At 38.5% G+C, this 70,337-nt stretch overlaps 7 protein-coding genes, 2 long non-coding RNA genes and 1 pseudogene across 16 annotated transcripts; 5 read left to right on the top strand and 5 right to left on the bottom strand.

Moving 5' to 3' along the window:
• Positions 1 to 2,846: 2,846 nt before the first annotated feature.
• On the bottom strand, positions 2,847 to 4,541 carry LOC139189856 (uncharacterized). Its single transcript, XM_070809100.1, has one exon. The coding sequence runs from the start codon at positions 4,539 to 4,541 to the stop codon at positions 2,847 to 2,849; it is 1,695 nt and encodes a 564-aa protein (XP_070665201.1).
• A 1,359-nt stretch (positions 4,542 to 5,900) lies between these two features.
• Positions 5,901 to 7,151, top strand: LOC139189857 (protein ALP1-like). Its single transcript, XM_070809101.1, has one exon. The coding sequence runs from the start codon at positions 5,901 to 5,903 to the stop codon at positions 7,149 to 7,151; it is 1,251 nt and encodes a 416-aa protein (XP_070665202.1).
• A 5,129-nt stretch (positions 7,152 to 12,280) lies between these two features.
• Positions 12,281 to 12,875, bottom strand: LOC139190000 (uncharacterized). Its single transcript, XR_011573933.1, has 2 exons — positions 12,738 to 12,875; positions 12,281 to 12,504 (listed from the first exon to the last, which is right to left on the bottom strand). It is a non-coding gene; the product is annotated as an uncharacterized lncRNA (long non-coding RNA).
• Positions 12,876 to 13,191: 316 nt separating this feature from the next.
• LOC114819910 (uncharacterized) lies at positions 13,192 to 13,673 on the bottom strand. The gene is made up of 2 exons (XR_003767197.2): positions 13,531 to 13,673; positions 13,192 to 13,403 (listed from the first exon to the last, which is right to left on the bottom strand). It is a non-coding gene; the product is annotated as an uncharacterized lncRNA (long non-coding RNA).
• A 2,334-nt stretch (positions 13,674 to 16,007) lies between these two features.
• LOC103402041 (putative disease resistance protein RGA1) lies at positions 16,008 to 21,059 on the bottom strand. 2 transcript variants are annotated; one of them, XM_070809572.1, is made up of 8 exons: positions 20,907 to 21,059; positions 17,865 to 20,508; positions 17,553 to 17,658; positions 17,350 to 17,448; positions 17,124 to 17,246; positions 16,883 to 16,999; positions 16,698 to 16,785; positions 16,008 to 16,450 (listed from the first exon to the last, which is right to left on the bottom strand). In XM_070809572.1, the coding sequence occupies exon 2, from the start codon at positions 20,494 to 20,496 to the stop codon at positions 17,929 to 17,931; it is 2,568 nt and encodes an 855-aa protein (XP_070665673.1). In that variant the 5' UTR covers positions 20,497 to 20,508; positions 20,907 to 21,059; the 3' UTR covers positions 16,008 to 16,450; positions 16,698 to 16,785; positions 16,883 to 16,999; positions 17,124 to 17,246; positions 17,350 to 17,448; positions 17,553 to 17,658; positions 17,865 to 17,928. The 2 variants fall into 2 exon arrangements, with proteins under 2 accessions (XP_070665673.1, XP_028945356.2); XM_029089523.2 differs by lacking the exons at positions 16,008 to 16,450; positions 16,698 to 16,785 and having other exon boundaries at positions 16,829 to 17,266.
• A 124-nt stretch (positions 21,060 to 21,183) lies between these two features.
• On the top strand, positions 21,184 to 26,353 carry LOC114819911 (uncharacterized). 2 transcript variants are annotated; one of them, XR_011573934.1, is made up of 3 exons: positions 21,184 to 21,421; positions 22,128 to 22,201; positions 25,948 to 26,353. XR_011573934.1 is itself a non-coding variant. In XM_070809573.1 (3 exons), the coding sequence occupies exon 3, from the start codon at positions 23,080 to 23,082 to the stop codon at positions 24,949 to 24,951; it is 1,872 nt and encodes a 623-aa protein (XP_070665674.1). In that variant the 5' UTR covers positions 21,184 to 21,421; positions 22,128 to 22,201; positions 22,719 to 23,079; the 3' UTR covers positions 24,952 to 25,003. The 2 variants fall into 2 exon arrangements, 1 of the variants encoding a protein (XP_070665674.1); XM_070809573.1 differs by lacking the exon at positions 25,948 to 26,353 and adding an exon at positions 22,719 to 25,003.
• Positions 26,354 to 28,249: 1,896 nt separating this feature from the next.
• Positions 28,250 to 30,674, bottom strand: LOC114819908 (thioredoxin-like protein AAED1, chloroplastic). Its single transcript, XM_029089524.2, has 9 exons — positions 30,325 to 30,674; positions 30,095 to 30,236; positions 29,946 to 29,991; positions 29,611 to 29,670; positions 29,436 to 29,472; positions 29,252 to 29,331; positions 29,083 to 29,174; positions 28,937 to 28,997; positions 28,250 to 28,430 (listed from the first exon to the last, which is right to left on the bottom strand). The coding sequence occupies exons 1-9, from the start codon at positions 30,527 to 30,529 to the stop codon at positions 28,368 to 28,370; spliced, it is 786 nt and encodes a 261-aa protein (XP_028945357.1). The 5' UTR covers positions 30,530 to 30,674; the 3' UTR covers positions 28,250 to 28,367.
• A 37-nt stretch (positions 30,675 to 30,711) lies between these two features.
• LOC114819909 (adenylate kinase 1, chloroplastic-like) lies at positions 30,712 to 32,195 on the top strand. Its single transcript, XM_029089525.2, has 3 exons — positions 30,712 to 31,118; positions 31,323 to 31,595; positions 31,738 to 32,195. The coding sequence occupies exons 1-3, from the start codon at positions 30,795 to 30,797 to the stop codon at positions 31,879 to 31,881; spliced, it is 741 nt and encodes a 246-aa protein (XP_028945358.1). The 5' UTR covers positions 30,712 to 30,794; the 3' UTR covers positions 31,882 to 32,195.
• A 10,388-nt stretch (positions 32,196 to 42,583) lies between these two features.
• On the top strand, positions 42,584 to 47,711 carry LOC103433468 (two-component response regulator-like APRR7). 6 transcript variants are annotated; one of them, XM_070809575.1, is made up of 11 exons: positions 42,634 to 42,896; positions 43,272 to 43,393; positions 43,552 to 43,893; positions 44,257 to 44,418; positions 44,540 to 44,673; positions 45,005 to 45,172; positions 45,398 to 45,569; positions 45,735 to 45,959; positions 46,038 to 46,185; positions 46,292 to 47,099; positions 47,351 to 47,711. In XM_070809575.1, the coding sequence occupies exons 3-11, from the start codon at positions 43,563 to 43,565 to the stop codon at positions 47,456 to 47,458; spliced, it is 2,256 nt and encodes a 751-aa protein (XP_070665676.1). In that variant the 5' UTR covers positions 42,634 to 42,896; positions 43,272 to 43,393; positions 43,552 to 43,562; the 3' UTR covers positions 47,459 to 47,711. The 6 variants fall into 6 exon arrangements, with proteins under 6 accessions (XP_028945359.1, XP_070665676.1, XP_028945360.1 ...); XM_070809577.1 differs by having other exon boundaries at positions 42,642 to 42,892; XM_029089527.2 differs by having other exon boundaries at positions 45,735 to 46,185.
• Positions 47,712 to 54,814: 7,103 nt separating this feature from the next.
• LOC114819998 (transcription factor GTE1-like) lies at positions 54,815 to 56,093 on the top strand (annotated as a pseudogene).
• Positions 56,094 to 70,337: the final 14,244 nt, after the last annotated feature.

Genomic DNA, 70,337 nt, shown 5'->3' on the forward strand with positions numbered 1-70,337 from the left:
GCATTGTATACTCATCTTTGGGCGTTGCCAGATTCAGATTTCGAAAATCGGTGCAGATGCGCAGTGCACCACTTTTCTTTAATACAGGAACAATATTCGCCAACCATTCGACATATCGAGCTGTCCGAATAAATCCGGCTTTCAAAAGCCGAACTAGTTCGTCCTTGATACTGAGTTGTACTTCGGTCGAGAATCGACGAGGTGGCTGACGGAAAGGCTTGAATCCGGGCTTAATACGTAATTCATGCTCGACCAGAGCACGATCTAAACCGGGCATTTCATGATAGCTCCAAGCAAAACAATCTTTGAATTCCGTAAGCAAGGCCCGCAACTCGTCCTTCATTTGTTGAGGAAGTAAAGCGCTAACAAACACAGGCCGTGGGTCACCGGTCGTCCCAACATTAATTTCTTCTAGGGGGTCCTTAACTTGGGGCCGATAATCCTCGAGCTCGGCCGGAGCGGCTCAAACTTGATCAAAAGATAGGGCAGGACCAGGATCCTCTTCGGCAAGGAATTCGACGAGGTTAACGCCTGAATTCGGTTGCCGAGATATAGTATACCAATGGGCCAGCAGTCGTTCCATCGTAGATGAAACCGCGGCCCTACGTTTGTCCTGGTCTGTGTCAGACATCAGACTCGGGGAGAAAATTGGCCAATCCGAGTCTCGCCGAATCCTGGTGGACAGTCTCGGCGCCAACCTCGATAGTTTTCTGAACCGAAATCCGAGTCGACCGTCCGTCTTCATTGAAGCCTTGCAATGTAATGTAGCCTACGTGGTCATCATAATACCGGGCTTGGATCATGTTAGCTTCGAAGGGTTGGCTATCGACCGGATGAACAGTGACCGATTTACCGTCCCAAAAGACAAGCACTTGATACAACGAAGAAGGAATACAGCTGGTTTGATGGATCCAATCTCGGCCGAGCAATGAATTATACTCAGTTTTGGAATCAACCACGAAAAAGGCGGTCATGTGGGTGCGACCAGTAATATTGACGGTTAACGGAAGTACCCCTTTGGTTTGGGATTTGTCGCCGACGAAACTACTCATTATGATTCCTGACGGAATAAGCTCGTCATTCGAACGGCGTAAGGCCTTCATGATGTTCAGGGGCATGATATTGACGGTAGCCCCACAGTCGACAAAAACTTTAGAAACTGGATACCCCTCAATGTGGGCCGTCACATACAATGGCTTTAAATGGTGAAGCTTGGCCGACGATGAACGAGGGAACAATTCGGCCAAGGCAGCCTTTAAACCATCATCTTTTGTTGCTGACTCTCCTTCAGCAACCGACACAAAATCAATATGGCCGGGTTCTTCGGCAACCACATCTCCATCGAGGAAATTTGGTTGAGCCGTGCGTGATTGAAAATCGGCAGGTAACACATGGACCATACTGATTTCCATATTCTCCAGGACTGATGGGCCCATTGGGTCGATACCCTCCTTGCTCGGTTGGTCGGCAACGAACGATTCCGTTGCTGTCAAAGTTGGACAACAAGACTCCTCTGTTTCCTCTGTGATGGCTTCATTCGGCGGTGCTGTATCAGCGAGTCGTTGGTCCTGTGCGACCGCTTCAGGCAGGGTCAAAATTGACAGTGCTCTTGGGGCCAAAGCCTGAACCTGCTCTTGATAGTGGAGCCGGGCATCCCTGATGTCGAGATAAGCATCTAGACGTGCGACACGTGCAACTTCATCGGCCGTAAGGCCGAAGAGAGAAACAGCCGAAAATACCTCGAAGTGATATCGTAAATACTGAAGGTCCTCCATCGAGAAAGGGAGGTCAGCTGCAACGATATCGGTGTACGGGTCAACCTCAAATCCAAAGACACGAGCTTCTCGGATATGCTGGAACCTTGCTTTCAATCCTAGATCTGAGGTCTTTTGGATGACTCGCTCGGCATCCGGACAAGTCAGGATCAGATCAATAGTGTCCTGGCATGCCTTCGGCAAACCATACAGATCGTTGGCCGAATGCTTCTTATGAAATTCTCGCATATATTCCAAGGCCTCCCTAAGAAATGGTGGATGCAAATTCCGTCGAATTTTGATCAAAGGTTCTTGTATAGCTGGCGGTGCGAATTTGCTTTCGGCCTCTTGTCTGAAAAACTTGAGTCGTGCCTTCATCTCCCCTGGCCGAAGAAGAAGTTTGATCCGTTTATCAGCCTCCTCGAACGTAGTTTCAACATCTCGGTCGACCAACCGTTTCCCCTGAACCAACTCTGTCATGATAGAGGGACTTGGTCGCTCATCATCGGGAGCAATTGTGTCCTTCGGCCGCCATTTAGGGACCGAAGTTTCATGGGTTGCCCGTCGGCGAGCCATGCAATCCATCCTTTGGTGCCTACGTTTCTGGGATTTGGACAGTGCCGTGTAAACTCCCCTTGAAGAATGATATGTATACCACCGTTGATCTTTAGGTTCAAGAGGTTTGAAGGTTTTCTGGCTCCGCGATGATTCTGCGTTGCTAGAATTGCGTTTGTAGTAATCATCGTCATAGAACGAATCATCAAAATCGAGGCGTCTCCGGACCGGGGGTATCTCTTCCATCCGTACTTTAGGACCAAGCCTGTCAAAAACCCCTTGATGTTGGCCTATCTTGGCAACATTCTGCCGGGTTGCGGCCACGGGTCGTTCCGTCCCAAGTAAAAGGGGCTTCTCCTCTGGCTCACTATCGACCTTTGTTCTACATTTCCTGCACAAAACCGTCGTCCCGCTGTCTTCATCGGTAGTATAATCCATCATAGGTTTGACAACAGCGGGTCCTGTTAAAGCCGTAGGTGGTGCGTTTGAACGGAAATCGGCCATGAAGCGTGGCCGAGAATTCTGAGTCCAAAAACGTTACGTCGTAACGACTTCGGCCTTCCCTTTCCCTTTGTCCTTAGGGAGGCACGCATCGACCATATTCACGGTTGCCGTGGGGAACGGATCAGCGTCAATACCCATCTTCTTCTCGGGAAATTTCAGTTTACCATTATCAATCCAGCTTTGGACGTTGTCACGAAATACGACACAATTGTTTGTCGTATGTTTGCTCGAATTGTGATATTTGCAATACATCTTTCCCTTAAGCTCTTCGGCCTTAGGAATGTTGTGACCAGGCCGAAGCTTGATAATTCTTGCGGACAACAGTTGGTCAAAAATTACGTCAGCCTTGGTAATATCAAAAGTGTAAACCTTCGACGGTTTCAATGCTCCTTCGGTACCCGAGCGACTTTTGACTTTTCTAGAATCAACCTGAGTCAACGCCTTGCAAACGTATGGCTTATCTATTACTATCTCGGCCGCATCCACACTAACACATTCATCCTCGGTGGACGCATAGTTGACAGTAGGATTCTTGTAAAGCGTCCCCCGAGATGGCGTTTTCGAAACCTTCTCCTCGCGGAGCAAATAGTCATACTGTTCGACATGTTGGGCTAATTCGTACATGTCCCGAAAATTTGCCCCCAAGAATTTCTTTTTATATTCGACGTCTAATCCGTTCAAAGCAAGCCTGACGAATTCTACTTCGGGTAAAGGTACTCGGCACCAATTCCTGGCTGACTTGAACCTAGTAAGATAATCCATTGGTGATTCATCAGATGCCTGAGCCATCCTTGCTAACGAAGAAACTGACATCTCCATTCCTGGCCGATAAAACTGCTCATGGAATTTCTCGACCAACTCTTCCCAGTTCTGGACGGAATTGGGGGGTAAATTAATGTACCAAGCGAATGCCGAGCCGGTCAATGAGAAGTTGAACAGCCGTAACTTATGAAAGTCACTATTAACATCTCCGCATTGCGCGATAAAACGAGCCACGTGTTCTAACGAAGATAAGGACGATTCACCGGCAAAGAGGCTAAAATCTGGAATCTTGAAGCCTTTAGGGTATCCAAACGTTTCCACGTAAGCTGGGTACGGATGGATAAACTTAGGAAACTTCGGCCCCTTTTTCATGGCCGAGTCAATCATCCGCTGGACTTCGGTCATATCAACAGGTGCTGCTTCACTCCTCTGGTTGGTTCCGTCTGACCCGCTGTTCGACCCTCCACCTTTTTCCAATTCAATTGGTTTGGGGCGAGCAGGAATAGGTTCGGCCGGTACAATTGGTAACAGATTGTTTCCTGGAGGGCAATGCTGGAGAAGATCGGAAGGCCTGCTGCCACCGACTTTACTAAACAACATTTTGAGCAACCTGCTCTGTCGCTCAGCAGAACTGACTATCGCATCATGCAGTTTGTCGATGCCTCGACTAAATGTCTGCTCGACTGACCGAGACTGCTCGTCTAGTCGCTTTCGGAGAAACGACCTCGTTGGTGGGTCAGATCCTTCACCACCATCCTCGTCGCAATCCTCTATTATCCCTTCATTGAGAACGCACGTGTTTCTGTTGGGGATCTCTAAACCACGGGGCTGACCGCCGAGATTAACTTCTCTCTCTCGGCGAGTCGCGCTCGTGGACTCAGGTGTCGCAGCGCTAAGGAGGTTCTGCGCCTGTGGCACACTCTGTCCTATGCTCTGACTCGGCAAATCGGCTGTCGACTTTCCCATAGCTGTTTTCTTTTTTACCGATCGTGTTTCAATTGGCATGAACTTCGTAGTTTAGCACTGGATCCCACCGGGCGTGCCAAAATGTTGACCCTAGAAACTACAGAGCCTACGTGGCGCGCAGGCCGAGTATTTTCTAAGCTAACTACGTCCTTCGGTGATTGCGGGGCGTGCCAACTCGTCGGCCGAGCTCGGCCGAGGAGTAAATTTGTTGATGTTGCGTTGAGCGCGCTGATGACTTTTGTGTCTTGCGATTGCGGCCGAGGAAGGAACAATTCTCGGCCTCTTGGGTTCTAGAGCCTGAAGACAAGGCTGCTAAAATGCGAAGTTCACGAACCGAATTCGGCTTTCAACGTGCCGAATACAATAACCTGGTAACACCTCACTTCGCCGAGAAGGCTGATGAGATGACCTCGACCAATAAGGATTCGGAAATCCTTCTCAACCGAGACTTGGATAGGTAACCAGTCGTCCTCGCCGTAGTGCTGTTGATGCCAACGGAAGATGCTGCGAGATCGGCTGATTCTACGGTGACAGAGCTATCTATGCCGACTTAAGATATCACCGGTTGCTTTCACAGTGCTGTTGATGCCAACGGAAGATGTGTCAGCGAAAAAGAAAAAGAAAAATCACAAGTTGTGAGAGTTTGCGCAGGGCAATTTTGTATTGATTTTGTAGGGGCTTTTTCTGATGCACAGCGTCCCCTATTTATAGTACTGAACCTTGAGTCCGAGTTTACATCCTACTCGGACTAGGTTTCCATCTCCGGATCACCTCGACCAATCCTACACCTACTAGGACTATGAACCTAGTCCTTAGCTAAGCTGGATTAGTTTCCTGGATATCCGATCCCGTCGAGACTCCCCATTGCACTAGGATTCGTCCTAACTGCCCTAGGTTTGGACTCCCACGGGTTGACCGATCCATGGTCCTTTTGCCGCCTGGCCTCCTGGGCCGAGAGTGATCCTACCCTCGGCCCAAACTATTATTTTGGGCCCAAACAATAATACAATGCCATATTTGCCTCCATCTCCAACCGAGGGCTAAAGGGTCATAGGGCTCGTTTTAGCCCTATCACAAAAAATCGTCTCCAACCGAAGGTCAAAGGACCATAGGGCCAAACATAATTTATTATTTAAAAACTACAACTTAAATTCAAATCCAGCAGCTAAGTGATGTCAGCTAGCCAATGAATTTGAATTTTTTTTGCTATAAATAGGGTGGATATTGGGCTATAATTCACACAACTTTAAATTCAATCTCTTTTAATTCAAGTTTGCAATGAATTCCAACTTTGGATCCTCTTCAGATTCCAACTAAGGGTCCTCATCCAATTCCCAATTGGAAGAAAAATGGGCGCAAATGAGACGAGAAGATGAGGAGTCTAATGAAGAAGTTCAAGTAAAGCACAACAAACAAAAAAGAGCAGCAGCCATGGTGTGTCAGCCAACTGAGGAACAACCTCAATGGGGTGGATCTGTTGCTGGTCGCTCTTACAAACCACGAAACAAAGCGATGACGCATGCTAATTTGATGAACAACTACTTCAACCCCAACTCGGTGTACACAGAAAAGGATTTCAGACGTCGCTTCCTGATGAGGCGTCATGTCTTCGAGTATTTACTTCGTGATGTCCAACAGGTCAATCCATATTTTCGACAAAAGCGAGATAGAGCAGGCCGTCCTGGTTTCTCACCTCATCAGAAGGTTACTGTTGCACTCCGAATGATGGCCTATGGCTCCCCAGCTTATTCGATGGATGAAACCCATGGTATGTCTGAGTCTACATGCCTTGATACTTTTCAACAATTTTGTGACACAATTGTTCAAGTTTATAAAGACGAGTACATTCGCAAGCCAAATCAAGAAGATCTGAATCGGCTCATTCACAAAACTGAAGACCGTGGGTTTTCCGAGCATGATAGGGTCATTAGACTGCATGTATTGGGATTGAAAGAATTGTCCCACTGGATGGCAAAGAGGCTTCAGCGGAAGGTCGAGAAGGCGGTTGCCTCATATGACACATGGATCTGGCATGCTTTCTTTGGAGTCCCTGGATCCCAAAATTATATTACAGTTCTTGGGCGTTCACCCCTCTTCAATCGCCTAACGGAAGGTAAAACACCTCAACTTGACTACTACATCAATGACCGTCAATACAATATGGAGTATTACTTGGTAGATGACATTTATCCAAAGTGGGCGAAAATTGTCCAAGCAATTCCAAACCCTAGGAATGACGCGGAAAAGTTGTTTACCTTACACCAAGAGGCATACCAGAAAGATGTTGAGAGAGCTTTCGGTATTCTACAAGCACGGTGGAAGATCATCAGTGAACCGGCAAGGGGGTGGAGTCGAGAAAATTTGGACTCCATCATGATGTCTTGCATCATATTACACAATATGATAGTGGAGGATGAGCGAGATGAGTATATTGATGGAGAGTCCGATGATGACCAAGAAGATTCAAATAGATCAAGAAGGGCTTGTGCAAAAATATATGATGGGCTTACTTTGCCTTTCAATCCAAGAACTGGTAGTATATCTATAAATGAGTACATGATGTGCTATAGAATGATACGTTCCAGTGCCAAACAAGTACCTACAACATGATCTTGTTGCACATCTTTGGGCCAAAAGAAGCATGGAGTAGGCGTTTAAGTTTTATGTTGTTAAATATTTTTAAAAATGTTGTTTAAGTTTCATGTTGTTAAATGTTTTTTTTATGTTTGTTAATGTTATTTAATGTTGTTTCATATTGTTTAATGTTGTTTCATGTTACTTAATTGAATTTAATGTTGTATAATGGCTTAGGAAGTTATAGGAAAAAAAATAGAATTTCAAAAAAAAAAAGATGAAACAAATTTTGTAAAATATAAGTTATAGGAAAAATAGAATTTAAAAAAAATATGAAACAAATTTTGTAAAATAGAAGTTATAGGAAAAAAATGGAATTTAAAAAAAAATATGAAACAAATTTTGTAAAATAGAAGTTATAGGAAAAAAATGGAATTTAAAAAAAAAATATGAAACAAATTTTGTAAAATAGAAGTTATAGGGAAAAAAAATGTAATTTAAAAAAAATATGAAACAAATTTTGTAAAATAGAAGTTATAGGAAAAAAATAGAATGAAGTGAGATAGTATGGAATGGTGAAAATTATGTGAGAAATAGTGTAGGAATGACTTAGGTATTTACAGGAAACAAATAGGTTTAAATTCATTAAAAAAAATTTGAATACAACGGCTAGACTAGTCGTTGTAGCCGTTGGATTCAAATTTTTGTTTAAGTATTCCTGTCGGTTATATCCGAAAGAAGCATGGAGTAGACATTTAAGTTTTATGTTGTTAAATGTTTTTAAAAATGTTGTTTAAGTTTCATGTTGTTAAATGTTTTTTTTATGTTGTATAATTTTTATGTTTGTTAATGTTATTTAATGTTGTTTCATATTGTTTAATGTTGTTTCATGTTACTTAATTGAATTTAATGTTGTATAATGGCTTAGGAAGTTATAGGAAAAAAATAGAATTTCAAAAAAAAAAAAGATGAAACAAATTTTGTAAAATAGAAGTTATAGGAAAAAAAATGGAATTTAAAAAAAATATGAAACAAATTTTGTAAAATAGAAGTTATAGGAAAAAAATGGAATTTAAAAAAAATATATGAAACAAATTTTGTAAAATAGAAGTTATATGGAAAAAAAATGTAATTTAAAAAAAATATGAAACAAATTTTGTAAATAGAAGTTATAGGAAAAAATTAGAATGAAGTGAAATAGTATGGAATGGTGAAAATTATGTGAGAAATAGTGTAGGAATGACTTAGGTATTTACAGGAAAAAAATAGGTTTAAATTCATTAAAAAAAATTTGAATACAACAGCTAGACTAGCCGTTGTAGCCGTTGGATTCAAATTTTTGTTTAAGTATTCATATCAGTTATATCCGAAATGATTTTTTTAAATTTCTGGCCAGCCCTGGGCTGGTTAGCTGGTTGGATTGGGCCAGCCCTTTGGCCCTTTCAGATTCCATGGGGGCCACAAGCCGTATGGCCTAGCCCTCGGTTGGAGATGTTTTTCAGGCTATTTTCGACCCTTTGACCCTCTGAACCTTTTGGTTGGAGATGACCTCATATCGTCCTATAGATATTACATACTGTTGCTATCTGATAACTTACTTTTGATGGCTAAAATTTGCTTTGTAATCAATAACTATTCCAACACTCTTATTTTAGTACTCAATACTCTCCGGACACTCTTATTACATCATACTTACTTTCTGACTTTTAGGTAGAGTCGAGGCCTTTTGGCTAACACCACATTAGTGTTGGTCTAACTCTGTTTGTTTCTTTTTTTTTGTGAGTGTAGTTTGTTTTTTCCAATTCAATTAGCTGTGAAATTTGTTCTCACAGTGGTGGTGGCAACAATGATGGTGGCAGTGGTGGTGTAAGGTTAATGTATATAGTGATAGGTAGTGACAACACTTTGTTCTCCCAAAAGATAAAATGTGTGTAGAATGATAAGTAATGTTATTTAAAAATTTAAAAAACTCATGAGAGTATTACATTAATTTAAAATATTAATTAAAGACTAAACTCTGCTTTTTATAAAATCAGTTTTAAAAGCAATCTACATGTTACGAAAACTTCTATCCCATAATCTTACTGCAAAGGAATAAGGAAGAGTTGGTTTGAGTACATTGTATTTTTTTTAAAAGGAAAACTAATGAAAAAGGCTTGAAAACTTTAAGTTTTAACGATAAGGACAAAATAAAAGGTAAAATGAATAGTATCAGGTTTAACTTTTTAATGTAAAAATATAATTTTTTGTTAAAGTGAACAATACCGCACATTTTTCGTTAAAACCCTCTTCTTTAAACTGCCGCAAGAGGATGTAACCTTCCCGATGAAAATCTGAGACCTTTCTTTGTTCGCCTCCTGCCCAGAACCAAAGACTGCGTTTCAAATAAAACCGAACGTTCCCTAGTCTTGAAGGTTGTTTAAAATTTCAGCAATCTGTGCTTTTGCTTTTTGTTGTGAGCGAGTCTTGACCATGGTCTAAAATATCCATAATATCCCGATATTTCCATTGAAATTTCCGTGTTTTTGGACTACCGATATTTCCAATATCATCGATATTTTAGACATTGCTAAGTCACTCATGTATCTTACCATGCAATGTATAAAGTGTAAAATATTGTACTAATTCATTATATATAAATGATTATGGTGTGTTTAAACTTCTTTCATTAATTACTACATATTTTCTACACTCACAATATTTGCCAGCTCACTATATAATCAACTTAAATCAGTTATATCTATCATGCAATGCATTTCCTTCCAATTTTTTGTGATAAACTAATAGATAATTGACTAAATAAACATCCTGCAAAGTTTCAATAAAAATTTCCAAGTTTTTCTTACAATTTCCGTGGTTTTTATTCAATTTTATCGATATCGATAATATTCCGATATTTCAATCGAAATTTCCATATTTTTGGACTACCGATATTTCCGATATCATTGATATTTTATACCTGGTCTTGACCAACTATGTGAACTCACCTGCTTCATCGGCCCCCCCACAGGCTAGAGTACTTGGTCCACTGAATTATTACAACATGGAATTATTGCATTGAATAATTGTGGGTTGGCCCCAGCACGTGGGTTGTCAGCACATGAGGTAAAGGGGCTGTCAGCTGGGCTGACGTCATGTCGGTGTGGTGCAGGGCCCGGCTCAGAGGCGCCGAGCTGAGAGAGCTGAGACGCTGTTCTGAGGCGTTGGGCTGTGATTTTATCTTCGGTGTGAGAAAGTCCTACAAGAAGGTTTCTGGCAAAAAGATGATATGTTTAGACCCTAGGACACTTTTATCATAACATTAGCCTCTTCGCACGAGCTCATACGCATACGAGAGACATTTTTGCATCACGAGCGTTGTGCGCCCCAAAGATGTGTTGCTTTAGATATTCGTATATTTCTTAAGTAATTACTGAAAATAAATAGGATCTCATTGCCAAGGGAGATGGCCTTGTCCAACTATTTAGGCAAAAACTTAACTGTAATTGAAATCGAAAGACTCGAAAAAAGAGAGATTAGATTCTTCTCCTGAATCGCAAATAAAGTACATATGGAGACTTTTGGTTCTGCACCAAAACCTATTGCTCATTGCCAAAGGATCAACTAAAATGTAATCGGGCACTCTCATGCATGCAAGAGACTTTCTTAAGTGATTACTAAATATATTTTATTTATGTTAAAACCAAAATTTTAGTTTGGTATTAAGTACTCTTTACTTTTGATTTTGGGTCCCCTTTTATTTTTTTGTTTTCGACAACTATTTGTTTTATTTTTTGTGCGTTTGGCAACTGGCATGTGGTTGTCATTCACCATTTTAAATACAAAGAATGAAAGAAAATTCTTGAAAACTGAATAAACGATGTATATGCAACTGATCAAGAAAAACAGAATTCAATATAAATTATTCTTTCTTTTGATCAAATTTTTCCAGAAGATACACATTAGAATAGAATATGAAAAAAAAAAACATTTGGGTATCAATGGAGAATAGCACTTCATTAACATTTTTTTTTTGTTTTTATTAAACAATAAATTTTGTTAGATTAACCATCGGTGAGATTCAAACACAAACCATCATGCAAGAGCTCAATTTCTTTTCACCACTGTGGTAAAGACCCACTTGCCACTTCATGGACATTTTATTTTATGTTGTTCACATGCGTTGAATGAAATTGACATGCAACTACATAAGCTAAATATTTGGGATAGGCAATACACAAAATCATCTAAGTAGAAACAAATAGAATTAATATGAAGAGAAAGCATACATGGATAAAAGACAAACAGATTGACTGTGAGTTTTACGTGGATTTATTGTATGAACAAACGTTTGCACCGTCAGATTTAAATGTAATGTGTCTTAAACTTCATGTTTGAACCTATGGTGTAACAAAAAAACATATTTGCATAGCAAACCCGGCTACATCATTGTTATTGAACATATGGTGTAACAGAAAGCAGAAGAAATCAATATGAACATATGAAGACAATTAGCAATGTTGTTCTACAAAAAAGAAATTAAGAGAAAGCATTCAATAGTGAGGCCATAACTAAATATTAATAGCATCCCACGTCGCCTCATAGTCAATCAAACTTCTCTAATTCGCCGCGAAGTAAACATAATCCAGAATCTTGAGAAAACCAAATTCAATCAAATAACAGTTAATAAGCAGCAACAATGGATTGTTTTAATCAAAATATTAACTTGATTAAACAACCAAGTCATCTCATTTTTGCCTCACAAACATAAGCTGATGAAGCTAGCAAGAGGGTACAATTTGTTAAGCTTAATAGCCTTTATGCACATAAAATACCTTTTCCAAAACACCTAAATGTATATATATTTTTAAAATGAATAACTTCAATGCTTTAAGCCACAGGAAGCTTGTAGAACAAAGTTAACATGAAAAATGAATAAAATGACAGGCATATCTATAAACAGCAGGAAAAAAAAGGAAATCATCAGCGCTAAATTTCTCAACTTAACTATCTTAAGAGTTATTCGACTGAAATGATGCCAACCATATGACAGAGAAACAAATAAAAACGTGTAAATTCATAAATCAAAGTTTTAACTCAATCAAATATTATTCCAATGAAAGTTGTAAAATGCAAATAAAGCCATTTAACAACAAACTGTTTCAACCATTTGACTACCCGCAATGTAAACAAAGAAATCGGATACTCATAGTACATAACTGCTCTATTTATCTCTCTGCAAATGACAAATAATAAAATGGAAAACTGAATTATACCTTGGCTAGTTATTATTTTGGGTTGCCATCTCCAATTGCTCCAAATAAAAGAGAGGAAGCGTGTGAAGGCAAAATTGGAAGCTTGTCTTGAGTTCTTGAGTTGGCATTGGTGGCTGTCGACCACGTCTTCTAACCTGTAACGTGCTAAAATTATCGATTCAACAGAGAGTGTTTAACTAAATCTTATCTCATTGGAAACGGCACATTATAATATCAAGCACATCTTTTGTGTTTATAGATAATAGAATTTTACACTTTTAAGTAGGTATTTTTCATTTTCAGAACAACAAAATTAGGAATCGAACATAAATATGAACATCAACTATTATACCGAAGTTTGAAATGAAAATTAATTAGTCATGCAAACCTTTTTAAAGCAATCGCGATTCTATCTCTATTTGAATACAACACCATTAAGCTGAGGTTCTCAATTTTCTTAGCTTGCTGTTGCACCATCTTCTCTCTTTCAGCTTGGGCTTTTTTTTTCCTCCAACTCCAAAGCCATACGCTCCCTCTCTAACTCAGTTTGCACAGAAAGTACGCATGTCCCAGAATACACTTGCATTCAACTAATTACAATAAACATAAAGTGTAACTCCAAACCTGCAATAACTTGTTTTGCAGATTGAGGATTTCCTCTGCCCAACGTTCTGAATGATATAAAAGAGAACTACAAATTGAAAAACTTGAACTTAAACTGTATCCCTTCCGTTTCATTTTTCCTTGCTCGAGGGTCATTTAAATTGAAAAGAGAACTACACAACCACTGTAAATACAAATCTTTAAACTTTCTCCAAAAAATGAAATCACAGAGAATTGAATTTTAAGCGTGAATCTAAGGCAAACGTACCAAAATGCCCATGATCCGTTACAACACACCGCCCGTTGCCATCAACTTCAGTAGGTTATCTCTCGAAAACTCCTTAAGCCCTTCCGCAACTGCATTCATTTGTCCTTTCCCACTGTCAAGAACTCCAGTGAATGCTTCCTCCGCCGCCACCGGCAACGCCACTTCGTCACCCTATAACGTCGACTTCAACAGGCAAAACGTCGGACCAAACCACATTTTATGCAAAAAAAAAGAATCAAAATTCGAAACTAAAGGTGCAACATTTGAAGAGTGTCGTGTGGGTGGTTGAGGCATTTCAACAAACACTTACCTAGAGTACCCGGTGCAACCTCTTTCGGAGGTGCGGTTGCAGGAGAATGACTCGTAGCCCTCTGCCATGACCAGGGCGGCGGTCAATTCCCGCCGTTGCAGTTTGGTTTCCTGTAAGCCGATCTTATAAATTTGGCAATTTGAGCCTGTTCACGTTGTACGTCACTATCTTCATCTTCTTCCTCTCTCTGGGCAAGTTCGAATTAATTCAACAATTATCAAGGAAAAATTCAAAAATTAATTGGCGATTACTAATTCCGAGACCCGATTGGAAATAAAGGATGATGGCGCCCATTGCGGTACCTTCGCAGCAACGTCGATGTCTCTCCAACATAACTACTGGTTCGAGAAGATGATGGGATTTGGCGACGATGGGATGGACTCCATTACTTTAGGCAACGATTCGGTTTTTGTATGGAGGAGTAAGACCCATAGAGAGAGAGAGTGGAGGAGGAACGGGAAGAAGTTGGAGCGCAAGGATGGGAAAGTTGGTTTGGGGAAGTTGGAGTGGGACTACTACAACAACTGTTTCAAATAGAGTTTTCAACTCTTTGCACGTCTCATAACTGTAATTAAATGGTTAATTTTGGATTTATGAATGTTTCACCGTTTTTACGTTCTGGCTTTATATATATAGATAAAACATTTCGATTAAAAAAAAATTAAATTTTGACACCAAATTTTTTTCTTCATAAAAACGTAATTATAATGGTTTCATTATCGAAACGGTCTTTGATTCATCATCATCCCCGACGTTATATGGACGTGCTTGAAATGGAGAGGATGGAAACTTATCCTTGTTCGGCCGCTTCACTAAATTTTTTGTAATCTCCCAACAATGATACATGCGAAATAAAATTTCCTTCCTTCTCATGATACATTTTTTGGTTGTGGTGAGTCTTAAGCCTTCAGCAATGATTTTTGGTTTGTAGAATATTCTTTTTCAAAGTGCAGGCACAAAAATTTTGAATCATATAATTATCAGCACATCAACCATACAGAAAAAGATAAAGCTAAAGATGACTCAATCGTTTCATTTTTCTTATTATTGAAAGATGTTCATAATCTTCAAAAGAAAAATAAAAAGCTAAAGCTAAAGTTAAAGTTTAAGGAAAAGCATTCCCCTTTTGCTTTAGTTAAAAGATAGCATTTGAAAAGGAAATAAATAAAGTTAAAGCTAAAGTTAAAGACAAAGTTAATAAATCAAGATAAAGTTAAAAGTTAAAGAAAAAGCATTTCCCTCTGTAATTTTTAATTAAAAGATGCTCTGTGATTTTTCCTCCTCAAAATATTCTTTTACAAGGAAAATCCGTTGTTCTGGTTTATCAAGGTTTAATTGCTTGGAGTAAGAAAATTGCTTAAGTTCTGACATCACTAAAGGCATAAAAAGAACCAAATCGAGCTATTTTCCTACTCGATGCACAACCGCTCGATTAAAAGTCAACACCTTTTGAGGCGTGATGATCCATTCATCTTGTTTTCTAGCTTTATCTAGTAGCGGCACACTCAAACAATCAATCCTTTGGTCCATTGTTTAGGCTAAGGTGAATTAATTAGGACTAAGCAACTCCCTAGATATAACGATTCATTTACTTTCTAGAAATTGTTATTGTACTCCAAAAATTTAATTATATATTCCAAATTTACTATGAATTCGTTTAGATATGCTTTTAAAACAATTGAAAATAATTTTGGTGAAAATATTTTTAGAAACAGAGCAAAAATTCTAGTAAATCTTGCACTCTCCCACCTCCTTAGTATAGATAATATCACTTATTCAAAAAAAAAAAAACACAAAAAAAAAAAGAAACGTTAAGTGATTCTGTAACTCAGTGATTAATAGCAGTTAAACGTGTCATTTGACGCCATTTTCCCTTTTTTATTTTTTTAAAAAAAGGACAACTAGTGGCAAGCCACGGTTATCCACCCATTCCGGGATTCGGAAGATTCAAAGGCATTTCAAACTCTCCCTGGCCACAATCAAACAAACTCACCAGCTTAGAGCCTCAAACCGAGACCTCTCTTTTTTCTTTTTTCTTTTTGTATTTTGGGAGCCAGAAGACGCCATTTCCCCATTAGTAAACATGCTATGCTATAAGTTGCTTGAGCGAATTCCCTTTTTTTGTATTTTGGGAGCCGGAAGACGCCATTTCCCCGTCAATAAACATGCTATGCTATCAGTTGCTTGAGCAAATTCGGTTCTTAAAATAACAGATTTGGTTTTTTTAATAAGTTAAAAGAAAACATTAAAAACCTATGCCCTAAAAAAAATGTCTTCAACTCCGAGAGCTACTTGTTATGTTTTTATTTTATATTTTTTGGTAAAAAGTTACATGTTCGTATACATTATCCTAGGTTCTCAAACCCTCCTTTTTTACATCTTCAAAAAGGATATCTCTTCAAACAAGCACAAGGGTGTTCATATGAATCCACATTTAGCTAGATAAACGAAGACTAAACAGAATTCAAAATCCATGCTGCTTTTAGGATGCCATTGATATCTGGATCATCTCCGGCTTCTTTGTCCATTTCAAATGATAAACAAAACACCATGTTACAAGTTAGCAATAGTCACGAGTAAGTTCCTGACTTCTATTGCGAAAGAAGAAATCTTTCATTCTCTACGACATATCAAGTCATTTGTGATTTGGAAAACTCTATGTACTTCCCTCTATTCTGTTTTCCTAATCAAAATGGATTCTCTTCAATTGGAACTAGTTACTCCTAGATGATGATCAATCGGAACATGGTTATTAATTCCCATTCAGACAGATGCCCAGGAGACTTACCTTTTGAATCTACAAGATATTACTTCCCCCCCCCCCCCCCCCCACAATCCCGCAACTATAATTTGAAAAAGACTTGGCTGCTGAACATTTCAGCAGCTGTTCAGCAGGATCCCTATAATTTCACCTTGCTGCCTGCCAAAGAAACAATGTCACAATTGTGGACATCTCAATATTATACATACATGATACTCATAGTAATAAGATGGTTAAACGAATGGGGTGTGATATCCACACACCTCATTTTACTTCTCACACACCCTTCTAATTTTCGGCCGTCAGATTGGATGAATTGAAAAAGATCAATGGACAAAAATTAACAAGGGGTGTGAAAAGTAATTTGAGATGTGTGCATAACACACCCCTAAACGAATATATATACCAGCCGCCTCTGGCCATAGTGTCCTGTTCGAAAGAAAGCTTCCAGTCTTGTCGATAACCCTCCATGTACAATTGCATTATCTGTAGACCTGCCTTGGATGTGGTGGAAGCAACTTATATGAGAAGTCCTACTTTCTCTATGCATTGTCACATTAATAAAAAGAACAGACAATGTTGCTTACATACTTTTGGAGTAAATGTGGTTTAGACCCAGAGAAACAAATCTTAATGCCTCATACGGTGACTGCCTCGGATTTGCTACTGAGCCTTAACCAACCAGCTTACTTCACAATCTGGTACAAGCTACATAAATCAAAATGATAAGAAATGTTCTTCAGTACTTTTTCCTTTGGAAGAAGACCTTAATTATTACATCTCACAGAAGGCAAACAATTTTTTACAGTTGCCCTGCTAGTCCACAGATGGCAGATTAAATTCAACGATTAAGATTACATGCTGATCCCCTAAAATATGAGCTTGTTTGGACCGACTGCACAACAGCTCCTCCAGTTGAGTGAAATCCATCCTGGAAAGCCACCTCCGAATTATGCTAAAAGAATAAAAATGCCCCTGCAGAAACGACATCATGAGTGAAGCTATAGTTAAACACGGAGAAGTTAGAGGGGAGGAGATACAGGAGGTGAAAAGATTACCCTGATGCCATGCAACTTCAAGCAATTGGGAAGTGCTCGTACGCTTATAATTAAAATGAACATAATTTTCCATAAACAGAACTTCAACTCCAACAGCACCTGTCTCGGGAAACAACAAACAACTTTGATCAATATCGGAGGGGGAAAATGATCATGTTTTGTTCATTTTGGAGATGCTTGAAAGTTTAAAATAGAAGTCGTACCTTTCAAAGAGTGGCTGACTTGAATAAGATTTACATCAACCATGCACACGAATTTGAAGTATTTGGGGACAAAGTCTTGTGTCTGGCTAGTATGGTTGATAGTCAACTAAAATGAGCAAAGAGAGCATATCTTAATTATCAGGTTATCATATGATTTAAAAATATGACAAGGCAGTAAATCGTAGAGGGGAAGTAAATTCTACGAAAAACAGAGTTGAGCACATCAGGTATAATGGAATTGAGTAAAAGAGACACGATATCGGATAATAAGTAGTAAACTAAACTGAAATGCAAGAGGAAAGAAAAAACTACCAGTGATCTTTGCGATATGTGAAATCTTGGGCCATTCTGGGCCGCTCTCCTTGTTGCATCTCTCTTATAGAAGGGGACAACCAAAAATGTGTATCTCATTTAATTTGGTGAGACGTTGCATAGCTTCAGCGACAGGTAGATACATCAGATTCTTGCAACTCTCTGTACGCAGGAACTTAAGAGATGCAAGGTTACCCAACCACTCAGGAAGAGCCTCCAAGCCGTCAAAGGAATATATAACCAAATGTGTTAAAGAAGTGAAGTGCTGAACTTGTTCAGGTAGAGACTTGAGCTTAGGCCAACCCCACAAGCTTAATCTTTCAAGTTGTGACATAACCTGAAAAGGAGGGAATGAATCGAGCTCCTTCCCGAACCCACCAATTTTCAATACATTCAAGTGAGCAAGGCTGCATTGCGAAGATGCTGCTAAATCACCAGGTAAACTTTTTAGTCCATCACACTCATATATAACCAACTCACGGAGGTGCGTGAGGCTTTCTAAACTTGGAGTAGTTTCTAGATTTGGGCAACTGCGTATTGTGAGATTCTCAAGAGAGGCAAACGGTTGTAGCCCATCTGGAAAATGCTTCAAACTGTTACAACAACTGATATGCAGTTCACGGAGGGATGTGCAGCCTTGCAAAGAACTTGGAATCGACTCTAGACTCCTGCAATACTTTATTGACAACTTCCGGAGAGATGGGAGGCCATGAATTTGAATCAAGGTGAGTTTATAGCAAGACGATATTGTCAGCTTTTGAAGAGAGGTACAATATTCCAACCCACTCGGTAGGCTTGATAATTCAGGACAATATCTAATATGCAATGCACAGAGAGATGGGAGGCCTTGTGTGATTGGAATTGTCGTTATTTTGGAGCAGTTTTGTATTTCCAATGTTTGAAGAGAGGTGCAGTAATCTAGCCCATCAGGTAGACTGGATAACTGAGGACAGTCAACAATAGACAATTCGCAGAGAGAAGTGAGACCGTGTATAACTGGAATGAACTCTAGACTATCGCAACGCTCTATAGCTATCTTCGTAAGAGATAGAAGAGTGTGAAGACCATCAGGCAAACATCTAAGATTATCACATGTAGAAATACGCAATGAATCAAGAGAGGCGCAACACCCAAATACATCCGTAGCAATACAAGTTAACTCCGGACAATCCTCTATCTCCAAACATGCAAGATTCTTGTTATTTTTCAACAACCCTTCTAGCAGAGAATCGAGTCCCCTTATTTTCTTTAATGTGAGACAAGTGAGAGTGCTGAGGTTGGTGCTTATATTTGCTATTGGCATGCCACTAACCGTGGAATTTATCTCTAACCGTTTAAGAGATGGAAAATGACTGGGGGCGCTTCTCAACTGATCACAATTCCTCAGAAATAGCTCCTCAAGGCAAGGAAACACCATTATGTTTTCTGCTGCTTCCATCCATTCAATTAGGTTCCTTGCATTATCTATATGTAATCCTTTCAATGCAGGAAATGAACTACTTGTTACCCACGATGGAAACTTATCACCCATAAAGTTGTATATTCCTAAAAGTTCCAACTTAGGGTGTGGTCGAAGGCCTTCTAGTACATCCTCATCGTTAACGCTGATTCTTGACCTGTCTGCCTTCCAGTCAAAGCCTAGTTTTCGGATGTTTTTCTTCCCCACTAAGTTTGCTTTCTTCGCTTCTTCTTCATCTCTCACATTCTCTAGATTATATATGCATAGGTCACCTTTCAGTAGCTTTAAGCCAGCCAGCTCCTCTATTCCACGACCTTTTTCCTTACCCACGATGAAAACAGATAGTGATTGGAGATTAGTCAAACGCCCAATCCCAAGTGGATATATCTTATCCTCATGATCAAAATAAACATGTCTCAAGTTGATCAAATTTTTCAGTTCTTTTGGAAACTCTTCGAGCTTGAGATCACGCATTTTTAACGTTTGTAGATGATAAAGCTTTCCAATAGACTCGGGGAGTCTGCTGATCCTTGTTCTAGAAACATCAAGATACCTCAAGTGTATCAACTTTCCAATTGAATATGGCAACTCACTGATATCAGCCCAATATAAATTTAGGACTCGTAAGCCTTTAAAGCTTGATAAGATGTTACCCCGAATTTCACCATTCACAAATATTGAGCGTAATTTTTGAGCACTTCCTTTTGGAATCCCCTGCAGTACTGAGGTAGAAACCTGCGCCATATGTCGAACTTCATTGCAGTCGCCTCTTTTTGGTTTTGATACAAGTATGGCAAGATCGTGCACAAGATCATGCATCTTGCAGTGGGTAATAGTGGTAGTAGTATAATTATCCATGGTAACATCTTCAAAGAAGGAGTTCTCCAAGAGAATATTAAAATATTCATTTCCCACATCCTCCATCTCTAGATTATTTTTGTTAGAAGGGTGAAGCAATCCTTGAGCCATCCAGAGTTGGATCAACTCATCCTTTTCAATTTCAAAATCTTTGGTGAACATTGAGCAATATGCAAAACATTGCTTCAAAAACGGTGATTTCAATTCATCAAAACTCAACTTCAAAACCGAAAAAATTCGTTTTTCCCCTTCTGGTATATCCCATGTTGTACTTTCTTGAATTGACTGCCAACCATCACTCCTACAACGCATCATATTTCCCAGAACCTAATGGTACATGAGTTGAATATTTACTCAATGACAATTGATTGGGTAAAACTAAGCAATAATAACAATGTACAACAATCATAAACATTTTCGATAAAAGAAAATAAAAATTTCATCAAAACAAGATCAAACCAACCACTATCAAGGAAAATGAAGACTATGACAAGAACAAAAGAAAATCAAATGGTATTCCGTTCAAACTCTTTTCTTTTTCTGAGAAAAGAAAAAAAATGGTATTCATGTTGGAGCCCTAAGAACTCATTATGCCAATCTTTTCATGTTTAAAAAGTTATAATGAGATGGAAATTTCAAAAAATTAGTGATGAGGTATGAGTTTATTAATGAACAACAAATAAGAATAAGAAAAAAAACCGTGTAACAAGTTCAAGTAAGCATACCTTTGCCACTAATGGAACACCGCAGGGGCGGATCTACTAAGGGACCAAGGTGGTCCCAGGACCACCCGAAGCTCGGAAAAATGGCTGTGAGGATCTTCAAGGACCACCCAAGTCTGGCAGTGATGGAGAAGAACAGCAGCCATGGCTGCTCTGGTCGCTGGGCATTTCAGAATGAGGAAGAAGAAAGCAAATTTTTTTTTTAAAATGACTTGGCCAAAACGACGTCGTTTTGAGCCAAGTCATTAAAAAAAATTTAAAACCTCACTGCTCACTCACGTGAGAACACTCAGGCTCAGCTCCTTCACACAACAATCGGAACTTCACTTTACCAAATCGTTCAACGCTCTTCGTTCTCGTTACCAAATCCTTCACACAACAAGGTCTGCTTGCTCTCATTCCTTACGGCGTCAGCATCGAACTCTCTTCTGCACTGCACTAGTTTCTGAATCTGAATCTGATTGCTTGCACTGCACAACAATCAGAACTTCACTCTCTTCTCGCTCTCGTTCCTTCAGGTTTGTACTCTACTACTCTGCTCTCTTTAACTCTGTCCATTAAATGATTTTGCCATCCACTATCTGAATCTACCGTGTCTGATAGTATTAGTAAGTTAGTAACCAAGATAATTTCACTCAGTCCATGATTTATTGCTGTCCGTTTATACGAAATAGTTTCACATAACTCAAACTTCATTCAAAACCTTTCTGCATCCCCTCCCAAAAAAGAAGAAATAAGCCTAGCATAAATTTTTCCAAGCAACTCATAAGTCAATCAACTGAAATTGAACCATGATTTGGTTCCAGAAACAAGTCGAAATTTTTTTGGGGCATGGAGTTTATGCATAAATAAGAACAGTTGTGGTGCATTATGCATCTTGCAATGATGAGTTGACGGGGAGAAGTGGGTTGTGAATAGGTAACTCCTTCACTCTCTCCCTTTCTTTGTGGTATCATGGATTTCTGTAACAGTAATGATGTTGCCTGTGTTGGATTATTTGTGTATGGATCTCCTAATTAGCATGCTGTTGAATCTAAGTGACTGCAATAATCGGGGTTGTCACGTGCTGCGTTCAGTACACATCTTCATTTTCTCTTTGAAATTATTAACTTATCCAGACAAGCGATTAGGGACAAGTACACATGATTATACTTCATTGCATCTCCTACTTGTTGATGTTTCGTAATGTAAGTGAAATATGTACTAAATTGTTTTGTTGTGCAGAGATGAGGGCAAGGTCAGGAAAGTGTTGAAGGTGGAGCCTCTCCCAGACGAATCTGGCCATTTCTTTAACCTGAGTAATCATCTTTTCCTTGAAATCTTGGTGGACATTTATCTTCACCTTATTATACCATAATATGTGATTTGATGCTGCAATTTCTTAATTTTCAGTCAACATTTTGAGTATAGTCAATCGTTCGTACATCAATGCTTTAGGCAAACTTTTCTCATTTATTCATCCGCCTATAGACTTTGCAGTTGTAAAGTTCATAACTAAACACCATTATGCTGCATGGTTAAGTAATGGATAAGCAATACATATGATGCATGTATGGTTGTGCTTTTATGGTGTTCTCTTTTTAAAGAAAAAAAAAATTGAAAAAGAAGCTTGCAGTTAGATGGAGAAACAGATGATACATGTATGGTTGTGCTTTTATGGTGTTCTCTTTTATAGTGTTCTTTATACATATTTCTAGCATTGCCTTTGTGTTTGCATTTTTGCTATATGCATCTCTAGCATTGCCATAGTGTTCATATAATATTTGTTTAGTTTCATCAATTGATATAGATTTTTTTATTAATTGATATGTGTAGAAATTAGAAGTATGGAACGATATTACAAGCGAAAATCATCATCGATTAGTTCGGACAATCATATTCCAAATAGTTCATCTCCAAACTTGGATAGTTCCATTCCTATTCCGAACAGTTCCCCTCCAATTCCATGTAGTTCTAATCCAATTGGGGGTAATTCCACTCCACAACAAAATGAGTTAAAAGTTGATTTGGATAATCTTGAGAGAGACCCCGGAAAGAGAATTCCAATGAAGGATTATCCTCCAGATATTCGAGATGAGGTCCGAAGAGCATATATATTAATGGAGCCTTTTAGAGCTAAAGATCATGATTTTCCATTCACTTTCACAATAAAGCTGTTGAAGCTGCTGGTAATCTAATGAATCAAAAGACACATATTGAAACAATTTTGGTCAAACAGTCAGAAGAAGCTCGTATGGCTTATCGCACTTGCTTGAATGCGTCAATTGATTGCACTAAGTTTTTGTTGCGACAAGGTCTTTCATTTCGTGGTCACGATGAAAGTGACACTTCAAACAATAGAGGTAATTATTTGGAGCTCTTGCAATTCCTTGCGGATCATGATGAGAAAATAAAGGCCGTTGTGTTAGATAAAGCTCCAGGAAATCTCAAGCTAATAGCTCATTCAATTCAAAAAGATCTTGTTCATTCATGTTCTATTGAAACCATTAAAACTATCATAAGTGATATGAAGAATGCTAGGTTCTTTTCTCTATTGGTTGATGAGGCACGTGATGTTTCTATAAAGGAGCAAATGGCGGTGGTTTTGCGTTATGTGGACAAAACTGGGAAAGTCATTGAAAGGTTTGTAGGAGTTCAACATGTTCCCGACACCACATCAAACACATTAAAGGAGTCTATTGATGCCTTCTTTCATTTCAATGAGTTGAGCTTCTCCAATTTACGAGGGCAAGGTTACGATGGTGCTAGTAATATGAAAGGTGAGTTCAATGGACTCAAGACAAAGATTTTGAATGATCAACCTTGTGCATTCTATGTTCATTGCTTTGCTCATCAACTCCAATTAGCTCTTGTTGCCGTAGCAAAGAATAATGTTGATGTTAACACATTCTTTCTATTGGCTAATAATGTGGTAAATAATATTGGAGCTTCATGTAAGCGTCGTGATGCACTTAGAGAGATGCAACAAAAAGAACTTATGAAAGCTCTTGAAAATGATTCTCTTATGACGGGACGAGGCTTAAATCAAGAAACTAGTCTCAAACGTGCCGGAGCTACAAGATGGAATTCACATTATGGTACTTTGATTAGTTTGATTACTATGTTCTCATCCGTGGTCAATGTGCTTGAAATGATTGTTGATGATAATATCAATGATAGTGTGGCCGAAGCAAATAGGTTATTGAAAGACATACATTCTTTTGAGTTTGTGTTTCTCTTATTTTTGATGAAATCTATATTGGGAATCACGAATGATTTATCACAAGCATTACAAATGGATGATCAAGAGATTGTGAATGCAATGGCTTTAGTCAACACATGTAAAGAACAACTATTCTACATGAGGAATGATGAGGGGTTTGACCTTTTGGTTGACAAAGTATTGTCATTTTGTGTTCAACATCATATTGAGGTTATTAACATGGATGAGACATATGTAGCTCATGGGAGGTCGCGTCGTAATACCCACAAAAAGACCAACCATCATCGTTACAAAGTGGAGCTCTTTTTTGTTGTCATTGATTCCCAACTTACAGAGTTAAATGATCGCTTCAATGAAACAAGTACCGAATTGCTCATTTGTTTGGCTAGTTTGAGTCCAAATAATTCTTTTGCAGCTTTTGACAAAGAAAAGCTACTTCGCCTTGCTCAATTGTACCCTCAAGATTTTACGAAGCAAGACCTATTGGCACTTGAAGATCAACTCGATATTTATATTCATTCTATGCGTTCAAGAAGTGACTTTTCTCAGTTGCAAAGCATTAGTGATCTTGCTAAGAAAATGGTGGAAAAAAGGTTGCATCGAGTATTTCAATATGTGTATTTACTTATTGAATTGGCTTTAGTTTTATCTGTTGCAACTGCTTCAGTGGAGAGAGCATTTTCTGCCATGAATATCATCAAGAGTCCACTCCGCAACAGAATGGGGGATCAATGGTTAAATGATAGCTTAGTTGTTTATATTGAGAAAGATGTTTTTTCTTGTATTGACAATGAAACTATCATGACACGTTTTCAAAGTATGAGATCCCGTCGTGGACAAATTTAGTATTTCTAGCTTGTTTTGCACAAAGATTATGAATGAAATTTGTAGTTTGCCATTTATTTGTTCAATGATATTTTCGTCTTGTTTTTTTTTTTTTTTTTGAACTTTTATATTGGGACCACCCTAAGTTAAAATCCTGGATCCGCCACTGGGAACACCTGCACATTTTTTAGCGATTTCCCTTCCAATTCTTTCTTGATCTTCGGTAATAGAAGCACTTCTATCTGCAAATGCTTTATCCTTCAATACGAGCCAACATTCTTCGTCTGATAGTTTTCCCAAATCATGCCTAGGAAGTGTTTGCACGACTGATGCAACATTGACACTGCGAGTAGTGACAACAATGATGCTTCCTTGAGTATCTCTAACGTTTAACAAACAACTCATCAAATTATCCCATTGCTGAGGATCCTCGTTCCAAACATCATCGAGAATCAGAAGATATCGCTTCCCTCTCAAATCTTCTTGGAGGTTTTCACAAATTGCTGCCTTATGCTGTATTGCAGCTTTTTCTGGTTTAAGATATTCCAAGATCCCTTTTAAAATCGACTTGACTTTGAAAGGGGTGGACACACATATCCATATTCTTTTATCGAAGTGTCTATCTATCTCATATTCATGATATATCGATTTAGCTAAGGTTGTCTTTCCCAAGCCCCCCAACCCCACGATGGCCATAACTGAAAGATAATTCTCTTTATTTTTGCTTGAGTTGATCAAGGTTGTAACTATCTCAGACACAACCTCCTCCCTTCCAACAATGTACTTTTCATCTCGATCAAAGCCGGAGACTGTTTCCCTGTCAAGCACTCCCATATCATCAGAGGTTGCATCAACGAATGTTGACCTAGCAACTAGTCCTATACTAGCTGCTTCGTTCTTCAGATTTGCCAACGATGCAATAATGTTCTTAATTTTATGTGCCATTTTGAGCCGAAATGCAACAGGATTGTTGTGTGAAAAGAAGTTGAGCACCTTTTTCTTCATATGGTTTTGCAGTTCTACCTTGTGCCGGAGAACTTCATATTCGTATTCATCTAAGACATTGTCAGCATCAAGAGCTATGTCCTCAAGATCCTTCGCCCACATTTCCACAGTCTCGCCCCGAACGTGCGATTGTTGTGCATCCCGTAGCATAGCTTGGATCTTGGATAGTGAGTCACGAAGCCTTGTGAGTTCTTTTTTGAAACCCCAGAGAAGACTGAATTCTTGTTCGGCAAGTAAAGCGACTCTCTTCAGTATCCCCTCAGCAGCAAAAGTAAGGAATTCTGCCATCCTTCCTTCTTGTTTACTGATACGAGGAAGACAATGAGTAACTACTAACTAGTAGAGAAACCAGTAAGAAGTTGACCAACAAAAGAGAAACCCAGAAGCAGATTGAAGGCTCGTTAGACCATGTGTGGTGAGTGATTTTTATACATTATTTTGATATTTTTATGTAGGTTGGAGTTGGACCATGTGGTCAATGCCATTTTCTTTTTTCTTTTGGAAAAGTGGTCCGTGAATTATTGTTGAGAGTGAATCATATTCATTGGAGGAATAAAAATTTGTTTACATTTATAAGTAATTTGATTATTTTTCATATAATTAATTAATTTAATGATGGAATCCAACTTTTTTCATGGTATTATAACAGGTTGTTTTACGTGTAAAGCACAATAACCACACTTGCCCCACATCACGTGATTTGTATGTGTCACACGTGAGGGAGCATGTTAAGAGAGAATCCCGCATCAGAAAAAAAAAAAAAAAAGGACATTGCATGTACTTCTAATTGATTGGACCACTCCTCATATTACCAATTGACTTTATGATGAAACGCAACTTTCTTTCTGGTAATATAGCAGGTTGTCTCACGTGTGAAGCACAATGGGCACGCGTGCTTCATGTCATTTGTATTGTCCACGTGTTAAGTTTAAAATTTCGCCACACGTGAGAGAACATGTTGAGAGTATGCCCACATCAGAGAAAAGTGCTTAACTCATATATAACTAATTCATTTTACGATGGAACCCCAATTTTCTTGCAATTTGATAGAAGTCTCTTGCATAGATTTTTCATTAGTAACACTTAATGTTAACACATATTTGACTGTTAGATGATCCAACGACTTAAATTGAGTGACCGAAGACTATTGAATCAAAACTTATATGGTGGATCGCACATAGGCTGCCGAGATAGTAAATTACAAACATGCATAGAGAACTAGTCTAAGTTTGAAACTTTCGAATAATTGCAGATAGATTTTCTCTGGCAATATTTGTCATTGCTTTCATGTCCCATTGCTCAGGAGCCGTGTTTGTCTGTATATATTCTATTCAAAGCTTACCAAACTTTCTCGAACCATTTTATAAAGAAAACATCCAGGAAGCTTCCCTCTAATGTGTGATTTGTTAATTTATAGTAAATAACTACCTCGAAATGAAAAACATCAACACATATTATAACACGTATACAAGTATAGCATTTGGCCGTGCTCCAGTGACATACAATAATTACACGAATATAAAAAACTGATAAATTTTAAATGATTGTGTACTTGACGCAGAAATAAGTTGGTATTACCTCAATATCTTATCACAACATGACATATTTTTCCAAAGTCAACATCAGAGAAGGTAATCTTCAGGGAAGATGCTTTGTAAGTTCAGATTTTGAATATGACGATCATATGACCAACGAGCAATATAATATGGTTGTAAACAAGCCAAGTCAAACTCAATATTATCGTGCTAAAGTTCGCCTAGTTGGGCATTATTTACTTCGTTTTTCATGACGTGTGGATCACAAATTGCATTTTTAACAGGTCACCCAAACTTGAACCCTTAATAAGCTTTGTTTATATGGTCAACCTAAACTTACAAAAATGTTACATAAAATTCTATTTAGGCATTGAATTCATCCACTTCGAATAAAAATAAAACCTATTTGTGTGAAAAATGCTACCGAGGACATATTCCTTCAAACCTTAGGACAGCCTTACTATCTACACCCACCACAAACCCTAACCTAAGCTCAGAACTAACATTTCTCTTCACACGTATCACTCATCTTTTTTCCCCCAACAAAAGAACAACATTCTTCAAGAAAATTAATCCTTCGATCAGGAGACCGGGTTCTTGCTTCCACGTTGCTCCGTTATTTGTTCAAGAAAATTAATCCTTCGATCAAGAAAATTAATTTGTGTTCCAGAAGAACAATTTCATCTTTCTAGAATTAGATCCTTACTTCATGGACTGATCGGTACAACATTACAATATTCGCTATAACACGATTTTCCTGCGTATGTTTGGACAAGAGGTTTGCAAGTATAACGGGATTTAGGCTAATTAGTTAGGAATGCACTGATTCGATGAGGAATTTGAAATGACTTGACATAGGATCCACAATCACTAGACAAAGGTAAAGATTACTAGAATTCACGAACCACAACATGCTTTGAGAATGTCTTTGATATCTGGATCATCCCCAGCTTCTTTATCCTACTCCAACCGGAAAAAGAAATAACAAATTAGGAAAAACGACCTGACAACTATAACTTTTATAAGAAAACATTTAAGAGCTCATTATCATTCTCTAATTGATTCTTAATTGTGAAATCCTTTTCATGTTACATAGTTCAGTGATCTCTAAACAATTGAGTTTGCAGTGTTTTTGCCTAAAGTGTGAATTATCAAGTGGGGGAGAAAAAAGGGTGTTTATTAACATGAAATTCCTAGCATGAGAATCTAGAAGTCCGAAAATGCCATGAGCAAGAGTTCCTGTCTTAATGGGAAAGGAAAGAGGAAATCTTTTAACGGATCTAATTGTAAATATTGGTTCATTTTTACTTTGAGGAACATTTGAAAATCCCCTCGTTTCTGTTCTCCTAATCACAGTGGAGTGTTTTATCAGCAAATACTGCCAGATTTCATGGTGAAGTTTCAATCTGAACCAATTACTATCACGTGATTAACTCCCATTCAGACAGAAGGACGGAAAGACTAACCTTGTGAATGTACAAAATGTTACTTTTACCAGGGCCTGCAACTATTATTCCACCTTGCTGCCTGCCAAATAAACAAGAACGTAACAAAAGGTGAATCCTCTCATGATATATATAACTTGTCGTAAGATATGGATACACGGATATACCAGCCGCCTCTGGCCACAGTGTCCTGTTCAAATGAAAGCTTCCAGTCTTGTCGATAACCTTCCATGTACAACTCTATTATCTTAAGACCTGCCTATAATGTGGTGGAAGCAAAATTAGATGAGAAGTTCCACTAGCTACCTTTATAAAAGAACATAAAATGTTTCTTACTTTGGGAGTGAACGTAGTTGTGACCCCAGAAACAAATCTTAACGCCTCATACGATGAGTGAGTGGGATCAGCGTAAACTTCTGAAATACAATAAAACAAAATAAAATTTTGTGACTGAGATGTCCTAAGGAGGAGAAAAAATGAACCCTTCAAGGTAGATAACACAAGCTCTCTTGAGATTTACCTCCCTTGAATTTTGTTTGCTCAGAAAATGCTTTTGCCTACACGAATTAGCCATCATGGCTATAAACGGTCATTTCACTTAACAAATCAAAACAAGGAATAGATAACGAAACCTCAGAAAAAAATTAACTCTCAACCGATGGCAGATGAATCAAATACAGTTTCTAAGGGCAAACCTGATCAGTGCTACCAGGTCCGATTAAAACAAGCGCCACACCAGATGCATCCATTATATCCTGTCAACATACGAAGAAATGTCAAAATTGTGTTGCGACCAAAGAGATTTCAATGCAAGTGCAGAAACAATCGTCTAATATTCAATTGACGAAAAACTAAGGAGCGCGAAAATCGCTACCCAAAGGTAATTACGCACATCCTCCTCCTCGCGGAGGCTTTCAGTGTATGCCTTGTGGAAATGGCAAAGTTCCCATTCAACAATTAAATTTAACACGTACTAATCTTTGATGGCAAGGAAGCTGCAAATTATATATAATGATCAATGAGTAAATACCTTCTTTGATGCAAGATAGTCAGCCCGCTTTCGGCAAAAGACACATCTGATAATTACACAACGCTTTAATTCTCAACAAATACAGATTAACGATTGCTAATCCAATCTCAGTACAGAAAGAAATAGTTCAATTGGTAATAGAAACTCACCCGAAATGGCGCGCAAACGCGACGACAGCTGTCCTGTCCTTCCACAAATCCGATATCGGAATCCCGTTCCCGTTCAAATCAAACACTTTCACCGTTTCCAATAAACTCGCCGCATCTTCACCGCTCAAAGAAGAGTCGATCCCTGCTCACGTCCGCACAGGATTATAATAGTTTTCTACTTTCTAGATTTTCTTGGAAACCAAACAGATTATTGGAAAAGGAACACTTGCCGGGGGAGCCAGAGACGGCGGATGCTACGACGGCGGATTGGCGCGGTGAGAACTTGACGAGTCCGTTGCAGCTGTTGACATTGAGGACGAAGCTGGACTTCAAATTCGAAGATTGCGCGGGGAATACACGTGGAGAACTGCGATTGGTGGTCCGATTAAGCTGGAGGGTGCTGGAGAAGAGCGTTGCACAGAGAGTAACCGCCATAGTTTCTCAGAGAAGAAGCAGTCGAGGGAAAGTGGCGACCTTTCGACCGTTGGTTTTATTTGTGGGAAATGAGAACACACGTGGCGATTCCTGAGCATTCCGTCCTACCAAGGGTGTAGGAACGGCAAATCGTTTGCCCTAACAAGTTGGTTAAAAAACGACATCAGTCGTTAGGGTTGAGCGGGCATAAAACCGAACGCTTTCCCAACAGCCAACTAACTTTCTCAGTCCCCTCCCATCACACTCTGCAAACTTCGCCATTTCAATGGCGGCCCTTACCCGCCTATCAAAATCCTCCTTCTCCTCCCTCTCCTCCCTCTCCCGCATAAGCCGGTCCCTGTACTCAGGCGTCGCGCCGGATACCTCCTCTCACGGCGCCTCGTCTTACAGCCCGCGCTTGGGGTCGACGCCCAATCTCGCGGTGAAGGACACCAAGGACCGTAGCGTGCAGTGGGTCTTCCTGGGCTCGCCGGGCGTCGGAAAAGGCACGTACGCCAGTCGGCTCTCGAATCTGCTCGGCGTTCCTCACATCGCCACCGGAGATCTCGTCCGCGAAGAGCTCGCTTCCTCCGGCCCTCTCTCCCAAGAGGTTTTTTGTTCTTCTGATTGCTTACTTTCTTCGTCAGATCTGCATTTTTTTTTTTGGGTTGTGATCCGATTTAAACGAATTTGATTGATCTGGATGAGCAATTGACTGATTGAAAGCAGATATCTTGGAATTGCTAATGTTACGTTGTATTGAATTGGTGGAAATGTGCTTGAGGATTGATTGTGTGTAACAATGTATGTGTAGGAAATATTGGAAGGGGTGACAGAGATTGATTTGGTGCTCAATCTGAAGCTCCGGGAAGATGTGCTGCTCGAGAAATGCCTTGGGAGGAGAACTTGTAGTCAGTGCGGAGGAAATTTTAATGTGGCGTCCATTAATGTCAAGGGCGCAAATGGACATCCTGCAATTAGCATGGCTCCACTTCTCCCCCCTGCACATTGTATGTCAAAGCTTGTTACTCGAGCGGACGATACTGAAGAAGTGATTAAACATCGGATTCACGTTTACAATGAGAAGGTATTGCTTTATTTTCCTGATGATTAGTCAGGGGCACATTTGAATAACATTTTAAAATGCTATGAGGGATGAAAATAGAACATTTCCTTTCAATGTTATCTTCACTTCATTTTGATGATTTTATTTTTAATGGTTCTCCCAGAGTCGGCCTGTAGAGGAGTTTTACCGCAGTCGAGGGAAATTGTTGGAGTTTGATTTGCCAGGAGGGATCCCGGAGTCTTGGCCCAAGTTGCTTGAAGCTCTTAATCTCGATGATTACAAGGAGAAGCAGTCTGCTGCTGCATAACTTATTATATTGCACCTTTAAAAGGTGAACACGCCATTCTCTTGATGCGTAAGGTGCTAGCTAGGGTTTTGGACAATTTCAATTCTTTGGACTGTTTTTCTCATGGAGAGAATTCAGTTATATTGCTTTGGGAGCGAGTCTTTCCATTATTATTGTTTAGTTGAGGGGATGATTTATTTACTAACAATTTTGGCAGCAATAAGCCCCGGTAAAGGAGGCTGAGCATACTGTATTCTTGTAACGTATAATAGATTAATGTAGGACATTGCGTCCTGTGGGGCTCAATAAATGGTTTTGATACCCCTCAAGTAAAACCTGTTCTTATGAGTTTTCCATTTGTTCTCTGGGACGTGATGATATTCTTCCTTATCGTTTATATTTTCTTCTTTGGGCAATGACACACTTTCTGTGCCATAGTTTAGTATCAGATGAATGAGTTATGCTAAGATATCTGATGTTATGATACATGCTCATTCTGATAGGGTCGTTGGCTGTTGTATATAGCTGCGTTCGACCTTTTTTTTCTTCAGATTTTTCTTGCACTGGCCGAGTTGATTGGCACTAGTACTGCCAATCATCAAGTTATCAGCTGCAGATATTGAATCGGCACAATACCAGCTCTTGACTGCATAAGTTGAAGCGGTTTCAAGATAGAATGTGCCGTACATTTTACGTAAAAAATCTTTTTACACTTCCCGTACAATTAGATCGTAGTTATAATCCTAGTGCTTAGACTTCATGGGGTTTTTATGCCTTATAAATGATTGTGTGTTTTTGAACTATTTAGTGGGTGATGTACTGTCTCTTTCAATCACAGCTAAAACTTTGATAATGACAATCAGATTGTAGAGAAGATTCATGTTCGATTCTTTGTTCTTTTTTTGGTTATGGCGGTGATAGCTACGTTGCATGCACGTTGTAGTTCTTGAACGTTTCGAATCTGCCCGTGAGTCCGTGACAAAGATTGTGCATGTCGATGGAGTCTCATCTTTAAACTATTTACGAGATTTGGGTATTAGATCGTCTTTGCTCCTCTCATTCCAAATGTTTTCCAGGCTCCCTCCCTCCCTCGTAATCCAATTTATTTTTCCTGGCTTTCTGGATATCATATAGAAGTCTTAATTTTTATGCCTACAGCTTAAAATCTGCAACCTTGGCAACCCCGGCGTCCATTCGGTGCCAAACGCCTAACTCGTTCATCAGATGGTTTCAGACTTTCAGTTTTTGTATCAGGGTTAACTGTGATTATGTTTTTCAGTCGTCTCAAGTATGTTGCTCATCATCTTAAATCCACGCCATAACTCACCAGTTCTGGTGTGCTTTATCCACCTCTACTCTGCCTCGCCGAAATCGCTGAGGTCGGTTTAGGGACGATGAAGACTGAGAAACGCCTCAACCTAATCATTCATATCCATGGTTTAGCACTAATAAGCATCTCCTGAAGAATATGAGCAAGCTCTCTCATGCAACAGCTTTCATTGCCTCCACGTAATCTTGCACCTCTTATTTCTCATCTTTTTTAGGGTTTTGGCCGCTTCAGTTCTCCAGTGTTGGATAAGGTTGGAAGGGTAGTAGGGCCCCAAAATCTACAAAAAGAAGATATGTGAGGTTTGTAAAAAATATATTTTATTAAAAGTAAGCACTACGGAATTGGAGCATGCTGCCTACCAAAGTGCACAAGTCAATGTGTGGCCTTTGTCATGACATTTTCATGAGGGGCCAAGATAACAAGATAATAATTATTAAAAATTTGAAAATGAGTGAGAATAATAGAATCGGAGTGTTGGGGGGTTTTTCGTGTTGAAGGGTTTTGATGAGCTTGTGTTACAAAGAGATGAGCTAAAACCCTCACGTTTTCCATTTCTAAGTTAGCGAGTGCTAGGCCCAAAGCATCTTAAAGAAAAAGCAAGTTGGAGGGAATGCTTTGTTGATCTTCCAACAACTCCTGGATGATTGGTCTGGTGTTATGTTGAATGCTTCCAGCACTGATGAGATGCTTACCTTAGTGCTGATGGAGTGTTTCCTTATGCACTAATGGAGTGTTTCCCTCAATGCTGACAGAGTGTTTCGCTGGGCGCTAACGTGTGTTTCCCTACGCGTTGATGATGAGGCTTGTTCGGGTCAGGATCCCAAACCGAAACCCAAATCCCGATTCCCAAACTAATCCTTTTCGGATGGGATTTCAAAACTCGAAACCAAACCGAAATTTCAGTATTCCGAAGTTGTTTTGATTTTTCGGTTCAAGATTAGGAAAAGCATATCCTAACACAATTTAGAAAGATCGTATGAATGCATCAAAATCACAAGTTTGCAATCCCCAAATTCCAAATTTACACAGATCGAAGAAAGCCCTCAATCAAAATTCAAAAGTAGAAAAATTGAACCAAATACAAAGACATCAAGCAGTAATTGAAATGAGGTGTTTTCAAAACAGAAATCCTAATTTTAATTCTAAATCCCCAAATTGAAAGCTCAAAACCATAATTCACAATTTCAGAATCCAAATCGATTTTATGAATCTTGGTACCGTTCAAATCAAAGAAGCTTTGATTGGAGATCGTGGTGGGAGATGGAAGTGGGAACCGTAGAAGTCTGGATCTGGAATATGGAGGAGTCGTAGTCCGTAAAGGTGTGGTGGTCAATGACTCAACAACCGATGTGTTGAGTCCATTGTTTGAAATATCCTGGATATGCTCGATATTTCCACAGAAATATCCAAAAATTCAGGAAATGATATGGAAAAAGGGGAACTTCACCCCATATTCGTAATATTTCCGAAAATCAGTCATTTTCCTCGATATTTTTAGGAAATATTCAATGTTTGCAGACAATTTGTAAAAAGTTTGCAGGAAATATCCATGACCCTATGTATTCTTTGTTTTTTTAATTTCTTTCTTTATGGTATTAGTTTACTTCAATAAAACATGTATTGCTTTCATGACGAAAATTTCAATTAACTTATGTAAAATTTATTCTTTCTAGTGAAATGCTTTATCTTATTACTTGTCATTAGAAGGAAGTTTTTCTTCTCACATATCACATACTTATTGTTTACACAATATCTAATCATTAATTCTTGATTCATACGTATGTTGTGTCTTCATATGACATTCCCTAAAAAAATAATTTTAAATTTTCATGTTTTTGAGCAAATTTCCATCATGTGTTGAGTCTATTGAGTGTTGACAGAGCGGAGGAGGAAAGGAGAGGGTGCATAGAGATTCAAGAGGTATGAGTGAGAGAGAGTGCATACCTAATTTGAGAGATGAGAGAGAGTGAGTTTTTGACCCCAACGGTTGAGATTTAATCAACAAAATCCAATGCTTACGATTTATGCTAATAAATACAACACACACACACACACACACACACACACACACACACACACACACACACACATATATGTGTGTGTGTGTGTGTGTGTGTATCGGTTGGGGATTACTGAACACTTTGGCGACCATGTCCCAATTCCCGTACCGAAATATTGGAATTTTTTTGGTATGGGTTACCAAACTTTTCGGGATTTTTCGGTCATGTTCGGGTAATTTGGAATTTTTTTTCCAATCCTAGTTGATGGAGTGTTTCTCTGAGTGCATATGAGTGTTGCCCTAGGCGCCGATGAAGTGTCTCCTTGGACGTTGATGAAGTGTTTCCCTAAGCGTTGATGGAGTGTTTTCCTTGGCGCTACTGTTGGAAGCTTTAAGGAGTATTTGTTAAACTAACAAACACTGGAAACAACTGAGTAGTCATAATAAGTTATGACTTGCATGAATGATGTGCAATGTGGAAGTTTAACATGAGATAAAGGTAGTTCTTGGCCGTGTGGTTTCAAAGTAGCTAATCTAGGCTTTCTAACGGTTTGGTGGTTTTGCAGGAGTTAAGGAAGATTATTGGAAGGCTCAGGATGAAAAGAAGGCTTATTTATAAAGAACTAGGTTTCCTGCACTTAGAGGAAGCTTGCTCTGTGTAATGCATACTTGCCCTTATTGTTCTTTTTCCCTCGCGTGGTTCTCTCTCCCCCCCCCCTTTTACAGTGTACTAGTGCATTGTATTTATAGAAGCAGGGATCCTTCTAGGCTCCAGCTGGAGAATCTCTTGATTTCTTCTCCTCTTCTAAATCAGCTGAGTTTTCCTTCATCTTTCCATGGTTGTAGCTACAAGTTTCCTTTTTGGTATAACATTGCAGAGGCTAGGAGCCTAGTGATGCATGTTTGAGCACACTGCCCAAAATTTCTCTTTTCCTAGACCAAGTCCCACACCATGCGTCCATCTTTAGTAATGCTCCTCCCTGCTTTCTCTCTTATTTTTCCTATGTGCTTGTAAATGAAGGATTCATTTCTACACAATAAAAGGGGTGCACGACTTTAGATAAGCATGTGATTTGGTTAACACAACTTTGGTTTTGATCAGATTTTATAAACTTCAAAATGGTACCTATTCATGGACATAAAGGTTTTAATCATGTTTTGTTTCACGCAAGATCAGCTATTATGATTAAACGGTCCGTAGAGCTAACCAAATAGCCATGGAATCCTCTTTAGCGAGGTACTTCCGTTTGTAATGCTTCAGGCATAAGTCTTCAAATGAAGATCATGTCGAAGGCTTATTCAGCTTTATTCATGCCCTGTGATGACTTTAATGGTTTCTCAGCTTCTCCATAGTCAAGTGAATCTTCACGTCTTGTACCCACATAAAGTAGTTTCCATCAGAAACGTCCAAATCAGTGAAATCAAACTTGTGACTGTTCGATAATCCAAAGAATGGAGGGAACACGATTGTAGTTGGTGCTATGAGAAATAAAACCTCAATATGCAGCAAAGTTAGAACATTCAGGTCTTAAGACATGGTTTAGTTAATTTGCATGAAAAACTTCAGGTTAAATACATGGGTGTTTTATGAAAACTTTAGGTTTCAAAGCACTAAATTTGAAACTTCAAGTTCAATTTAGATGAACTTCCAATTCCTAAAAAGGGTACCTAGAAGAAAACATAATACAATTCAAGTGTAGTAAATTTGAGGTTGCTTTATGAGCCCAAGTGTGAGTAGCTTTGAAACAACGAAATGTGTCAACAGTTCGACATAGTTCAACAATATACAATATACAATCTAACCCTTGTTTTTATTTTTTTTATTTTTTTTTACTCACATAGTACAACATAGCAGTATAGCATCATATAGGATAATTCGAATAATTAAAATATGAAAATATTAGTTGCACGTGTGCATGCTTAAGTATATTGAATAATATATGCAATATACAATATATATATATATATATATATATATATATATATATATATTATAGGAAGACTGGTGGGGGTTCATGGATCATGGTGTGTTTTCATGCTAACAGAGTCCTATAAAATATTGATTTCGTGTTTTAAAAGAACTTAATTTGCTAGAAACGAAAGAAAGTCTTTGAATGCTAGTTGTAGAAGATCATTCTCCAATGTCGGATTTCCATCTTTAATGCATTTGATCTCCTTCAACATAAAAGAAGAAATTGAATCAATAACAAGTATATTAATTCAATAAAATAAAATGTTAATTATAAGAAGAATAAAAGGTTAATTATAAGAAGAATGATTGAAACATAATAGTCCCCTAATTGAAGATAGACAAACTCTCTTTAGTGCAACGTCAAGAGAATACTGATAACATGTTATAAGTTTATTTTACTGAAGAATTATGCAGAAATAGAGATGGCGGCAAGAAGAGAGAAAAGAAAGAATTTGGTGAAGTATGTGGAGTGTTTTCTGACACCATTGTGCCTTTATCTGTAATAGAAAAGAAGTGAGAATCTTTATCTTTCAAGTAATACATTACAACTTCAAACCTATCTAAACAATATTATAGAATTCTATAAAGATTTATTTGGTAATACAATCACATTCCTAACCAATTAAGAATTGCAACATTTAGATGTTTCAGGACATTTTTAGTCATATGACCTTGACACACCCCGACCCAGGATATCCACTTGAACTCCGAATCGAGCTGTGATGGCTGACACCAGGAAGGTGATGAAGCCATAAAGTGTGGTGATGTGGAAAATGTGAATAAATTTAAATATAAAGGTGCATAAATATAATAGTGTGCTTGTGAGCGGGAATGAACTCATTTCACACATGATGTCAGAGCATAAGTAAAGTACAGTCAAGTAGGATAAGAATTATACCATTGAAGGTAACCACATATACCAAGATTTGCCAAGAATCCTCGTTGACACGAAAGCTTAGTCACTAAAACCTGGAGGGGAGAAAAACAAGGGTGAGTGGGCCTGAAAATAAAGGTTTGTAAAACCTTTTTGAAAACATAATAACCCATCGCCGTAAAACAAGTATATTTTCTACATAACATACTACATATAGAATGAAAATACTTCCCATAGCCAGCAATACCTTGAAAATGCAATACTTCATAGTAATTCGTAAATAAGCATAATACTTCTAGTAATCACAATATCTCGCAGAAATAAACATATCATATCGAGTGCTTATCGACATGTGTTGACACATGAGTTCATGCAAATATATTCTGACATGAACATGACTGCGTGTAATAATGGGTTACACTCTAGTACTACAATTACGTGAAGACTGGCATTATGCGCATCACATACGAGTCCTAATTGCCTATCGCAATCTAGGACAGGGCTGGCACCTACAATGGATCCAAAGTGAGCGTACGGTGCATTGTGAACATACATGTGAAGCTTGGCGCTGGCCTGGGCGAGTACTGACATCAGTGTAGCACACGATGGGCAAATAACATAAATATAGTCATGCCACAGTAATTTGATAATTCTAGTCAACATAATACTATTCATGACCGTAAATATATTTAAGGCATCTCATTATAGTATGCTTACCCGTGCATCCCGTATAACGTAGAACAATTTCATGAATTCTGTTGATGCATTAATTTTTATAAATGTTAATCTAATCTAGATGTGCATAGGAAATTCGTTATAAGATATATAAGTGGAAACTAAATAAATATATAATATTTAAAAGCAAAGACTCACTCACAAATCATGTCGTCGGGTCGAACTTGCCTCGCGGGCATCGATGATCCTTGCAATGCGTTTCACCTAGAAATGAAATCACTTACGTTAATATATAATGTATTAACGCGTTTTTTGTACAAAGTACGGCTAATAAAGAAACTATTTTAAAATGGTCGAATTTCGAAAAATTGATGGCAGATTCGGGTTCGGCATGTCGAGAAACCTAGGGATGGACTTCGGGCTCCTCTACACGCCACCACAAAGTGGCTGCACATGCAGCCATGCGCCCACGCGCCGAGCACAGTGGCACCACCCACATGCTCCCATGCTCCGCGAATACCACGGTACTTTCATTCTTTGCGAAGACCTGTGTTTTGTAGGTTGAACCGCCAACTTCCCGAGCTCATTTCGAGCTTGATTCTCAACCAAATTTAGTGAATCAAGCACCCATTTAAAGTTAGGAATATAGGGAATCAATCTATACCCATTTGAGGCTGTGCCATAATCAGAGTTCACTGAAAAAGTGGTTTGAAAGTTGCTCAATGGCCATGGTTCCTTCCTTCCAAAAATCTGGGGAAATCTCCCCCGACTTGTTTTCTGCACTAAATCACCCCAGTTAAAAGAACAATATAAGGTTTCGAAACAAGAAGGATGTGAAGGTCTTGAGGCTCACCATGGTCGGGAAAGAGAATGAACAGTGATACAGCCACTGTACAGTGCTGATTCTATGGTTGGGTTGTGTTCATAGCTTAAAGTCTTAGTTTTTGGGTAGAGAAGCTCGTAGATCTCGTCGAGGCAACAAAGTTAGCAGCGGTGATGGTATTGTTGGACCACCCAACCGGAGTTTGCAGAGAAAAATGAGGATTGAGAGATAAGGGAGTGAGGTTGTAAAGGTCAAACTCGCCTGGGTTGATGGAAGGTGGTGTATGGTAGGGGTGTGCATCTCGGCCTCTCAGTGTTGTACACATATAGAGGAAAGTTTGAGAGGAGTGGAGAGTTTGCGAGTGACAAGGAATAGAGAATGAAAATAATAAGATAGTGAGAAAGATGAGAGAGTTAAAGGTATAGAGGTCCGAAAGAGTTGGAGAGAAACCGAGAGTAGACACGGGAGTGAGGGGATGAGTGGTGTGGACCCCACTTGGCACACAACTCAAAGTCACCAATGAAGAAACAGAAAAATATCTCCCGTAAAGTGAATTTACCAAAACGCCCATCACACTTCGTAGTTTGTAAAATCCTCGTTGTAACTCCAAATTTAGTTCTGCTTGCGCCTATGCATTCGTACCGTTGAGTACTTCGAGAATACGGTAAAACAATAGCTCATATGCATCACCAAAAATGGTCAACAAAAGTCAACAATCTATCTTCTAAGGGCATTTTGGTTAATTCATGCTTTTAAAATTTATAAAATCATAAAATTAGGGACGGGTTGTTACAATTTACCCACCTTAAAAAAATTTCGTCCCCGAAATTTGAAACAACTCGTTATACGTAAAATAGTGAAAGATAGAAGAAATATATATATAACAAGAAGATGTCAAGTTAGAGCGGTTGCATAAAAAAGAATGTCATTCCATCTCGATCAGATTGCAATGATTCCTCTTTCATGCCTCCAAACTTGACTTTCCTTCTCCATCAGTACAATAGTATAAAATAATACCTTTATGAAAACATGAGGTAAAAAATAGATAAATAATAATGTAACGTCAAAATGTATATATACAATAACATAGGATTAAATTAGTTGTACTGAAATCAAGACTGAACTTAGAAAAATTTCACTTACGCATTCGTAGTGTCACGTATTCCAAGAATAAGTGTAGTATCCTTGGGTCAAGCCCAAATTGTCCACTTACTTAACGAATCCAACGAATAAGTTATTGATACTACGATCTGCAGCCTGTAATACCGACAACTCATTATTGTCCCAATAAGTAACAGATTCCCGATGGTGCAATATTACCATCTTGCCTCTCATTGGGAAATACACCTAAATCGTCGAATGAAAGCCTCGGTCGCGTTCATGCACTACCATTTCGGGTAACAACATCAATAGCACACAAAAATGCTACATCGTAATCTCGATCATTTGAATACTTGTTTGCAATACTCTTCTATCAATCATGTTCCGTGAGTAAAATCTCTATACCACGACTTAAACGGTACCATAGTTAAACCAGAATAATAACTATCGTTGTACTTAACATAAATAAAGATAGGTGTCTATCATAACCGGCCAAAATTGTAAAACAACAAAAGCAACATGTTCTTTAAGATTCAGATAATTCATTCAGATTGGCCGTTAGTCTGAGAATGAAATGTGGTAAGTGACAAAACTTAATACACATGACCTTCAAGAAGGCTTCCCAATACTTGGAAGTAAAACACGCATCACTGTGAGATACAATAGTGACAAGCATACCATGTAGCCGAACAGTGTAGTTCACAACGGCTTAGTGAGCATATTCATAGTGGATTTCTCTCGAATTTATGCTTAATAGCTCATACGCGTAACGAAAAGATGGTCAATGAAAGTCAACAATCTCTCTTTTAAGGCCATTTTGGTCAATTCACACTTTTAAAATTTATAAAATCATAAAATTAGGGACGGGTTGTTACAACATGTTAATATTCAAACCCAAAAGAGGTAAGTAGCCATTTACCACAGCAGTAGAAAGTAGTTATGCCATTGCATCTCAACGTAGATTCAAACCCCGTCAGCTCCCTAATCTAATATCTAAAATCTAAGCTATCTTCTTTAAAAATAGGGTGAAGTACTGATTTAGTCTCTGAACTATTATCTCAGTGATAATTAGGTCCCTGAATTATTTTTTCGATAAATTAAGTCCCTAAATTCATTAAAAATTGCTAATTTCATCCCTACTATTATATTCAAAGCTATTTTGTCCAATTTTTCTCAACTTAAGTCACTTGACACACTTTATAGTGTAATACCGTCATTTTCTCGCATATAAGCCCTTCATGTTTCATATAGGTTGCGAATCTAACATTTAATTTACCCTCCAAGGTTAACTTACACTATTTCTTATGAAAAACTACCAATTTACCATCCAATGTTAACTCCATAAACTATTTTTTTATGAAAAACTACCAATTTACACTCTAATGTGTATCACATGCAAGTAACGTGACTTAAATTGACGGAAATTTGAATATAGTAGCTTTGAATATAATTAGAGATTTAATTGGCAGATTTTTATAATTCAAAGACTAATTTTTCTGAAAAAAAATAGTTTATGGATCTAATTTTCACTAAGATGATAATTCAGTGACTAAATTGACAATTCATCCTTAAAAATAAATAAAAGAGAAGAAAATTTACACAGCGCGTGTGGGGGGACATTTTTGTCAACTCAAAAAATTAACACGTCACCAGTCCACTTCAATCGGTACCAACTACCAACCATGGTTGATAATTTGGCGAGTAGGCAATCCCTAAGGACAACGATGTTTCCCGTCCGCTGTACTCGCCATCCAGTTCACACAAGTGTCAGCAATCCGATCTAAGAAATCTTCAGACCCGCCAAGCGAGTCCTTGCGCTCACCGCTTTAGATTTCGTCCACCTCAGCATCCCCTCGGCCCCATTTTCCGCCAAGTTGGAAATATCTTCCATCCAGCGTGGCGTCGTTCTACCTCTCTACTGCATCTCCAGCCCTTGTTTTGTCCACGTCATCAATCGTTCAGCTCTTCTCGGAGCTCATATGTTCCCCCCCCCCTCTCTCTCTCTCTCTCCTCTTTCTTCTCTTTCCCTGACGAAAGGTTCGGCGATTATCTCTGTCCCTCTCTCTCTCATCTGTAGCTGTTGACACAGTTTATGTTTCTTGTTCCGGTCAAGGTTGTCGGAAACACAAAGTTATCTGAAAGTATCCGAACCAAGACATTTTTGAAGATCCAAACTAAGATTTTCAGGATTATTCTCTGACTGAAATTTGGTAATTTCAGTTTGGATCTAGCTCACTTATGGCGATTAATGAAGCTTTGCAGGTGATTTCTTCCATGTTTTGCTTCTTTGATCTTTTAATTCTCCGTTTATTTATTTATTTTTATTTAGCTACTTTGAATTAGTTAATTGGAAGCTCTTCATTATTTTCAGTTGTTAAAGAATTGTTAATTGAGATGTTAGTAATCTAAAATCATAATTTTCTATTGATATTATGTATATTTGAATAATTTGTTGATTAATCTAATAATTATATACAGTTGCAAGTTCTTGGTGTACCAAATTTTCTCTTTTTTGGGAATTTTTTGCATACTGATAGTTGTAATTTCTGGTGAAGTGTTTGTTTTCTTTAAGAACAATTGATGTTGTTAATGTTTTGCGGTGGATATTTTGACTGATATGATGCTTTGGTCTTACAGGGTGAAAGCAATTTGTTGGGTTTCAAGCCGTTTTTAGCCAGCTAACAACGATTGGCGTTAATTCCGCATCAATTTTGTATATATTTGGTTATGCATTTGCTGTCGGCATCACTCTGTAACCGGTGAATACACTTTGTGTTAGGTTTAGAAGGGTCTGTAATTGCAGATGTTTTGTTTTTGAAATCAGTGCGATGCACTATTCTTTTCCCCGATTCAAGAAGATATTTTTTTCGTTCTGAACTTGGGCCGTGTTACTACTAGTGTTTTGTGTGACTGACAGGGAGTGTCCTGATGAGTGTTAATAGTGATGAGGACAAACAACTGTTGGAACTGGACCACCGCTCATGGGAGGGTGAGGGGAAGAGGGGTAACAATGGAGTGGAGGATGAGGAAAGGAGGCTAGTGGAGGAAGATGAGTCGAAAAGTAATGGAAGAGCTGGAGATGTAAAAGGTCGGCAAGGAGGGGCTGTTCAAGCCCAGACTGTTACGCAACAGCCTCAAGGGTCAACGGTATGCTGGGAGAGGTTTCTACCACTAAGATCTCTTAAGGTTTTACTGGTGGAATATGATGATTGCACTCGCCATGTTGTCACCGCACTGCTTCGCAATTGCAGTTATGAAGGTTAGTGACCTGACTACTGAGATACCTAATGCTTACTTATGCATGACAATGTGTAGGCACCGCTGTTGATGAAAAAATTGAACGGATGCATTTTCAACTTTATGGAGTTGAGTTTTTTCTTCACGACTAATGCGGATGCTACCATCTGTATGCTACCATGTCTTTTATTGCTGAATAGCATAAATGTGTATATTGTTGCATTTGAAAATCAATAATGTTAGTAGAGTTTTTGTGATTGCAAATACATTGTGAGTGTCGGCAGACAAGATAAGTACTACTTTTGTGCATTAATCACATCTTCTTTATATATTTTATTTATTTTTTGAATTGAGGATTTGACATTTAAAATCTTCATAATTTCAGTGATTCCGGTAGCAAATGGAGTGCAAGCATGGAAGATTCTTGAAGATTTGACTAATCATGTTGATCTAGTATTAACTGAGGTAGTCATGCCGTGCGTATCTGGCGTTGGTCTTTTAAGCAAGATTATGAACCATAAGACCCGGAAAAATGTTCCTGTGATTAGTAAGTTATTTTCCCCATGACCATCTCATTAACAGCTGTATTGAGCAGTCATCTATGTTGAGTTTGAGGCAGTTTAGAAAGTAGATGCTTAACTATGCCTTCGGTTGAGATGTGTGTGCAGTGATGTCGTCTCATGATTCAATGGGTCTCGTCTTTAAGTGTTTGTCAAAGGGTGCTGTTGACTTTTTGGTGAAGCCTATTCGAAAGAATGAGCTTAAGAACCTCTGGCAGCACATTTGGAGGAGATGCCATAGTGTAAGTCCTCAAGACTTTCTGATCTGGTATTCAAATGTTTGTCCACAAGCGTGTATAGTGCTGCTTAGTTCTCTTTTGTGGTTTTTTTTTTTTACCTCTCTTCCTGATATATAATATTTCTCCTGAAATATAGAGTAATATCCTGTCTTGAGATTGGTATTGCACAGCGCCAATTTTGATGAGAAGAGCTTTATAATTGTATAATGATATTTAATATGTTTTTCTAAACGGTGATTCGATGCTTGTTTCATATTGCAGTTTATATTGCGTCGCCTTTTTTTTTGTATGACTAGTATCTAAATCTTCTTCTTTTTTCCTATTTTTTTTTCAGTCTAGTGGCAGTGGTACTGGAAGTGAAAGTGGCACACAAACTCAAAGGTCCATAAGATCAAAAAGTGTTGAAAAGTCCGGGAACAATAGCGGAAGCAATGATGAGGAAGATAATGTAAGCACTGATTTGAATATTGGAGATGGAAGTGACAATGGGAGTGGCACTCAGGTATGGTTGTTATTGGATACTAAAGATCTTGGATGGTACCTACCTATTGGACACTTAGGACAAGGGATTCTTTTTGTACCTTGATACCTTTTTTGTTACAGGATCCCAGTACCAATTTTATGATCATCTCCGTAAAGAAATATCAAACAATAAATTCATAGAATGACCTGGAATCATAGAAATGTACGCAGCAATCTCACTGTGTCAATGCGTTTCATTTTGTAGAGTTCGTGGACAAAAAAAGCTGTAGAAGTTGACAGTCCTCGACATGCATATTCATGGCCCCATCCCGATAGTACTTGTGCCCAAGTAGTTCACTCAAATGCTGAATCACTTGGTAACAAATTGCTTCCTGCAGCTGCAACACGGGAGTGCCAGCAACAGAAGGAACAAAATGGTATTCCTGGAATTATTTAAACCTGTGTGGTTCTGCGTGTCCTAAATTCAAATGTTATTATGCAATTTTGCTATATATAGATGTGTGTGCGTGTGGCGCACCTAAGTTTGTGCATATGTACTTGTTTTACTTTCTTCGTGATTAGGCTGTATTTTCTATTTCCAGACAACTTTGCAATGGGAAAAGATCTGGAGATATGCCTGACCGGTACTAAAGATTTACAGCACGGGCAACGTAATGATTTTTCAACAAAACTAGCAGGAACAAGACAGAATAATCTGCTTGAGACAGGTTCCTGTAAACGTGACGAGAAAATTGATAAGGGCAAGCTGAATTTGAATCATGAGAGTCCTTCGAGCATGCTAAAGTATGATGGTGCTACTGTAACAGGTGTTGTCACTAATCCCACTGATTCCCAGATGGACAACACACAATTTGAAGCTTCTAACAGACATTATAACGCCTTAGATGTTAACAATAAGGTGAATAGTGATACTCATGAACTACCATCCGTGGAGCTCAGTTTGAAAAGGCTTAGAGGAGTCGAAGGCACCGAGACAACAGTACAAGATGACCGCAATGTCTTGAGACGTTCAGACTATTCAGCCTTTTCAAGGTATTAGGAACAGAAAAACCTAGAAATTATTATTATCTGTGTAAGTTTGAATCTGCGTTCACTTGAACTTTCTATATTTTCCTTTAGCATATTACTTCCTGTGCAGGTATAATGCAGCCTCAAATGCTAACAAGGGTCCTTCTGGGCATGTCGGAAGCAACTCTCCACATGATAATAGTGGAGAAGTTACAAAAAAGGAATTCTCTTGTGACATTCGATCTCATTCAAGAGATAACCCTCCCAATCAATGCTCGATTGGAGGCAGAAACATCAACGATATGGGGTCTACTACTAATAACGATGTTCCGAAATCTCAAGTTGCAAACAAGTCAGCAGCAGCAGCAGCATCCACAGTCCAACTTTTGCATCCATCATCTGCTTTCCATCCTGTGAAGGACCTTAAGAGTGCTACCGAACATGTTATAGTAGATAATGCTAATGATGTGGAAACAGCAATACGAATTCAATCAAGAGACACCCAGAAGCAACTGCAAATTCAGAACCTCCATCATGATTATGATCAGTATCGGGTCCATCACCATGTTGTCTACAATAAGCAAGAGCAACATCTTCGTGACAATAATGATTTATCTTTAAATAAATTGGCTGCAGCTGCCCCACATTGCGGATCATCCAATGGGACTGGGCCTGTTGAAGGCAATCCTGGAAATTATAGCATCAATGGGAGTGGTTCAGGCAGCAACCATGGGAGCAATGGGCAAAACGGAGGCAGCGGTGGACATAATGTTGGAGGTACAAACCTAGAAAGTGATTATGGAGTTGCTGGGAAAAGTGGAAGTGGTGATGGTAGCGGAAACCAGAGTGGAAATAGAGTAGATGAAAACAAGAAGCAGAGAGAAGCTGCCTTGACCAAGTTCCGTCAGAAAAGAACAGAGAGATGCTTCCGGAAAAAGGTAACTAACATTCAGTTGTTTGCATATATATAGTAGATCTTAGTAAGTGCTTATGAAAAATTTGCGCTTTCCTCCTATATGTGCAACATTTATATTAAATGATTAACTTCAATCTGTTAAATGCGCCCTTTCTTGCATTGCAATTTGCATGTTTGATTTCCTTTAGATGGTTTGAGCCGAATTCATCAAAACAGAAAAATAGGAGAAAATATAGACAGCTTGTTGAATTTGATTTTCGGTTGGTTTTTCAGGTTCGGTATCAGAACAGAAAGAAACTGGCAGACCAACGGCCTCGCATTCGAGGACAGTTTGTGCGGCATACAGTGAGTGAGAACACGAGCAGGACAACAGATATCTAACTCGACACTTCCGGTAACATAGGGTTGAAATTTGGTGATTACTTGTGAGCTGTTATCAGTTAAATGTATATGTACATTTTCTTGCAACTCCTACGAGCAAGGCGCTACGTAAATATTTGTGTGGAGAGATTTGAAGGTGTAGGGCGTGAAAACTCCAGACAGACAACACCTTGTAACCGCATTCGATTAATGTGGATTTCAAATTGCTTCTTTTAGACGAGAGGCCATCAGCTTTATGCTTTCAGTGTTTTTATTTGGTCTGGTATTATTTTATTCCCCTGCCAATAATTAGAAATTTTTGTTTTCATGTTGAAAGAAGAAGGCTTTTTCAATTCCCTCTCTAGACTTTGGTCTCTCGGTGTTAGGCCGTGAGCCGGCCAACATTTCGCTTGAGGTAAGGTTGTTTTCACCGGAGAATAATGTGAGTTCTGGTATATCTCTTTACTGCAGGCCGGTTGGCCAAGGCAGTTTGCCGGCCATCTTGCATCTGAGTTCAAATTTCTCTCTTCATTAGAGTAGTTGAAGGAAAAACGCTATTTCTTTACCAATGTATACATGCACAGATTACATGAATCAATGGAAATTATTATGTTAAAATCGGAATTGATGAAACATTAGGATGAGAATTATGAGATTACTCACAAACCAGCGATTTCTGCATTCTCTTTTCCATCTCGTGCACTCAATCGTTTTTTCTAATAAATTAGCGATGATAAAAAAAGTGCCTAAATCACTTCTATTTCTTTTAAAATGCAGGCGGTAGGAGGTTGTTTACAAAATATATATATATATATACACACACATACAGAGAGCTTAAGGGGAGGGATTCCCATTTTTTGAAAAAAATGGGGATTAATTTTGCAAGGATGATCTATGAATCGAGACTAACAAAATAGACGATTTGGATCGTTGAAATTAGATGTGAAATGGGCCCCACACCTAATCCCCATTTTTTGAAAAAAATGGGGATCCCTCCCCTTAAGCAATCTGTATACATATACATATATATATATATGCTTTTTTTTTTCTTTTGTGTTGGTACATTTTGGAGATGGAGGGGTCAGGATATGGGTTGGGCCCAGGTTTGTCTCTGCTTAGAATTTTTGTTTTTCGGCCCTTGGGATCCAACTGTATCCAAGTAAAAAAAATGGAAAAAAAACAACCTCCTAATCTCCTATAGTCAGTGGTTAAAATTTCTTCGATACAGTGAAAATTTTCATGGAAATATCCAAAGAATCAGAGAAAGATGAAAATGGGGGGTGAAATCTAAATTTCACCTTGTATCAATATTGGTGGAAATATTGATATGCAAATTTGTGAAAATATTGACAAATATATCGAATATTGATATCGATCTAAATTGCTTTTGATGAAAATGATAAAATTTAAAATGAAACTTTAGGAATTGTCAAACATTGGTTTGAAAAAAATATAAGAATTTATTCGCTATTTAACAGATGTGTCAAAAACATCGACGGTATTTATCGATTTTAGCATACATTTAAGAGTTTATTCGAAATAAGGTGAAATGTAGACTTCACCCTTCGTTTTTATATTTTTCTCTGATTTGTTTGAGTGGACGATGTGTAAAAACCAAGCGACAAACACGATATGCTTGGCTTTGTTTTGTTCTTCCCTGTATTTGGGAATGTCTTAAAGATTCTGCTCATTGGTCGGATTCAGTTGGAACAAATCCAAAAGAAAAAGAAGGCCACCGCATTGCTGTATTTGCTAGTACTGAAAAAACATATATTTCAGATTATATCTAAATAATATTAAAGTTTGAATAAAATTAATTAATCAAATAATTCAATATCGGTACTACCTAATCAATGAGCTTATATATAGTGGAGATTAACTGCAAGCCAACACCAACAAACAACCAACGTAGGAAACCCTAACAGCTAAAAAACAAGTCACAAAAGAGCTTACAGAAGATAAGAGAATAAAAGTTCAACAAACAGAAGCATTACTTAGTGGAAATTCTGGTGATATATCCACATAGCATATATATATATATATATATATAGATTATATAGTATATATCTGAATTTCTGATGCAAACAAGACGGTTTAATTTTAATATCATTTTTATGGCAAGAATGATCTAATAAGTAGATACATGGCCATTAAGATATCCAACTGCAACTCAACAATCTATGTATCTAGTTATGTGTTCAATTTCTTCTTTGTCTCCACCGACAAAGTGGTGATAATGTTTTCTATAAAGAATAGGACGAATACTTCAGTCGACCATCTTACATGTATGAGGGTGTTTTATAGCATTAATCTAATTGAATTGAACTGATAAACTGTTGAAGATTAATCTAATCAATGTCTTATTTAATATAACTCAAACTTTATAAATATATTACTGACATATGCTCCTATTCCCAGGTTCTAATAATTTTCACTCGTGCTAATTGCTATGATATGTGGAACCCGTACCATTACCAATTTACCACATGTATATTATATGATCTGTGTGACAGGTTTCCTTGATCAGCATGAATCTGTTTATTTTTGTATTTATTTTGTTTATTTAAATTTACTTGATTAAGATGAAACCTTTTCGCGGAAAAAATTGGGGGTGATTTTCATAGTTGGTGCAACTATATAACTTACAATGATTCTATATATGTGGTAGCTGTAGACATCGAAATTTTGGTAAAATAAATGTTGATCAAAAATTAAAATTTCAATGTTTATGTGTCACATAAATTTTACACATAGCATGTGACTAAACGAAAAATCAAAATAAATCGGAAAAGTCATCAAACAGGACACGTGTCAACACCTGGCAGAGATGATTTATTCCATCTAATTATTTAAATCCAAAAAAATCAAGTTTTGGAATTCTATAAATAGAAGGCCAAGGCATTCATTTGAAGGACACCAATTCATAACCAATTCACATTACACTAAAACCTTGAAGCTTTGAAACTCTAAAGCTCTCAAGCAAATTCCCGAAAGATCAAGAAAGCTCTCTTCGTTCTTCGTCAAATCCTCCTTCAAGATCAAGCCCCGACGGCCCTTGAAGACCATTCACCTATTCAAGATCAAGCCCCGACGGCCCTTGAAGAAAGTGTCCATCGTTCATCATTCGTTCATCCCTAGATCAAGCCCCGACGGCCCTTTGGATCCACGACGTCAACAAATCTGCACAACTGTTTATCCCAAGATCAAGCCCCGACGGCCCTTTGGATCAACAACATCAAATCCACCCATTGCAAAGATAGAATCAGAGGCTAAATTTGTAGAAGAGATTGTAACCCCTAAATCATCAATACAAATATTATTTTGTACACGTGTTTCTTGTCTCGTTCATCGCAGGAAAATTCCGTGTTCACAAATTTGGCACGCCCGGTGGGATCATCTCTACCTCTCATCTCTATCTTTGAATCCGCAAAAAGCACAAATGGCATCAAAGAAGGCTCAAGTTATTCTCGCGGCCAATGCAAGGAACAAGAACGTTATCACCGTAGGCGGTGTCACTTCGGGCATCATAACTCGAAGCAAGGCAAGAGCTCTTTCTGCCGCATCTTCCACCTCTGCATCAACTCTGCCAAGGGAACAAAAACACCCAAGGCACGAGCCTTTGATCACCTTAGCCTCACTAAGGGCACCAAGGGGGAAAAGCCCAAGGAAATACTCCGAATCCATGCTCTCCGATGCCGATTCAAGCGACAGTTTAGCCATGCAAGTCATGACCATTGGAGCAACTTCAATCGATGAGCAGCTGGCTCAAATGAATGAAGCAATCGCAAGGCTAACCCGAACTGTGGAAGAAAAAGACTTGCAGATTGCAGCACTAGTCAACCGACTGGAGGTGCAGGACGGCGATAAACCCGACCCAGAGGATGATCCACTAAAGGGAGGAGCTGGTGGAGACGAAGAACCCCCGATGAAGAAAATCGATGGGAAGCCGGAGCCAGACCAAGCAGCGGCACTCATGGGATCTCTTTCTATCCAGCAGCTGCAGGAGATGATCACCAACACCATCAAGGCACAGTACGAAGGGAGCTCACATACCTCCTTGTTCTACTCGAAGCCCTATTCCAAGAAGATTGATGCCCTAAGGATGCCAAGGGGTTATCAACCACCAAAGTTCATGCAGTTTGATGGAAAAGGAAACCCAAAGCAGCACGTTGCACATTTCGTCGAAACTTGCAACAACGCGGGGACGGAGGGAGACTACCTCGCCAAGCAGTTTGTGCGCTCGCTGAAAGGAAATGCCTTTGAGTGGTACACGGACCTAGAGCCTGAGTCCATCAACAACTGGGAGCAATTAGAGCGGGAATTCCTCAACCGCTTCTACAGCACCCGTCGCACTGTGAGCATGCTAGAGCTAACGAGCACAAAGCAGTGGAAGGACGAGCCAGTCATTGACTACATCAACAGATGGCGCACTCTAAGCCTCGACTGTAAAGACAGGCTCTCGGAAACCTCTTCAATCGAGATGTGCATCCAAGGCATGCAATGGGGTTTGCAATACATCCTTCAAGGCATTAAACCACGGACCTTCGAGGAATTGGCCACCTGCGCCCATGACATGGAGTTGAGCATCGCCCATCATGGGAAGAAGGAACCAATCGCCAACTACAAGAACGACAAAGTTCTTGAGACAAAGGTGGAGAAGGCTACGTGGAAATCCACCAAAGAAGCAATGACAGTCAACACAGCTCCTGTCAAAATCTCCACACGAGGCAAGGCGATTCAAACCGAAGCTTTTCGTGATCAAGAGATGCGTAGACGCACTTTGAAGGAGCTTGAGGAGAAGATTTATCCATTCCCCGACTCTGATGTAGTTGCCATGCTTGATGACCTGTTGGACAAGAAGGTGATCAGTTTGCCTGAGTGCAGACGGCCGGAAGAGATGAATCGTACCGACAACCCAAGATACTGTAAATTCCACCGCTTCATCAGTCATCCAACGGAAAAGTGCTTCGTACTGAAAGATCTCATCCTGAAGCTAGCACAGCAAGGGGAAATCGAGCTTGACCTCGAAGACACGGTGGCGGCACACACTACTACTATCGTGTTTGAATCACTCGATCCTGTGCATCTCCGAAGCATGCATGATCATTCCCGTCAATGTTCAAGTCACATGGCACCTCCTACACAACCATCACCGGGGGCAAGCAACCAAGATGCATCTACTGGTGATAAGAAATGGCGGACATCGGTGACCTACAAAAAAACGAGGAAGCCAAGACCACAAGCCACAAGGCCAAAAGAGGAGCCTAAACCTGCCCCTCGAACTTCAGTCTTCGAAAGACTGAATTATTCAAAACCTAGAATTGCAGCACTTGATCGCATCAGTGGTCGAGACCAAACTTCTGTCTTCAAAAGGCTTGAGACGCCAACACCGCAAAGATCAGTCTTTGAAAGGTTATCAAAGCCCAAGAAACAAAGCGGCACGGCTAGCTCTCCTCCTCGTCAATCAGCTTTGGAAAGACTTGAAGACAACATGAAGTTTTCTGGAAATAGGGAAACAAGGTCAAAGGAAGAAAAGCTCGACAGGCTGGTAGAAAAAGGCGATATTCGAAGCTCGATTCCTTCAAGGATGAAGCGCCAAGCAACTTTGGAAGTCGACACAAAAAGACCACTGAAGGTAAGGAGGCGCACCATCATCTACACCGGCCAATCTTCACGGCAACAAACCCAAGATGACTGCACTGAAGAGAAAGCCCAAGAAGACAAAGAAGACGAAATCCTGGAAGAAGACGTCACTTCCGGCTCTGTCAACCTAAAATCTTCACCTCAATCGCTGGGGGCATGTTCCAAAAACATGCCAGTCAAGCTGAGTGAAGTTGAAAGATGGACTTATGTCACTCCAAAGAAACTGCACAAGAAGCATATGTCTTCTCCACAAGTTCACCAATGGGAAATGGGGCAAAGTAGCTCTTGTTCACCTCCAGAACAATGTGAAAGTGTTGGAGATAATGAAACTTTGACACGAAGATCATCCGTCCCCATCACGATGCGTGACATCTTCCCAGAAGACTTCTTCAACTACTCAGTCAAGGCTCCTTGCTATGAAGATTGCGAGGAACGACTCTCTCAGATAGCTTGACGAACCAAAGCTCCTTGTTCGCACGAGCCTAAACTGCATGAACGCAAGCTCCTTGTTCGCACGAGCCTAAACTGCATGAACGCAAGCTCTTCGCCGGCACGAGCCTAAACTGCATGGCACAACGCTCCTGGTCTGCACGAGCATAAAAGGCAACACCAACCGTTCCTGGTCTGCACGAGCATAAAAGGCAACACCAAAGCTCCTGGCCCGCAAGAGCATAAACTGTGTACGGCAAAATCATCATCAAAATCATCATCAAAATCATCAGAAAAAAAAAATGGATTTGAACTACGTTTTGACTTGATCTCTTTCTTTGGAAGGGTACGTAGGCAGCCTGAATATTCAAAATTTCAAGTTCAGTCACATCAAAATGTAAATAAATGTTTTATTAAAGAAAGTCAATTTTATTAAAAAAAAAATGATGAATACATATGTTTATGTATTTAAAAAAAAAAAAAAAAAAAAAAAAAAGGTATATATATATCTCTAGGCCCAGCAGCAACAAAGGGCACCAGCCCAGGCCCGGTTCTCTCTCTCAACCTGACAAGCCATCTCTCCAAAACCAATGAGCCCAGCAACAATTACAGGCCCAAACCCCAGCTTGTCTTCTTCTGCTCAGCGAGGATGCTCCAGCTCCGCCCATTGCATCTCTCTCCACTCTAAAGATCGAGAAGCGGATCTCGTCGGTCCTGAAGCGCGAGGACTGTCGGCGACCTCCTGATGCTATTGTCACCTACAACGGCGAGATACTGTTCGATCCTGAGAAGCTCTGCCTTCGTCCTCCTCAACATCGGCGAAGCCCGCCTCCTCCGTCGCTGAACCTCGACCTCTCCCGGAACTTTCTCTCCGGCCCGATCCCACCAAATCTCTGCGACGGCAACAAGCTCCAAAAGCTCATACTTTTCTCTAACCGGTTCACCAACCCGCCCTCTCTCACCTCTCCCTCTCTCTGATTCTCTCTCTGATCAGAACTGAACTGAGAAGATGAGGTCTCAGATTTGCAGATCCGCTTCCAGAGCTACGAGGTCCGTCCTCTCTGCTCCCAAGGCCTCCTCCCGCTCCTACTTTTCGGAAATCCACTGAGTCATCCGAGTCGCCCGGGTCCGCTTTTGCAACGCGGAATCGTCCCCGACCGAGTGCTCGTGGAAGACACCCCCGAAACCAACCAAAAAGACGCCGACCCGGCCGGCCAGTCCAACAACTATGCCGAGTTCAACATATCCAAAATCCTCAAAGACGAACCGACAACTTCATCCCCTTCGTCTCTGCCGCTGAGGTGGAACGGTTTTACTTGACTACGGGAAATCCGCATCTACCCACTTCAAAAGGTGTTGCAATCGTGAAGGATAAACAGTTAACTGCTTCTAAGAAGCAGCAGCAAGATGCATCACGTAGGGAAGCCGCTGCTACAAAGAGAATGCAAGAGCTTATGCGCCAATTTTCTGTAATGTTCTGTCAGATCACTAAGCATGACTGGGCGTGGCCCTTTATGGTTCCTGTAGATGTTGAAGGTCTGGGATTGCATGACTATTATCAAGTCATTGAGAAGCCCATGGACCTTGGTACCATAAAAAAAAAAAAAAAATAGAATGGAAGCCAAGGATGGTAGTGAGTATAAGAATGTCGGAGAGATATATGCTGATGTGAGGCTGGTTTTCAAGAATGCAATGAAATATAATGATGAAGGTGAGGATGTCTATGTGATGGCCCAATCGTTGTTGCAAAATTTCGAAAAAAAAAATGGCTAAAGCTTCTGCCTAAAGTTGTTGAAGAGGAAACAAGACGAGCAGACGAGGAAGCAGAGGCACGGCGAAACATGCAACTATCTCAGGATGCTGCATTTGCCAACACGGCTAACGGTCTAAGCAGTGAGCTTTTTGAAATTGATGTGTATTTGAGGAACCTCAGACAAACAGTGGTTCAGAAGTGCAGGAAAATGTCTTCGGATGATAAAAGAAAACTCGGGACCGCACTCTCGCAGTTATCTGCCGAAGATCTCAGCAAGGCTCTAGAAATTGATGCACAGAGTAACCCCAACTTCCAAGCAACTGCGCAAGAAGTGGATCTTGACATTGACGCTCAGTACTTGGCGGCGAAAAGGAGGGCAGGTGCACATAATGTGTTCAATGGAAGAGCTGGTGCCGTCAATTGGCACATCTGTCCCATCTCCTTTGGTGCTTGCTCTCGTAATCTCCCAATCAGATTCGACCCTTCAGAAGCATTGTCTCTTCCAACTAGCAATTCGACAAAAGAATTGGCTGGCGATTGCCTTCTCTTATTCCTCCAGCATGCCTTCAAAGGGTTGAGCTGTAACACATCTGCCGTCATCAACAATTCGCACCACCTGCAGCTCTTCTCCACCATGGCTGCTGCTTTTGAATGTGATTGACAAAACCAAAGTTTGTCAACTCACACTCAAAGGCCTTCTCTCCGTCCGTGACAAACAACATCGAAGAACTTCAATAAACCGCCGTCAAACGACTAGCCGGTCATGAAGCCTCGACTGCAGCTCACCGTCCGTCGAGTTCCATCCCTACAAAGCACCATATATAAAGAAAAAAAAAATAAAGTTTTCAAATGGTGACCAGCCACCGAAAGCAAAGAAAGAAAGTGATTGACAGATTGACAGGCACCATCCAAAGGAAATGATAAAAAGCAAGAAAAGACAGGTCATGGTGTATGCTACTATTAGCAAGTATGAAAAAAAAACGAAATAGGTGGTGGAGATAGAATAATTGAAAGGAAGAAAGCAGGGGGAAGACGACAAATTTCCGTCTAAAAAAAAAAAAAAGGGAGTAAAAGAATAGTGCGCATTAGTCAGATCTATGTTTTAGCACAACATACTGAATAAAGTAAAGCATGTCCATTGATATCTCTAAAAAAAAAAAAAAAAAAAAAAAAAAAACCTTCACGAATGTCACTCATGAGAAGCCTCAGTACTTGAAGCCTTAGTACTCGGCGACTTATGTGAAGCCTCAGTACTTGAAACCTTGGTACTCGGCGACTTATGTGAAGCCTCGGTACTTGAAGCCTTAATACTCGGCGGAACCCTAGAAGAGGGAGGCGTTGGGGATGGATTATTCGGAACCTCAATACTTGGTCGAACTTCAGATGACGAAGGCAAAAGGTCCCTCTGGAATACATCCACAAATCTCCGATTGTCACTTTGAATCCGACCTCCGGAGTCTAGCAACTGATCAAACTTCCTCTTCATGCTCGTCGAATAATTATTTGCAAGCACCTGCAATTCTCTATTCTCATACTTCAGCTGTCTGATCACTTGATTAAGGACTACCGCCTCAGCTGTCAATGATTCAACCTGGCGAGTTCGAACAAGTAAGAGTTGGCCCAGGTTGGAAACAGAGTTCGCACACTGAACACTGAGAGCATGGGACTCTCGAACAGCTAATTCATCGGACCGTCGTGAAAGCATCCTATTATCTTCAGGAGTGATAAGGTTTCTAGCTACAACCATAGCTGTTGCTGCGTCCCTCATTATAGAGTCGTCAACTGTAAGGGGGTCATTAGAAGATGAGAAGGACGGGCGCCATATATCACCCTGACTCGGTGCACCTGCGCCACTGCTAAGACTCAAATCTAAACAAATGTTAGATGAGTTAGCCATTTCCAAAAAGATGTTAAAAGAAAAGGGTTGGAGTGGATAAAAAAAAAAAATCTCTGAAATACAGCAAGAACGATTTTCAGAGGCGAGCAATCTTCAAAGCGTGCAGGTTGAAAATGATTGACACCTCTTTAAAAAGAAGAGGCAACACAACCACTTGTTCAAAAAAAAAAAAAAAAAAAAAAAAATTAAAGAAACGCCACTCTTCGAATTTCAAAACCCGGATTTTCCTGCGTAAAATCCGTCAACACTTTTCAGACGCAGTTTCAGCTTTCGGCTATCACGTGCAACTTTGCCAGAGATCACTGACAAGGTTGAAAACGTGTGGAGTCCATCATACTCACCTACCCGACTGTTGGCTGACAAAGCATGGGAGACAAGGCACATCCACCCTGCCACTTGCTGTTGGGAGCTCACCATATAATTCGAGTTTCATCCTCTAGCAAGACACACATCCACCCTGACTCTTCTTCCTTGCCGAAGGCATCTGCAACCAAAACTCAATTTTTTCTGCCTCCCTGGAAACGCTTCCTCAGCCAAATCACATCAAAGCAAAGGTATCTCATATCACTGGGGTTGAAAGCAAGAGTATCTCATAGCATGCTTTCACCCTATCCTTTTCTTTGTCCTCCCTCTTCACTACTATGACAAGGATAAAAAAAGCAATATGTCGGAACCTCCACTCAAGCTCCTGGTAAGGAACCGACTGCTTGGAATCTTTCCTGATTGCTCACCTAGCACTGCTCTCGAAGTACCCATTATCTCAACATCTTATGCTTCTAGAGAAAATACCACATCGGCCAGGAGAACAGAAGAGGCGAATGAAAATGATGCATCGAAGCATGTGGAGACAAGCTCAACAAACACATGTGTTGATCATCCGCTAATTCTTCAAAAGCAAAAGTATCTCATATCATCGGGGTTGAAAGCAAAGGTATCTCATATCATGCTTTTTCCCTATCATTTCCTTTGCCCTTGTTCTTGCTTGCAGAACAAGGAGAAAGGAAGCAATCAGTCGGAACCTGAAATTAAACGTCCGATCAGGAACTGATTGCCAGGAACCTTTGCCTGGTTGCTCACCTAGCGTTGCTCCCGGGTACTCATCTTCAACTGTTGACGGATCTCGAGTTTCCTCCGCAAATATTTCAAAACAGTTGATATGGTGTTGGCTCTTTACACTGAAGCTGCCAACCACGAATGAGTGGCTGAAAAGTGATGCTCTGAATGACCATTTAAAGGCAAAAGGTTGCCGCTACTGCTGCCAGGTATTAAAGAACTTCCTACAGGTAATTTAAGAACTAATGGCCTGTGGAAAGTCAACAATTGGAGGAAACAAAAAAAAAAGTCCTCCGAACCAGTTCAAGATCGAAGCTGTGGAAAGTCAACAATTGGAGGAAACCAGAAAATCCTCCGAACCAGTTCAAGATCAATGCTGTGGAAAGTCAATAAGCGCAACAAAATACGTGCCGATTCACCCACTACCAAACCAAAAGATCATCTACCACATGAAGCTCCTTGTGGTCCAATTTCAACCTTCAAGATCAAGCCTCAACGGCCCTTGAAGAAATTTCAAATGAAAGTTCAAGAACAAGCCTCAACGGCCCTTGAAGAAATCTCCAGCCCAATTCAAGATCAAGCCTCGAATGGCCCTTGGATCAACATCTACAACAAGGGACTTCAAAACGCATCTTCTACACGTGACAAGCACATGTATACGACGCGCCTTGAAGTGGGGGCATTTGTAGACATCGAAATTTTGGTAAAATAAATGTTGATAAAAAATTAAAATTTCAATGTTTATGTGTCACATAAATTTTACACATAGCATGTGACTAAACGAAAAATCAAAATAAATCGGAAAAGTCATCAAACAGGACACGTGTCAACACCTGGCAGAGATGATTTATTCCATCTAATTATTTAAATCCAAAAAAATCAAGTTTTGGAATTCTATAAATAGAAGGCCAAGGCATTCATTTGAAGGACACCAATTCATAACCAATTCACATTACACTAAAACCTTGAAGCTTTGAAACTCTAAAGCTCTCAAGCAAATTCCCGAAAGATCAAGAAAGCTCTCTTCGTTCTTCGTCAAATCCTCCTTCAAGATCAAGCCCCGACGGCCCTTGAAGACCATTCACCTATTCAAGATCAAGCCCCGACGGCCCTTGAAGAAAGTGTCCATCGTTCATCATTCGTTCATCCCTAGATCAAGCCCCGACGGCCCTTTGGATCCACGACGTCAACAAATCTGCACAACTGTTTATCCCAAGATCAAGCCCCGACGGCCCTTTGGATCAACAACATCAAATCCACCCATTGCAAAGATAGAATCAGAGGCTAAATTTGTAGAAGAGATTGTAACCCCTAAATCATCAATACAAATATTATTTTGTACACGTGTTTCTTGTCTCGTTCATCGCAGGAAAATTCCGTGTTCACAGTAGCATCTCTATAAAATGTTTTAAATTACGGAAAAGAAGAATTAAAGTTGAAAAATATTGGATTCAATTGATATAGTTACAGAAAAGGCAGCAAAAAAAATTTTGGTGTCAGAATTGGACGTATAATATGTCAGCCTTGCATAAAGAGAATTGTGAGCAGAACAAAACTCATCGTATACCATGAGCCGGTAAAGTTTAAGGCAAAAAATGATGGTTTTGGCTTCCAAAAATACAAAATAAAGTTTGTAATAAATTTCAATCTTTTCGGTTGCTTTCCGATTAATGTCGTTTAATTACCTAAGACCTTTGAGTTGTTCTAGGGAGTTGTAATCTCTTTATTTAAGCCATTGGTTGTTCCCATTGTAATCTCATCTTCAATCAATTAATCAAGCACAAACTTTGGGATTAAAAAAATTGGTGGATTTCAGATTTTTGGTTCTTCAAGGATTTACGCTTGTAATTCTTTAAGCATCGTGCTGCATCAATTGGTATTAGAGCAGGGATTTGCCCTATTCTATTGGCAATCGATATTGGAAGATGCAAAAGTCTCTTCAACGTTGATTGTGGGAGGAAGACTATTTGAGGCACACCAAAGATCTTCTATGGTGATTGTAGACAATCTTTTGTTGATGGGGAATGCGATGAAGGATTTGCCTCAAGCCAAACTCATCAACTTGATGTTGGGAAGATTCCTCGTTTTGAGGGTGGTGAATGCATAGACGATTTTCTTGATAAAGTTTCAGTTGTAGAGCAATTCTTGTAAGAAATAATTATTCTAGTGGAGAACATGGTCAAGATAGTTGCTTTTTGTCTAAAGGAAAATATTGCTTTTTGGTAGGATAGTTTGCAAAAGGCACGGAAGAAAGAAGGAAAGAATCATATCCGACCTTGGCGTAGGATGAAGAAAATTATTGTAAAGCTATAGTTTTCGTTTGAATATGATTTGTATCTTTTAATAGTGGAAAATATTATTTTCAAAGAAAAAGTAGTGAAGGAAAAATTATTTGATAATTCCATATGCCTAACAAAGATGGAGGAAAAATTTGAAGAAAAGGAAGTTGAATTGCCAATTCAAAGTGATGTCATGATTGAAGAAAGCCATTATAGAAGAAGACAACCAATTTAGCATCCATGAGGAACAAGGTATTGATAAAACTCTTACTATTGTAGTCGATATGGTTGTAGGATATAAGCCATTATCAAACACGAACATAAACTACCAAGCATGTGAGCGCAAACAACAAGATGAATCAACTACATATTCAAATCTTATTTATGGAATCAACTACATATTCAAATCTTATTTATGGAATCAACTAAATGGTTGTACCATCTAGTTTTGAAGAAGTTTTGGCTCCTCATGTTAGAGATTATATGTGCTTATCTAGCTTCATAGTTAATTTTAAGACAAAGTCGAGGCCGAGTTCCTTTCAAGCGGAAGAGCCTAATGTAGAACAAGATATGGGTCTACTCCGACGAAGAAATATAAAGAAAATAAAATGTTTCAAAATATGGAAAAGAAGAATTAAAGTTGAAAAATATTGGATTGAATCAATATGGCGACAGAAAATGCAGCAAAAAATATTCTTGTGTCAGAATTAGGCGTATAATACGGTGGTTTTGAAGAGAATCGCGAGCAAAATAAGACTCATTGTATAACGTTGGTTGCCGCTTCCAAAAACTCAAAATAAAGTTGGCAATAAATTTCAAACATTTCGGTTGCCTTCCGGTTAATGTCGTTTAATTACCGAAGACCTTTGAGTTGTCATAAGGAGTTGTAATCTTATTATTTAATCCATTAGCTGTTTCCATTGTAACCATCTTTCCCATCAATTCAGTCTTTAATAAAATAAAAAACCATTGGGATTTCTCTAAAAAACTGGTGGATTCCAGATTTTCAATTCTTCAAGGATTTCCTTTGTAATCCTTTAAGCTTCGTGCTACGTCAGCTTGGTTTCTAGTCATGGTGCCCAAGTAAGAGATCTTACCTAACGTACATATACTACTAGGGCATGGGCAACTGAGTCGAACGTTCCTCCACGGTATTATCCTAGGCAACCAAAGTGGCATGTGTCCCTTATTATGTGCGTGAAAAGTTCCATTGCGAAAATGCTCCTTCCATTCTGTTGAGAGGATCTCTCAAATAAGCTTAATTGATGAGTTATTTGTAGGATTCACTCCACATTGTATTTAAACGATTCAACCATTCATTTTTTTAAATCTTTCCTCAAAGATCATCTCTATCAAAAATATCCAAATCCGAAACTATTTGATCGTTGAAAAAAACTGTAGTCATCTATTTTTTTTAACTACAAATTGCAATGACTTTGTTACCAAGTCTTATTTTTTATTCTTTCCGTGGATTTCAAGACTTCCCTCTAAAGATTTTTATAACTTTTGATAAAGGATTAAAAAGTAAAACGAAACTCGCTTTGAGTTTTTTTTTTCTTCTTTATTGTCTGTAATATTGTAAATTGAAAAAAAAAAAAAACACACACTCACACTCACATGCAGAAATTGTCAGCATTGGAGGCAGGCGGTTCTTCAATTTAACCTACCGACTATGGCGCTGTAGAGTTGGAAGGTAAAGCATATAATGTCTGGCCTCTAATATGCATATTTTTCAACAAACATGAAATCCCTACATATATTGTCTTATGCAGACAATAATAATAGAAGGATCTCCACCTTAAAATTGTCATGATCCACATGCATAAAGCCAAATTTTGTGTTTTCCTTTAGTAATTTACACTAAGAGGATTTGAGATTTGTACTCATCATATTAAATTAGTATCTAATGCATCATACAAGAGAGTTGAATATAAAATTTTCCACTTACAAATGGAGAAACATATTACTAGATTGTAGTATGTGATGCCAAACTTTATATATAAATCCATAATTATATTAGGATGCTAAGAATAATACTTGCATTTCCTTCTAGGGGGATGAGCTCATTCTTTCACTTGCAAATAACGTATTTTCACCGTAAAAATTTGATAAATTGTTCAATGTCTTAATCTTAATTTGAATATCATTCTTACAAAAATCATTTGAATGATTAAATGATCTTCGAGTCAAATGTTTTTTTTTAGGAATGATCTTTAAATGAAGATTAAGACATTGAACATTTATGAATATAAAATTTCTACGGTAAAAAGTTGTTATTAGCAAATGGGGGAATGAAATGAACTCATTTCCAAAGAAGAAATGCAAATATAATATCTTACAAAAAATATTAATTAACTTTATTGAAATTTTAGGATAGTAATTTTGTTTCACTTAAATCACCAAAGAAAGTACACATCACGCAATATGCAAGTCCAAAGTACATAGTGTTGCATTTGACAAAAAAAAAAAAAAAAAAATGGTATATGTGTTGCAAGTTGCAGCTTCCACTATAGGAAAATTTTGGCATTTGTAAGTGGGACGTTTTGCTGAAAAAGTGCTATGCTAAAGATAAGATGAATCACTAAAGTGTATGCGAAATAGAAATCACTATTTTTCTTTTGGTAAGACAAAAATTAAAACAGTTTGTCACATTGCACCAATTGAAAATGCTAAATACCTGATTAGGAATTCCACTACAAAGCCATCGAATGGTGGAAGGTTTCTATCAAATTAAGACTACGTTAGCTTTCCTGGTTTCCGTTTCTCAAATTAATGTGCATCATGGTATATATGTTTGTCTTATTTTTTGGTTTTTTTTTTCTTAACCTTGTAATGTTGCTTATTTTGTTTTGTAGGCTTAAACCTTTAGGTTCGCTTTTAGAGGAATTAGGTTTCATGTCCCTCCCTATTTTCCTTGTATCTTTATTGTTTTTGTTTCTAGAGGGGTAAGGTTTATAGCTCCTCATTTTCCATGTATTTTTAATCCTTTTTTCTTCTATCATGAGGGGTTAGGTTTATATCCTCTCTGACTAGGTGTACCCTTCTTTTTTATCAATAAAATTTTTCTCGTACTGTTGAGGTTTCCTAAAAAAAATAAAAATATTTAATGAGATAAATTCATTAAATGGCGTGACACGTACATGTTACTTGCCACTTGCCACTTGCCACATCTAGAAGGGACACAAATGTAGTATAAACATGTAAACTCCCTAACATTTTCCTCAAATTATTCACATACACTGTAGGTCATCCATCTTGACACAAATATATATCCATGAACATTTGTATGCTAAAATTGCATACTAAATTAAATGATGTGTCACCAATAAGAAATAAGCACGTTAATCAACACTTAAGTAATAAAATCATCAACTTCCATTCATAGATCAAATTTATTCTCTATAGCATTACCCTATCTATTATGAAAAATTGGTTGTAAGCATTAAGCAATTTATAGAACAATGCTTGAGTCAACCGGAGCGATGAAATATCTAAAGAATGAAAATTTTTCAAAACCGTTCGTGCATGTATGATGCATATTACATCAACGGCTAAAAGTCGTCCAGATCATCATAAGCGCTTGCGTTCATGGCAAAACCCTAACAGTGTAATACATCATACATGCATGGAACAAGTTTCACTGGTAGCTGTGTCTTGAAAATGATAAACTGATTGACACGTGCGTTGTGCAAACACAACTACCGGTCACGGCCGTAGAATTCTAGTTTTAGTGTAATTGGGAAGCCGAAGAGCGGGCACTCCCCCACGTGTCCACAGTGCCTCTTCCCAACTAACTTTCCAAAGGCACGAAATCTTCAAATCCTTAAAAAAGAGTCAACCAACCCCCTATTGTTGGAACAATACAAACACTCTGGATTTCAAAACCTCCAAACTTTGGCTTCCATTATTCGTTTTCCAATGGCAAAGGAGTGAGTTTTTTACAAGTCTACCAAATATATTTTTTGGTAAATAACTAAACTACTTAATTGGTATATTTCTTGGATTACAAGTATAAATCAAAGAAGACACTAGAATTTGTTAAAACTAATAAGTCTTATTAACCAATAAATCACCAAATAGTTTTATAAGAATATTAACCAGCATAGCCAACCAAGTTATTATTATATTAGAAAACTTCAATTTAATCCTTAAAAAAATGAGTTTTGAACTATAACCTTGTGTAAGATTGAAATTCAATTTTCATCCCTAATACATTTAACCATCTCATTTATTAATTATATTTTGATGTTTTATTTCTCTTTTTTCTTCCTATTTTTAATGTATTAATTACATTTTCATTTTCATTTTATTCATCATAATATATTTTGATGTCTACATTTTGGTAAACTAATTTTTTTTATATAATATATTCCGGTAAAATTTGTATGTTCATCATTTAGGTGCCTTAATTAATTTGATAGGGTAATGCTAGGGAGATAAAATTTATAGACAAAATTTTCAAACTAAATAACGTGTTACTAATAGGAAATGAGCACGTTTATCAACGCTTAAGCAATAATTCAATCGTTAACTTCTATGTCATTTAGTTTACAAAAGTTGTCTACAAATTTAGTTTCACTAGCATTATCTAATTTGATATATTTCAGTATATCCATCGATACAAATATATAGGTACATTAATTTAATATAATATATTTTGGTAGATACATTTTGGAACACACATTTAAGTATTGACATTTAAGTATGTTAATTCAATATAATACATTTTGGTACATACCTTTCAGTACACATTTTGGTACATACATTTTGGTATTGACATTTTGGTATATTAATTCAATATAATACATTTCAGTACATATATTTAGGTTTATTATAATATATTTCGGTACAAAGACTTCAATTTTATATATTTCGGTACAATCATTTATGTACACTTATGTATTTACATATTTCTGTGTTACTAATTTCTTTTATTATTTTCTCATTTATGTTCGTTTATATTTGAAAGAACTAATATGTGCATATTAATAAAATTATAATTTTAGACATTGTTTGTTCCATACTTGACCAATCCCGAAACTACTGAGCACCGGTCAACGTTATACCGTCAAGGACCCAGAAGAGTTTCCCTCCAACCAGGAGGCCAATCACAGCGCAACACGTGTCGACATCAGAAGCCAATCATAACACGACACATGTCAACATCAGAAGCCAATCACAATATGACACGTATCAATGTCAGAATGAAACTAGAAACTCTCTTTTATAAATAGAGATCATTCTCTCACAATATTTCCTAATGTCATTTGTAATAAATCATTCACTAGTACTCACGAAAGGAAAGCTTGAACCTATGTACTTGTGTAAACCCTTCACAATTAATGAGAACTCTTATACTCCGTGGACGTAACAAATCTGGGTGAACCACGTACATCTAGTGTTTGCTTCCGTGTCTCTATCCATTTACATACTTATCCACACTAGTGACCGAAACAATCTAGCAAAGGTCACAAACTTAACACTTTTTGTTGTACCAAAGTCGTCACTGATTTTGTGCATCAACATACATTAAATAAAAATACTCATTAAATAACAAAAATAGAATATAAATTTTAATAAAAGTACACTTCAAAGGATTAAATTTAATATGTAATCTAGCACCAATTTTTTTTTTCTTCTTAATTTTAATCTTTTGCAAGGACTAATGTTCTAAAATCCCTTATTATATTTATACTTTCTCTTTTTAGGTGGACAGGGTTTGTCAGCTTACTTCTCATCAACTGATTTAATTCTCATTTGTATTTGATTGAAAAAAGATATTAACGGAGAGTAAAAACATTAAATGGATCGAGAAATGTTAAACGGATTTAAAAACATTATCAACCAACTAGTTTCATTTGACTTTTACTGTTAATTGAGTTACTAATTTGGATAAATGTATCTAAAGTGGAAAATATTAGTTACGCATTCAAATAAGAATGAACTAATAATGTAATTAGCTCAAGTAATTAGATTACGTTTGATGATGTATCAGATTAAACTACTGGGTAAGTACACTTCACACTATATCTAGGTTTGGCATCAGTTTTAAAATGGATCTTGAAGTTCTATTTTTTTCACATTGCAGTTCGATATTTTGAAATTCAACCATTGTACACATTCCCTTAAATTGTAGTGTTCATACAAAAGAGACACCACAAAAGGGCATGCCATAAGTATCTACAATATTGGACAAATTTCAAAACGTTTAGGTGTAATGTGAGAAAAGTGAATCCTGGCAACCGACTTAAAATCTTATTCAAAACTTCTCTAATGTGAAACGTTTTTAACAGTAAACTATTTGGTGGCTGCATAAGTAAAATTATCTTTTATCGATTGAAATGCATGCACATTATTTTAACTATATAATCTCGCATCATTGTGCTTATAAATGGCTAATTTGTTATTTTCATTAAAGAAGATATTAAACCAAGAGTAAAAACATTATGCTATAATTTGCATTGTTACACATAATCAACTTTTATGTATGCAAATATAACTACATAAAATATGCTAATTAAGCCACTTGCATGACACACCCCAACCCCAATCGAGGCATGTTGGTCGTCACGTGAGGGTGACGTAGCCATGTGCGATGTGCAGAAGTGAACATAATATAAAAATACGGATAAATAAAAACCAACTAACTAATTTACACTAGGCTAGCATATCAGTGCGAGTGAAAATGTTTAAAGTGCATGTACACACACAACCAGAGCGTAGGCATCAGAATGCACTCCAGAAGTCTAATTACTACTTATACAAATCATAAAGGAAACCCTACACTGATTGATGTCTGTCAGAACCGCCGTGGAGTCCTCGTGAGCCACCAGTAAGAACTTCAATCTAGAACCTGGAGGGGCGCAAAACAGAAAACATGAGTGGGCTTTTGATTTTCTATATATACGTATATATGCCTTACGTTTTCCCAGAAATAGTTTAAATGGTTTTTACATTTTAAAATGCCATGTCATATTTGCTTTATATTTTAGCATATGATTTAGTATAACTTTGCATAATATTGCATGCTATTGCGGATGCCAATGTAAGTTCAGGTGAGTACACATTGTTGATATGATTACATAGTACTTAGTGATGAATTGTTGTGTGTAGAATTCATTGTCCTGCACCCCGGTGTTAGTGCTCCGCTCGAGACCAGGGCTTAGCCTTCACGTGATCGTTACATACCACATTAGGTGGTTCCGACTCGTAGGTGACTTGCGATACTTCGCATAGCCTTCACATGATCGTAGCACTTGAGCGTATTTATTTACACCTAGCCCGTCGTACAAACCACATTAGGTGGTTCCGACACGTGTGCATGACTTAACTGATGAATTATATATTCAGCTGTACAGGTCACATTAGGTGACTTTGGCTGATATGTCATTTTATATTGATTTATTTCACTTGGCTTAATTATGCATTGTGGAGATGATTGACATGGTATACATGTGGGTTTTGCTACTCTCGAGCATGGTTCTTATTTACGTACGTAGTACTATTTTCTAGGAAATTATACGAGTTTTACGGTGAGAGGTTATTATTTTTGGAAAGATAAATTGTTTTGAAAAGTTATGGGCAAAGTTTGGTATCAGAGCCAATCCTTAGCTGGAAGTGTGCCGACGAGGACGTCGGGCTCCTAAGGGGGGTGGATTGTAACACCCACATTGCCTAGGGGAGTGGATCCTATAAGCCTTATATGTATATTCTCATATCTACCTAGCACAAGGCATTTTGGGAGCTCACTAGCTTCGGGTTCCATCGGAAATCTGAAGTTAAGCGAGTTCGTGCGAAAGCAATCCCATGATGGGTGAGTTGATGACCCACTGGGAAGTTCTCGTGTGAGTTCCCAGAAACAAAACCGTGAGGGTGTGGTCGGGGCCCAAAACGGACAATATAGTGCTACGGTGGAGTCGAGCTCGGGATGTGATGAGAGCCCGGGCTGGGATGTGACATTGCATGCATATATCATTGCCATGTCTATAATTATATTCTCTATGAAGTATAATTATGGTTTGTACAGATGAAACTTTTTGTCCGTCAAAGTGGTTATCTATTAGGTTGCTTCGTATGGTCACTAGTGGAGATAGAAAATCATAAGTGCCTCTTCCTATTCACGAAATAAAAGTATACATGATCATAAAGTGCCTCCAGATCGAATTACGTACTGATCTAGAGATCTGAGATTGATGGAAAAGGAAGTAAAATAAATTAGACCAAAGTCATCGTCAATATCTCTTGATTAAAAACTACAACAAGCATTAATATATAGTTCATCAGAAAACATAAGAATAATAAGCATCATATATACTTTCATCATCTAATAGTGCATTCAATATTATAATACTGCGGCCACCACAGTGACCTATTTATTTAGGAGTAGGATTATCTCTCTTCTTTTCTTTTCTTCCCCTTTCCTCTCCTCCTATTTAAACGGTCACGGTTAGTTTCGTCAACATCTTATATTAATTTTTTACAGAAAGAGAAAGACAAAATAGAAAATGTGAGATGAAGAGATGGAATGGGATAGAAAGAGGAAGGGAGAGAATCCTAGTCCATTTATTTATGTACCAAGGTGTTCGATCATCCGTTCTTATAAAGAATTACCACTCCCACTGTTCACCATGCTACTAATTATTCTAGACTAAGCAAAGTAGAAAATAACAAGAAGAAGAAAATAAACAAATAAATGCAGAAGCGTAGGGTTTATAAGGAAGAGTTCATTTTGTGTATCTCAAAAAAAGAAAACATCGATCTGGAATTGGCGATGAAACTGCCATATCTCCGTCCCCACCCCTATCCCTTCTCTAATAAGGATCTAAACTCTGTGGCAAGACTAGCCTACTGCTACAACATGCATGGTGGATTATTATTGCAGGAGTTTTTAAAATTCTTTGCAGCCTATGATTTTAGTCAATGGAGTTCATCTTTTTGTGCATTGTCTCTTTGTATTTTTATGTAGAAGTATCTTCTTTCCACCGATCCATCAACTTTTGAAGGTTGACACTGTTTTTTTCTTTTCTAGTGATTTACTTTAGTGTTTGTGGTTGTAAAATATAGGATAACAAATGCTGAGGTCCTATTTATTTACCACATTCATAATTTGATGCTAGAGGTGTTTGATGAATTAAGGTGGCATGTGGAAGTGGAAGAAGGTTTTTCCTCTAAATACGTGGGGTGAAATTCTTAACTTTAAGAGTAAAATAGATTAGAATTGATTCTTGAACTAGCGTCCCAATTTAGATTTCTTCCTTAAATTAAAATTTAGTTACTTAAGATCTTGGGTAAAATCCTGTTTTGTATTGTTTTTCTTCACTAAAAGTTGCTTTACTTTAAAGTTAAGTAACAAAAAAAAAATTTAGCAAAAAAAAAAATATCTTGTTTATTTTAAAGCAATGGCCCCAAACAACTAAACTTTTAAAAACATCATGGAGGTTGCTTTTAAGGTTGCTTTTAAAGTTGCTTTTATAAAGGGGTGTGATATCCACACATTCCATTTTACTTTTCACACACCTTTTTTATTTTCGGTCGTCGGATCGGATGAATTGAATAAGATTAACGGGCATAAATTATCAAGGGGTGTGTGAGAAGTAAAATGGGGTGTGCTATCCGCACACCCCTTTATAAAAACCAGAGTTGAGTCTTTAATGAATATTTTTAATTCCCACAATAACCTCATTGAATTATAAAATGACATTATTTATTCAACTACAAATATTTTCTCCCTTGGAGAACAAAATGACTGCCACCATCTATGACTGCAACCACCAGCCTTACACCACTGTAGCCATCACCGCCACCGCCACCGCCAACAACGCTGCAATCATTGCCACCATAATCGCC

The sequence above is a fragment of the Malus domestica genome, chromosome 12 (genome assembly GCF_042453785.1).
Source record: "Malus domestica chromosome 12, GDT2T_hap1".
NCBI lineage: Eukaryota > Viridiplantae > Streptophyta > Magnoliopsida > Rosales > Rosaceae > Malus > Malus domestica.

Coding starts and splice junctions, on each gene's coding strand:
- LOC139189856 (XM_070809100.1), bottom strand. CDS start 4,541: ATGGGAAAGTCGACAGCCGATTTGCCGAGTCAGAGCATAGGACAGAGT.
- LOC139189857 (XM_070809101.1), top strand. CDS start 5,901: ATGAGACGAGAAGATGAGGAGTCTAATGAAGAAGTTCAAGTAAAGCAC.
- LOC103402041 (XM_070809572.1), bottom strand. CDS start 20,496: ATGATGCGTTGTAGGAGTGATGGTTGGCAGTCAATTCAAGAAAGTACA.
- LOC114819911 (XM_070809573.1), top strand. CDS start 23,080: ATGAATCAAAAGACACATATTGAAACAATTTTGGTCAAACAGTCAGAA.
- LOC114819908 (XM_029089524.2), bottom strand. CDS start 30,529: ATGGCGGTTACTCTCTGTGCAACGCTCTTCTCCAGCACCCTCCAGCTT. Junction 29,473..29,610: donor GACCTGGTAGCACTGATCAG/GTTTGCCCTTAG, acceptor TAATTCGTGTAG/GCAAAAGCATTTTCTGAGCA. Junction 29,175..29,251: donor CAACTACGTTCACTCCCAAA/GTAAGAAACATT, acceptor ACCACATTATAG/GCAGGTCTTAAGATAATAGA.
- LOC114819909 (XM_029089525.2), top strand. CDS start 30,795: ATGGCGGCCCTTACCCGCCTATCAAAATCCTCCTTCTCCTCCCTCTCC. Junction 31,119..31,322: donor CCGGCCCTCTCTCCCAAGAG/GTTTTTTGTTCT, acceptor ATGTATGTGTAG/GAAATATTGGAAGGGGTGAC. Junction 31,596..31,737: donor TTCACGTTTACAATGAGAAG/GTATTGCTTTAT, acceptor TGGTTCTCCCAG/AGTCGGCCTGTAGAGGAGTT.
- LOC103433468 (XM_029089526.2), top strand. CDS start 43,563: ATGAGTGTTAATAGTGATGAGGACAAACAACTGTTGGAACTGGACCAC. Junction 45,570..45,734: donor GCAACAGAAGGAACAAAATG/GTATTCCTGGAA, acceptor TTCTATTTCCAG/ACAACTTTGCAATGGGAAAA. Junction 47,100..47,350: donor AGAGATGCTTCCGGAAAAAG/GTAACTAACATT, acceptor TTGGTTTTTCAG/GTTCGGTATCAGAACAGAAA.